The sequence below is a fragment of the Talpa occidentalis genome, unplaced genomic scaffold, assembly GCF_014898055.3.
Source record: "Talpa occidentalis isolate TD23 unplaced genomic scaffold, MPIMG_talOcc4v2.1 talOcc4.5, whole genome shotgun sequence".
Classification (NCBI taxonomy): Eukaryota; Metazoa; Chordata; class Mammalia; order Eulipotyphla; family Talpidae; genus Talpa; species Talpa occidentalis.
In genome coordinates, this window is record NW_023604861.1 from 96738349 (window position 1) to 96802120 (window position 63772).

General features: G+C 42.2%; 3 protein-coding genes across 3 annotated transcripts; all 3 read right to left on the reverse strand.

The window, feature by feature from the left end:
- Positions 1-4105: 4105 nt before the first annotated feature.
- On the reverse strand, positions 4106-8709 carry CHCHD5 (coiled-coil-helix-coiled-coil-helix domain containing 5). Its single transcript, XM_037528882.2, has 4 exons — positions 8517-8709; positions 7453-7593; positions 7200-7365; positions 4106-4442 (listed from the first exon to the last, which is right to left on the reverse strand). Coding segments are annotated over exons 1-4 (333 nt in total). The 5' UTR covers positions 8519-8709; the 3' UTR covers positions 4106-4418.
- Positions 8710-16481: 7772 nt separating this feature from the next.
- Positions 16482-39909, reverse strand: POLR1B (RNA polymerase I subunit B). Its single transcript, XM_037527816.2, is given in 16 exon segments — positions 16482-18516; positions 18519-19243; positions 20653-20906; positions 21643-21839; positions 23872-24028; positions 24525-24695; positions 25863-25996; positions 26824-27105; positions 27741-27912; positions 29713-29884; positions 31442-31665; positions 32361-32497; positions 33809-33941; positions 34844-34990; positions 35673-35840; positions 39680-39909. Coding segments are annotated over 16 exon segments (3405 nt in total). The 5' UTR covers positions 39857-39909; the 3' UTR covers positions 16482-18361.
- Positions 39910-46429: 6520 nt separating this feature from the next.
- TTL (tubulin tyrosine ligase) lies at positions 46430-60420 on the reverse strand. Its single transcript, XM_037526864.2, is given in 6 exon segments — positions 46430-49967; positions 52517-52660; positions 58405-58450; positions 58453-58673; positions 60097-60232; positions 60357-60420. Coding segments are annotated over 6 exon segments (726 nt in total). The 3' UTR covers positions 46430-49852.
- Between the last annotated feature and the right edge of the window lie 3352 nt (positions 60421-63772).

Here is a 63772-nt window from a genome sequence, read left to right on the forward strand (position 1 = left end):
TTGAACTGATACACCAAGCATCCTATAATTTCTGGTCCATCAGAGAAGAAGGAAGTGATTAAATTTTATGGATGTGATCCTGTTTCATATTTCACCATCTCATTGGTAAGTATTCACGGGGTTAAAAATACTACTGTTGTGACACTCATAGGCTCCCAGACTCTGAAAACTGTATCATCAAGGCCCTCAGAGTAGGTTCATTAATTTTCAGAATTTTATTTCTAAGCAATATTATAAAAAACCAGTCAACCAAAATTGAGATATTCCACCAGGCCAGTGGTGCCTAATGAGTAAGCTTGGCTGCCTAATGAGTAAGACAGATTTAAAAATTGATATTAAAAAAAAATACCTATACTGGGTCTAAACCCAAGACATTCTGATTTAATGGGCCCTGTGGTTTGGTGTTAGAACTCTTTTGAATAGCACACATTATGGCAGAAGTCAGTTTGCTTTCTTTTCAAGATTATTGTTAGAAAATCTGACTTCTATTTATGCACAGTCTGCCTGAAAATTTTCAATGTCATGAAGTAGATTGTTTACAGAAGGCTAAGGGCCAACTGAACTATCATTACTATAGTAATTATCAACAAAGTCAGTATGTTCAATGGCAATCATAAATTCTGTTTAGCCATCAAAGGTGAAATGAGAACCTCAAAAACTGCCTTTTGGTTAACAGAGCCCACCTTCTCATCTGGCATTGATTGGCACATTCTGCCGCCTCAGAATTCTCAGTGTCATCAGCTCACTCAACCACTTCAATATTTGCACACATCCCCAACACTGCCACCTGTCCCTTCCCCCACTATTCCCAGTAGTTCCCCATCTTCCATGCTCACTAATTCTAGTTGGCCTCCTTGGTTAAATATAGTCATTGTGCATGTGATCAGGCATTTTGAAAACACTCTTGTTATCACAATACTTCCAGCAATGGTGGCTGTGGTAAAATGCAGAGATGAATGACAGCTGTAACAGGCAGCAAATGTGGTTGACGTGATGGTGGCTACTGCTAAGGCAGCCATGATGGGCTGCCACAATGGCAGCTGTGGCAACAGATGTTGGCCATTGAAGTGAGTGGCCATAGGGCGACTACCACTGAAGTGAACCCAGTGGGCAGCAGCAACTGAGGCAGCTTTCTCTGTTGGAAAGTTTCTCCCCCCAAAGACTACTCTGCCTGTGTGCAGTCAGCAGGAATGGCATAGAATTAAAACTCTGTCCCCTTAAGTATTCCGGAGCCAAATGAGTTACAAGGTTAGTGTTTAAATACCCTCACTCCTCCAGTAGAAAGAATATATATTCCACACAGCTGCCCAGAGTTCCCCAGAGAATTAACCTGTTGCCCACTGTGCCGACTTGCTTGATAATGCACCCTTAATGTGCTGCTGTCCCTTTCCTGTCTCACTTCCCATTGCTCTACCAATAATTTCTGAGATCATTTCCCAAGCCCTGGTCTCAAAGTCTGTTTCCAGGGGACACCAACCTCAGATAATGCATCATGAACCAAGGGTTATGAATCAATCACATATGGCACATTAACAAAAACTGACCATATGCCAAGGCATTTTCAACATCTTTCAAAAGAGTGAAATCATATAAAACATCTTCCTAACCCAACTGCAATTACCCAAGATAATTAGAAAAATCCCCATGTTTAGAAATTAATATAATTCTAAACTTCTAAATAATCTAGGATCAATTAGAAAAACACAATACAAAGCCATGCTTGGTGGGAAATTTAGGTGCATATATTAGAAAAGAAAAAAAGGCTGAAAATGAGTAAGCTAAGATTTCACTTTCAAAAAGCAGAAAATTAAATCCAAATAAAGGAAATAATATAGAATTGAATTAAAAATACAAAATAGAGCACACTGAGAGAGTGAGAAGTAGATTCTGTGAAAAAATACGATTGATAAATCCACATCAAGGCTGATCATGAAAAAAAGGAAGGGGGTACAAATAACCAAGGTAAGAAATGAAAAAGGGGTTTTCACTAGATTCTATAGACTTAAAAGATTGTGAGGGTCATTATAGTTAATAACACTGTATAATAGAATTGAAATTAGCTAAGAAAATAGAACTTAAAGGTTTTCACTATTGAAAAGAGACAAGGAGGATATTCTGAACAAATTTGTGGCAATTTGAAAATTCAGATCATGTGAGAAATTCCTAGAAAAATGTAACTTACCCAAACTGACACATAATAAAATAGAAACAATGACATTTTCACGGTAGCTTAAATATGGGCACAAAAAATTTTTGCAGTTAAATGTCATCAAGAGAGGGGACTCCCCACTCCTCCCCACCAGCACGTCATCTGGGTTGACCTCATGACTTGCTTTGACCAATAGAATGAGTAAAGGTGTTAACTTTGAGGTTTCCATTTTCGCTCCCTTGGACCGGAGACCATAATGCAAGGAAGCTGGTCTAGACTACTGAGAGAGACCACTTACAGAAGATGTTCTAAAGTGAAGCCCCAATTTCCATTTTGGCTGTTATAGTCACACTTCCTTTAGCTATTTGGAGCAGAAGCCCACTCAAGCTTACTTAAGTGGGGTTAGCTGAAGACTCAGAAATCTGATTATACATCCACAGTTCAGAGAAACTGGAGTCAAGAACATAAAGCCACCAGATCCAAGCAGCCCTTTCAGGCACAGAGAACTGATCATAATCCTCTCTCTGCTACGTGGGGTTTTCTCCTGTTTGGTTACACGCTGTCTGATGGTTCCCGCAATTCTGATTACACATGTTTTGCGGGGCTCCTAAAAGCCAATTCACAACTTCCTTTGTCTTAGAGATGAAATCCCTAGGAGAGAGCCTGGCTCACTTCTCCAAGCCAGGTCACAAACCTTGGGTTTCAAATAGCCAGTCTGGTCAACACTGGACAGATTTCCAATTCCCAGAGGTTTGTAGTCACTTCCAGAGAGGAGTGACTTGTCTAGCTGGTGAATCTGGGTGCAGGTCCTTGCATGCTCTGCTCAGCTCAGCTCGGCTCAGCAATGGGACCTCTTTTCAGTAAATGTGCCTGTCTGCCTCCTGGCCTATAGGACCTGCCCCTGATGGAGTTCCAATGACCGAACAGCTATACCCACAGAGCCTGTAATCTTGAAGACACTAAGAAGTTGCAGCAGCCACTGTTGGTATCAGCCCAGATCCAATCTGCACTCTTCTGTGTACTGAAGCCTGCTTACTTGATTCCATTACGTTCTTCACAGGGATCTCTTCTGATGGCAGTAGCACATGCAGACACACACATGGCAGGCAGATATGACAATCAATGCCCATGAAAATAGCCCTCTATGACAGATGGGTTTGCCTCTTGGATAGGATAACTGAGTTAAGTTCTCTGCGGTCTCCCAAAAGTTCCCAGAGGGACAGAGCCCCAGCCATGATGACTGACTGGGTAATGCACCTTTTATTTCCCTCTCTGTCTTAACCCTCTACTCCCCTTCAAGTGTTTCTAGAATCAAGTTCCAAATATACCATCTGCACTCAAATTGTCAGCACTGGATTCTGGAATACAAACTGAGCCAGAAATCCAGTGCAGCAGACTCTAAATCACATCTTTCAATACAGCTATTTTCAGAAATTAAACCAGTATTTTTTATCTTCATTGCCCAATACCCATGTCTATCACTCAATTGGTTCTGAACTCAGAAGCAACAGAGTTGTGTTATTTCTAGTACTTGAAGGCTCAAGACTCAAAAAAACACTCAAAATAATTCTTAGTAAATGCCAGAGTGGGAGAAAGAGCCTTTCCCAAGTAGATGTAGGAGACAGAATATAGTTGGTGAAATGTAACAATTGTTAAATTAAATTTAACAATTAAATTTCTTTTTTTTTTTTTTTTTTATAGAGGCATGTTTTCTTTCTTTCTTTCTTTGTTTTTGTTTATACATGCACTGGGTACAGTCAGAAGCGCAGGAGGGTGAGAGAATTCACCAGAGCCAGAGCAGAGAGCAGAGCAGGCAGAAGGACCGAAGTACACTGCTGAGGGGAGCAGCGGCGGCAGGAGAGGTCTGCGCGCCATGTGGGACCCTCCTCCGGTGGCCGGGGAGCAGCCGGGGATCGAACCGGCGCCGCAGAGGCTGTGGGCAGCTTCGCAACCCAGCGCTCAACCGCTGCGCCACCGGGGAGGCCCAACAATTAAATTTCTTAACCATGTTGAACAGATGGAATATTTTGCCCCCTTCCTTGGTATGCTAGGTAGAGTTAGGGTACAGAGGGCCTTTCCCCTGCAACTCAGGTGCCAAAGGCTAGAATCAAGACTTGGTACACAGAGTCTTTATTTACTGTGGGTCCTGATGTTCAGGGATGCCAGGCCCATGTCCACAGCACTCAGGACTTCATCTGGCCACTCTTCAGGGTAAAGGCATCAAGTGGTCTGTCACTCATGTCCATTTTTCCTGTGACCCAAAGGATCCTCAGGAGGCAGGAAGTGGCTGCGGCTGTGAAGGAAACACATCAACATCTACTAGCACATTTTCTGTGCCCACTCCTGGAACCACTGCTGGGGAGATCACATAGACACAGCAGAGGCTGCACTTGTAGAATTCAGTCTGTAGGGAGTCAGGTAAAGACCTTGGTCACCTACCATCTAAACATGTGGGATGCAGTGAAATGTCACTGGGAGGAGGGAAGGACCATTTGCTTTATGTACTGAGCACCTGCCATGTGCCCAGGATTGTTCCAGGTAATGGGGACCCATCAAAAGATGTGGGAGATACAACTCTGCCTCTAAAGAGGGACAGACAGCCAATGAACAAAAATAAGTTAACTGCTGATAAATTCTAGCAAAAACAAAAACAAATTAAATCAGGATAAAGAACAGAGGTGAACTGCAAGAGGAAGTACAAGTAACACTTTAAATTGTAAGCTACATTAATGTAGATGTTCTATAAAGTCTTTCCATCATGTTTTATGAAATGAGACTGTTTGTGTGTTTGCTACTTTGTAGACTAGCAAATGGAGGTGGTCTGAATCTCACTGCCCCAAACTGGGGAGGAAAAGCTGTACTAGAATGCCATCACCAGAGAGGAAAAGGATAGTGAGAAGGAGTTGGGCGTTGCGTTAATTACACTGAACACAATGAGCAGCCCCAACAAGGTTTTTAAGGTTAGAGATGTGACCTAATATCCACTTGTAAAAATTCCTTTGACTGGCAGAGGAGAGCACATTTGGGGTTCAGAGATGGTCACAGGAGGACCAGGGAAAGGCTGGCTGCTTGTTCAGTGAGGGAAGGAGCATATGGGAAGGTAGGGTCTTTACTGTTCAGATGCCAAAATAACTTCAAAGAAAAATCACCAATACATGACTAAGAAAGAGCATGAACAGCATGCAATCGTTACTGAATGTTTCCTGAAAAGAATCAGAAGTCCTTCCCTCTGATAACTGCTTTTGGGGTCTGAGTCTTTCACGTATCCCTGCCTCAAGAAACAACCAATGACTACAGACCAGGTAGAAGGGAAACTCCCCAGTCTTTAGCCAAGAACTCCTCTGAAGCAGGCAATGCAAGGGAAGCAGGTACAAGGCAGTAAGGTGAAAACCATGGTGGAGTGAGCTCAGGTACCTTGGGTGCCCAGGGACAGGGATAGGTCATCAAGGGACATTTTCTTAGTGAGAAAACATCTAAACTGAATCAGGATTAGCCCAATAGATCAGGAGGGGTAATACAGATAGAAGGAATGATCTGGATAAACACTTAGCAGCAGGAGATATATCCCTGAGTACCATTCACTAAGGCTGGAACACAAAACTTGAAGTAGAAAGCAGGGGAAGTAGGGCCAGAGGCACAGGGGCCACTCCTGTAGGGTGCTCTGTGCTGGAGTTTAGAATGGAACTGGTAGAAGTGAGAAGTCATGAAAAAGTTTTTAAGTAAAACAGAAAATGTTCAAATTCCACTGAGAATCACTCTGGGAGCATCACAGAGAATGGGCTGCAGGGGTGAGAGGGGGCACAGAGGTTCCAAGAGAAGGCTATTCTTTTGGATGCAGTTAAAGATGGGGTTCCAGGGACACAGACAGGGGCAAATTCCAGCGTGTTTAGAGGGGGCTGGTGAAAGGTGTGACTTTTGACTTTGGAATTCACAGTTCAGTGGGGAGGTAGTAAACGTCTAAATCAGTGTTTCTCAAGCATTTTTTCATTTGTGCCCCGAGTAGCCCTTTAAAATATATATATTTATAAAGATTTATTTATTTATGCATATAAGAACTGGGGTACACGGCCTCCCTGGTGGTACAAGGGGTTAAGGCGCAACCTATGAAGCTATCCTCAGCCACTGTCAGCACACTGTAGGAAGCGGCGCACTGCAGGAAGCTATCCTCTCATCCTCCACACCTCTGGCCTGTACCCCGGTTCTTGTATGCATAAATAAATCTTTTTTTTTTTTAAAAAAAAAAAGAACTGAGGAACACGCCAGAGGTGAGGGGCGGGAGTGAGAGGATTCACCAGAGACAGAGTGGGGAGCAGAACAGGCAGACTTACTGAAAATACACTGCTGAGGGGAGCAGTGGACAAGACAGGAGAGGTCTGTTGCACCATGTGGGTAGCTCCCTGGCTGGCTAGGGAATCGAACTCATGTTCCAGAGGCTATGGATAGCTTCACAGTGCTGTGCTTAACCTCTTGCACCACCAGGGAGGCCCCAAAATATTTTAAAAATATTTTACCCATCTGTGAAATTTTAATACCAGATACATAAATAGGTATTAGTTTATGTCTTGTACACATTTAAAAGAGCAAGATTTTCTTGTTTCATCCTCATTCTGTCTGCCAGTACAGCCAAGCACACAGTGAAGAAGGGAAGAGAGTAGATATGAAGGTGGGTGAAGTTAGCCTGGAGAAGAACACAGTGAATCCAGCAGGGATTTTCTCAGCATGAATGGGAAGCTACTGATGAGTTTTAAGCAAAGGTGTAATATGTGACCAGTTTTTAGTTGTTAAATGCTCATTCTGGCCACTGAATAGACCCAAGACAAGAACATATTCAGGGAGACTAGGTAGAAGATTGGAGCAGGTAACCTGGAAGTAGAAGGGTGGGGTGATGGCTGAACTAAAGCAGAAATTGTGGAAGGGCAGGAGGTGATCACAATCTGGATTCTGGATGGAAAGGGTAGCTGTGTGGGGCTGAGGATGACTCCTTGTCTTTACTCTGAGCAACTAGACAGATGAAGGAGTGATATGAAAAAGTGAGCCCCCCCTCACTTACTTCCACATTCGAGGCTGAGGGTGGCAGTTGCACTTGCTCAGCACACTGCAGGAAGCGACGCACATGCTCTGCACAGTTGCCCACTGCTGCCTCGTTCTGTCGAAGACACTCCTCAAAGGCCTCAAAAGGTTCAGCACAGGCCTGGCGAATCTGACGGATGATTGGGCTGTGGGGGTAGAGCATTTCACGCCTCAGACTTCCATGCCACTGCCCCCCGCCTCCCAACACACTGTTCCCATACTTGCCCACTCACTGGGAGGATGTACATCGAGCAATACTCATTTTGAGGTGGTGGCAATCCCGCTGCCATGACTCAGGTTTGGCTGCCACACACTGGCCATATTGCTCCAACTCCCGACCACAGTAGCGGGCAGTTATCTCCAGGGCTGCTTGCCTATGGGACAGAGTAGGCTAAGGATAATTCCAGGCAGCAAGCAACCCGGGAGTTCTGATTTAAGTCGGGTGGGTCTAGAGCCTCGGGCAGATCTGGGAGTGTGAAGCATCCTCGGATAAATGTAGAAGTGTCATGAGCCATGGGGTGTGCAATAGGTTGGGAGCTTCTTGGGAGATAGTGGAGAACCTAGAAAATATCTAATTATTCTAAAGCAGATGTTGGGGGAGTGCTGGAAGAAAGATCTTTGAGTCCAAGCATCCTGCAATAGGTCTGGGAACCATGCAGAGAAGGCTCTGGGCTTTAGGAGTAAGATCTAAAGTTATAGGGACAGAACCCACAATTTTAAAGTGGGTCTGGAAGTCCTAAAAGTAAGGTTTAGAAATAAAGAGGTGAATTTCTGGAGAAGGGTCTTTGGCCAGTCTTGAAATAAGACTGAGAACAGGGGTACTGGAAGTTTCCTAAGGCCTTGGAAGCCTTGGCTGAGATTCTAAGGTAGATCTGGTAATCCAGAGAAGTGTAAGAAAAAGTCTGTGTGGATCCTATAAGTGAGGTATGCAGTACTCTGGGCAGATCTGGAAGTTCAAAAGATCAGGCTAGATGCGCCAGGGGGAATGGCTAAGGACGGGTCTATGAGTCCTAAAGGTCCTGAAACAAGTCTGAAATTTTTGGGTTGTAGGGAGAGGGACTGGATTCGGGGTCCTGAAAGACGAAACTTAGATGTTGAGATTTAACCTTAAAGTCAATTACCACGAGGAAGAGGCGGGGACTGGACACGCGAAGGGGTGGGACTTGTGAGGGATGGCGCTGAATCCTAAGGACAGAATCTTTAAGTAATAGGGACGCTAATCTTTCCCGCAATTCTGGGCTAGATTCAGGCCACTGAGCGAAAAAAGGGGTGCGGGTTCAACTCTCCAGCTACTCACATCTTGGTGGCGGTGTGGGATCAGTGAGGGAGGAGCGGGCCGCCTTTTCCGGTTTCAGGTTGTCATGGCGGCGCCCAGGCCCACCCTCCCAGCCTCGTTTTTTCCGGTCACAGAGCGGACTAGCAGCCCGATTCCCTATAGACCCAAATCGTCATGGCGGCGCCCTGTGTCTCCTTCCGGCTTCGGCCTCTAAAGGCCACGCCCAGACTAGCCACTTCCGGCCCCCCCCCCACCCCCGGCGAGGTTGCTTCATCCCTTTCTAGTTCCGACTTGCCATGGCGGCGCCCAGTAGCCACGGAAGTAAGATGGGGAGGTGCAGCGTTACATCAGCCTGAGCACTGTGCGTCCGAACTGAGGCGCTGAGCCACGGCCACACGTGCGTGTAACCACTCTACTGGTGCTGGTGGCGAGCGGTTGCCGCTGCAGCGGACCACAACCTGCTGCTTCCTCCCACCCCGCGGCTTGAGTAGGCGCCATTGCGGCCGGCTGCTGGGAAGCGGATGAGAAATCACGTGGCCGCCATCTCCCTTGCGCATGCGCCCACCGCCCTCTCCGGGCTCTGGTTCTCGGGCGCTTGGGGAGCGGGACAGACCTGCTGGCGAGGCACGCCCATTTGCTTAGCCCATGTTACCCAAATATTACCCCCTGCCCCTTAGCCTCAATTCTGAAAGCAGGGTGGACGTGAATTTAATCCTGACACCTTGTGAGCATGGACAAGTTATTTTTCTTTGTAATTCCTCCTGGCGTGGCTATGTAGCTTCCTCTTTATCTTCAGAGTGAGGATAGACCTGGGGTGCGTTTCCTCATCTGTGGGACTAAGCATCGATGTCCCTTGATTAGAGAATTGAGCATCAGACCTGCCTTCTAATATGTAGTCTTTCCAGACACCAGCGCAAATGAAAATAACATTTAATTAATCGTAACACTTTAAAGAGGTACAAGAGCTATTTGTGAACAAGTGATAACTTCGTGGAGTCTTAATGTGCCCATCCCTGTAAAATGGGGTGATGACAGTGACATCCTTCACATAGATCAGAGTGTTATGTGAGTTTTGGGTAAGTCAGAACTGTTACAGGAGGCCGCAAGGGGACGTCTGGTTGGCAGTTAACACCTAACAATTGCCCACTGACCATTGAACCTGCTTCACATGACAGTAGGAGGTTTGGAGCAATGGGTACTGTGCCAAAGTTTTGCACCTCAAGACCCTTGTGTTCTTCTTTTCTGCAAAAACTTCCAGGTGAGTGGTGGGACAAGAGGGGGAAAGAACAGCCTTCAAGGACAGAGGGCTCTTTAGTTTCAAATGTGGCCTGAATCTCGATTTCTCTCCTGTAGAGAGAACCTGCCCTATGCCTCCTTCAGATTGTCTTAATGATTGCTTTCTTCTTAATGCTTAGCTGAGAATAGCACAAGAATTGGGCGTCATTGAGAGGGGAGGAAGATATAAGTTGTTTGACTTTAGGTTTGCAAATTAATTGGAAAGAGAGGAAGGTATGGTGAAAGGAGTGGGACAGGAGATCAGATTGTCTGGAAGTTTCATGGGAAGAGGTAAGTCAGGAGTAGGTGTCAGAGTGTTTGTTGCTGTTTTTTTAACCTCCCCCCTCCAGTTTTATTGAAGCATGACCCAAAAAAGTTATATATGTTTTATGTAGATCATGTGATATTTTGCTATATAATATATTGTGAAATACATATGCAAGCTGAGTAATAGAACCATCACTTCACCTTTTATCATTTTTTGTGTGTGATGAGAACATTTGAAGTGTACTGTTTTGGCACATTTCAAAAATACATTATTATGAGCCTCCCTGGTAGCTCAGGGGTTAAAGTCTCAGCACTGTTAAACTATCACTAGCCACTGCGGCATGAGTTCCATCTCCAGCCAGGGAGCTAACCACATGGCACAGCAGACCTCTCCCGTCTCACCCACTGCTCCCCTGAGCAGTGTATTTCAGAAGATCTGCCTGTTCTGCTCCCCACTCTGTTTCTGGTGAGTCCTCTCACCCCTGATACTTCTGTCTGCACCCGAGTTCTTTTATGCAAATAAGTACATCTTTAAAAAAAATACATTATTATTAACTGTAATCACCATACTGTGTACTAGTCTCCCAGGATTTACTCATTTTATAACTGAGATTGTACCCTTTGGCCAGTATATCCCCATGTCCCCCACACGTCTGGCAACCACCATTTTACTCTTTGTTTCTGTGGGTTTGATTTACTTAGATTCCACATGTAAGTGAGACCATGCAGTATTTTTTCTGTGTCTGGCTTATTTCACTTAGCACCAAATGCTCCAGGTAGGGCCTGTCAGATTTGATGAGGGAGGTTGGGAGTGTGAGACTGGGAGCATACCCAGTCTGTGCAGAAACACAAATGCCTTTGGCCAGATGATCTACAAACTGGCAGCAAATAAGTCCTGATCCTCGCTGCCCTGAAGGGTCAGTGTACCTAGAAAGGGTGGTGCCTGGGTGTGTAGGTGATTTTTTAATGGGACTGTTATGAGAAGGATGCTCTAGACTAGCAGTCTTCTGGATTCCTGAGGGCTCCTTGTTGCTGCTCAAGTGGCTTCACCTGTTACCTTCCACCGGTGGCTTTCTCCATCTTGCCTTTTTTTTGCAAGTACCCCTACCCCTCTCCAGATCTTAGGGCATGATGGGGTTGGAGGTAAATCCTGAGGTGAGGTTGGAGTACATGCAAACTCTCCAAGCAGTGAGGACAGAGAGAGCAGTTATGCTCAGCTGTATTTTGTTTCTTCTCCCTAACCAGGTGGTTAGTGACATAGAACTTCAGGACCACCCTGCTCTGGAAATAGTCGCACAGAAATTTGTTAGAGGAAACTAAGTACTCTGACTCTGATGGGGTCTCCTGGCTGTAATTGCTTTACCCATATTTAGTCCCTTAGTTAAAAAAAAAAGTGAACCCTTTCCTTGAAGCTTGGCTTCTGTTTTCTCACAAATGTCTCCTGGATCCTATTCTTTCCAGGTTTATCCTTCCAGGGTCCCAAACATTGGGCTTACTGGAAATTATGATACATTCTATCCTTGACTCCTACCTCTGGATTCCAGCCACTTGTTGGTCTATACAGGGATGGGTGAGGCCTGGCTGAGGCTCCACCTAATAATATACACAAGTCTGTATTATTATTACAAAATTTTATTCTTAAAATATTCCCCCTTTATTTTTTTTTAAAGTATATATATATTTTTATATATATTTTTAAAAAATTTATTTATGTATGCAAGAACTGGAGTGCAGGCCAGGTGCTGGGGTGGGGGTGAGAGGATTCACCAGAGACAGAGTGGGGAGCAGAACAAGGGGATCTACTGAAATACACTGCTGAGGGGAGCAGCGGGCGAGACAGGAGAGGTCTGCTGTGCCATGTGGGTTAGCTCCTTGGCCAGGGATCAAACTGAGCCCATAGCAGTGATAGCACTGAGATTTAACCCCTAGGCTACCAATGAGGCCCCAGCATTTTTTCGTTCTTGAGGTTTCCTCTGCTCCCCTTTGTTTCTGTTTGAATGCTTTCTCTCCCTTGCTATCACCCTGGCCTGCTTCTTGGGCTGCCTCACTTGGTTCTTTTTGCCATCTTCACAGCCACACATGCAGCTGCCACTCCTTCCTCCCACAGGCCTGTAGTAAGGGCCCAGCACCCTGCTCTCTGGTGCTGACTGAGGGAGGGTCTGGGGAAGGAGTAGAAACCATGGCTGAAACCTCGAGAAGCTGCCTAGCACTAGCTCAACAAACTTCAGGAATGGTGATGGTCAGGCTGAGGGTGGAAGGAGGTTGTGGTGACCTTGTGATGAAGGTCAGGCCAACTCTTGTGCTTTCTGGGAGCAGAGCACTCCCTTCTGAGGATGGGTCTTAGGCAGGTCCTAGACCGCCCACTCAGCAGGTCCTTTGCTCCTGCCTTGAGCTGGTGTGGGGTTCCTGGTGGGCCTGGTCTGGGCACCCTAGTTTTCCTTGGCTGCTGTAGATTCATGAAGTTGAAGGTTTGGTGGGAGTGCAAATTCAGAAGCTTTGGGTAATGACTAGGTCCCTGTACCAATCTCCTCCTGGTCCTTTTGGAGCTGTGAGCCCAGGCTGGTAAGGAGGCATGCAGAAGCTGGTGACAGACAGGGAGTGTTGCCCTAGTTTGTCTGTTCCTTCAAGAGGTGACATTGGATGTTTCAAGTAGACTGTCTAACCACTTAGATCGGAAAAAGGAAGTCAAGAAGTGTTAAATGTGTGGTTTGGTTGGCTTAGATCCAATCTAGGCCTACGCTTCTACCTCACCAATCTCAATATTAAATTTTTTGTCTAGGGCCTCCCTGGTGGCGCAGCGGTTGAGCGCTGGGTTGCTAAGCTGCCCGCAGCCTCTGCAGCGCCGGTTCCATCCCCAGCTGCTCCCCGGCCACCGGAGGAGGGTCCCACATGACGCACAGACCTCTCCTGCCGCCCGCTGCTCTCCTCAGCAGTGTACTTCGTCAGTCTGCCTGTTCTGCTCCCCGCTCTGTCTCTGGTGAATTCTCTCACCCTCCCGCGCTTCTGACTGTACCTAGTGCTTGTATAAATAAATAAATAAATCTTTAAAAAAAATTTTTTTTGTGTCTAAATTGAGGTATCCTGGGAAATTTCCCATTTAGAGCCCATACTGGCTCATAGTGTGTCCCACTGCTGCTCAGCTGTTTGTTTCCTAAGCTTGCAGTAACATTATCACCAATGAGGTGATTTAAAACCACAGAAATGTATTCTCTCCCAGGTCAGGAGGCCAGAAATCCAATATCAAGGTGCTGGCAGGGTTGATTCCTTCTGGAGGCTGAGGGAGAATCTGTTTCAGATCTGTTTTCCAGCTTCTGTTGATGGCTGGCAACAGCCAGCCTTGGCATTATGTGGCATTATGTGGCTGGTGCAGTCTCTACCTCCATTCACATCACTTTCTCTGTCTGTGTCCTCTTCTCTGCTTATAAGGACACTGGTCTAAAACCACTGGGGGCTCTATGCCAACATCCTTTTGCCACAGGTTGTACTCTGCATAACGTCAGTAATTAACACTAGCTCATTCAAAAGGCTCACTGGACTAACTGGGCTGAATAGAAGGGTGTTCCATACAGCCTTCTGCATTGTGTTTTTAAGCCAGCCCCGCCCCCCTCTTTCATAAATGCTGTGATCTCATCCCTCACCCATCCTGTACTGCTTCACACACACCACGTGGCTGCACTGGGCACCAGGTGGGTCCCAGATGTTGACAAATCCCTCTCTCCTTTTTGTCATAGTAGCATTTTCCCCATAGGGAACTCTAATCAAGAGCAGCTCTACAGATACTTGAAACGATATAATACATCTTACAGTACCAATTAGAACCACTTGGGGGCGTGGAGTGTCCATTAAATAGAAGTTTCCTTTCAGTGGCCCGGGTTAGGTGGGCAGAGTTGACTGAGAGGATTGTTACAGTAACACTGTAACCTGAAGACCAGTCAACAATTGAAAAGAACCGCTGGCAGCCCTGGGCAGGGGCCAGGAGAGATGTCTAAGACCAGTCCGTCATCTGCAGTGAACAGTTGGGGCTGATGGGTGTGATGCAGCCTCTGCAAGAGACACATGAGAGTCTAGCATGTAGGCTGGTTTATTAAAAACAGTCCACAGTCCTTTACTTGATGTGAGAAAGCTGGTTTTTTGTTTGTTTTCACTGCAAGAGGCACCACTTTATCCCGATTGTTCCACGGCTAAAGTGATGAAATGTTATCTCCAAGGTGGGCTGTGTCTGGAGGTCTGGTTTCTAACAAGTCCCAGGGATGGGTACTCCTAGGAATCAGTCTGTCAGTAAAATTTGTATTCTTTCCTTTTGTTTAAGAATTTCATAAATTTGGGCCTCCCCGGTGGCGCAGCGGTTGAGCGCTGGGTTGCGAAGCTGCCCGCGACCTCTGCGGCGCCGGTTCGATCCCCGGCTTCTCCCCTGCCACTGGAGGAGGGTCCCATATGGCGCGCAGACCTCTCCTGCCGCCCGCTGCTCCCCTCAGCAGTGTACTTCGGTCCTTCTGCCTGCTCTGCTCCCCGCTCTGGCTCTGGTGAATTCTCTCACCCTCCCGCTCTTCTGACTGTACCCAGTGCATGTATAAACAAAACAAACAAATAAATAAATAAATAAAACATGCCTCTATTAAAAAAAAAAAAAAAAAAAACTTAAGAATTTCATAAATTCTCTCAAGCAACACTCTATGGACTGATCTAAGTAATATACTCAATTTTGTTTAGCTCTGTCCTTTCGGTGAAGATAGTCATTTTCTACACTTTCAGAGATACATAATTCGATCTTTTGAGTCTTTAAAGTGTTGTGTCCATTGCTTCACTTATTAAGAATGTGTACATACATATATGCATACATACTTATTCATGTTTGAATATGGATCTCTTGCATGTCATGCCCATTTGAGGAGGTGTATTCAGTTGGGTGCACATTCAGTTCATAAAAGATAAAACATTTATTGTCATGTATGGCAGTTTGTTTCAGCAGATACTCATTTCTGGTCTGCCAGCAATCCATTCATAGGAAAAAAACTTTCATTCACTCATTCCTAAGTATTTCCTTTTAATAGGTACAATTGCTTAAATTCTTTTTTTTAAAAAAAGATTTATTTATGCATATAAGAACTGGTGAGACTTAACCCCTGCGCCACCAGGGAGGCCCAATCTTAGAGTCTTCATCTTAGAGTCACCACAGGCCCCAATTGCTTAAATTCTACAAACACTACAGATACATGCTTTTATCTCCATGAGGTAAAAAGCACATCACTCAGTCTTCACCAATATTGAATTCACAGATAAGTAATTTATCTTTCAGCAGTAACCACATTTCCTTCAGTAGATTTATTTCTCTTCTAAGTACTTCATTCCAGATTCACATGTATTGTATAGGTTTCCTTTCAGTGAGACACCTTATTTTCTACCATCATTCCATTTGTAAGGATGTAGTCCATACCATTTGATTTTGTGTATAAATCCTTTCTTTCAGTAGATACATTCAGATGCACAAACTCTTCATTTATGGAGATATAAAATATAGACTTCAGTTATGTGTATAGCCAGTTTCAGTTTTGATATAAAGTCCTACCAACATCCAATTCACAGAAATACTAGCTTATACCGTAATTATATGTGTTTAGTTTTCCATTTATTCTGTTATGCTCTAAGAGATATGTAATGTCACTCAATCTTGTATACAGGTGTCACATGATGATTCCATTTTACATACTATTTTTAAAATAACAAATTAGTGGTTGCCAGGGTTGTTAAAAATGGGGGAAGGAGGAAGGAATGGCTATAAAAAGGTTGGCAGAGTCTTTTGGTGATGTAACAGTTCTTTATCTTGATTATACTGGTGGCTACATCAAGCAACAAATGGTAACACTGAAGATACATATGTAGAACTATACATACATATACAAATGAGTGCATGTAAAATTGGGAAATCTAAATAAACTCTGTGAGTTGTTCCAGTGTCAATTTCTTAGTTGTGAATCTGGAGTATCACTTTTAGTTAAAGCTAAAAGTTGACTATTTTATTAAACATTTTTATTTATTGCTACTCAAAAAAATGGAAGGACATGAACAACAGATTTCACTTATGGGATGGTGAGGTAGACAGGCTGGTGCTGCAGTCTAAACTGGGATTCTACTAACAGTAGGGAAAGTTTCAGTCAACAGATGCAAGGCGTTTTTCCAGATTTTTTTCCCAATAGTTTCATGAAGCAAAGCCAGAATATACCTTGAATGGTCTATTTTTCGCAGTCTAGAATTAGCTGCCTCAGAATTAGTAATAGGCCACCTAAAGCCAGACTCGGGGGAAAAAAAACTTTTTTTTAAAGATTTATTTATTTATTTATACCAGAACTGGGGTACAGGTCAGAAGCGCGGGAGGGTGAGAGAATTCACCAGAGCCAGAGCAGGGAGCAGAACAGGCAGACTGACAAAACACACTGCTGAGGGGAGCAGCAGGCTGCAGGAGAGGTCTACGCGCTATGTGGGACCCTCGCCTGGCGGCCAGGGATCAAACCGGTGCTGCAGAGGCTGCGGGCAGCTTCACAACCCAGCACTCAGCCGCTGTGCCACCTGGGAGGCCCTTAGAAAGCTTTTTCACATCAAAAAGCATCTTACACTTGCACAAGTAAGTGTAGGCAAGGCAGCTCCTGCCAACACTATAAAAGCCAGTCTGGGACAGCCCAAATATCCATCAGCAGGGGAGAGTACATACACATAATGAATACTGAATACAAAAAAGAAAAGCACATCCACTAGATCTTATGGATTTAGTATAGAAAAATATAAAATACCCCAATAAATATTTTGTATTCACTACATGTTGAAATGACATTTTGGCTGCATTACGTGAAATATTATTTCTGAAATATGGAAACTAATTGTCCATTAATAAAAGAAGTGGGCAAAGAAAATATGGCATAGAGGCCCTCCCCTGGCGGCGCAGCAGTTGAGCGCTGGGCTACGAAATTGCCCGCAGCCTCTGCAGCGCCGGTTCGATCCCCGGCCACCGGCGAGGGTCCCACATGGCATGCAGACCTCTCCTGCCACCCGCTGCTCCCCTCAGCAGTGTGCTTCGGTCCTTCTGCCTGTTCTGCTCCCCACTCTGGCTCTGGTGAATTATCTCACCCTCCCGCGCTTCTGACTGTACCCAGTGCTTGTATAATTAAATAAATAAATCTTAAAAAAAAAAAAAGAAAGAAAAAACGGCATATACATACAATAGAGCAGCATTAAACTTGAAAAAGGGATATCCTGTCACATGCAACATGGAAAACCCAGAGGACAATACCCTGAGAAGGAGGCCAGTCAGAGATGGGCAAATACTCTGCACAAACCCACTGACATGAGGTATCTGAAATACAGTCAAGCAAAGAGACAGAGAGAATGGTTACCAGGGACCAGCGGAGAAGGAAATGGGAATTGCTGTACCACAGCCACAAAGATTCCATTATGGAAGATGAATAGATGCTAGAGGTCTGCCTTACAAAACTGTGCCTACCGTTAACAATACTGCATTGTACACTTACTTTGTTAAGGAAATAGTGTTCTTACTGCAACAAACAAACAAAAACAAAGGGGCAGGAGGAAACATGATGCTTATTACCCTGTGATTATTTCAGAGGCGTGTGGTTCAAAATACATGTAATTGTTCACATTAAATATATGTGGTTATTTGTATAACAATCACACTTCAGTAAACCTGTTTAAAAATAATTCTGTAACAGTATGAAAATATAAAATTGTATACATGGCTTGCATCATATTTGTATTTGACTGCTCTGTTCTACATGGACAAATACATGTAGGTGGGGTACAGAGAACTGGGTTTGGAAAGGACAATTTCCCCTATAGAGGTTCTATTCTTTTTAATGTGTCATTTTTTTAAAAAAGATTTATTTATTTATGCATACAAGAACTGGAGTACAGGCCAGAGGTGTGGGGGGAGTAAGAGGATTCACCAGAGACAGAGTGGGGAACAGAACAGATGGACTGACCGAAATACACTGCTGAGGGGAGCGCTGGGCGAGTCAGGAGAGGTCTGCTGTGCCATATGGGTTGCTCTCTGGCCAGCTGGGGATCGAACTCATGCTGCAGTGGCGGCTGTGGACAGCTTTCATAGGTTGCGTCTTAACTTCTTGTGCCACCAGGGAGGCCCAATGTGTCATTTTTTAAAATCAATTTCAGTAGTTATTATACCAAAGACTTAGAAATCTTGAGTTAGTTTGAAAGTTCTAACACCCTTGAAAAAACACCAGCATAATGTAGCAACAGCTCCACTGAAGTGAATTTGGTTTTAACCTGATAGCCCTAAGCCAGAAGGTCACATCAAGTTAAATGACATCCAGTTTCACTTTGATGTTCATAGCTGCCAGCTCAGCTACAAAATATCGAAAAACATAAGGCACAGAAACAGTGTCAATAGTGTCACTGCGATTACACACAGTACAGTTGTATTTTCTATTGCGCAGGGCAGACCAAGAAGGGGTGGCTTCTCCAACAGTGGCGAGAGTAAACTACCACACTCCACACACACGTGGGCTACCGATCGATCAGAACAGTTGAAGAGGCGGTCATGAAGGAGAAAAGATGTACCATGAGCCAAAAGAGCATCCCGCTCCATTTCCCCAAAACGGATTCCACCCTGGACATTTCTTCCCCCAATAGGCTGGTTTGTGACTTTGTCTCTGGCTCCTGTTGTTCTAACTTGGAATTTGTCTGAGACCATGTGTCGTAAGCGTTGATAATAAACCACACCTATGAAAATGTCTGCTTCCAGTTCTAGCCCACTGATGCCACTGTACAACCTCTCGGTGCCATAAAAGTTGTAGCCAGCAGCCTTTAACATCTCACCGAAGTATTCCAAAGCTGAGTTCTCCTCTGAAAAGGTGAAGGGTGTAGCATCATGGCAGAGACCATGCAGAGCAGCAGACTTCCCTGCCATACTTTCGATTAACATTCCGATGGTCATTCGGGACGGAAAGCCATGAGGATTGAACAGAATGTCTGGGACCATCCCACTCTCAGTAAACGGCATGTCTTCTGCTGGCCACAGTCGGCTCAAGATACCCTTCTGCCCATGACGACTGGCAAATTTATCTCCGATAGTTGGGTTCCGAGGGACTCTCATAGTGATGCAAACGCACTTGAATCTTCCATTTCCGGTGTCATTACTGCACACTTTGATGTTATCCACAACACAATTTTCTTTACTCCTAGAGCAAAATAAACCATACAAAAAGTCAAAATCGTTTATTTCAACATATAGAAAGACTTAAGTTTTATGGATATAACTATTTCTCCATAAAGATGTTCGGAAAACTTAACCTTATTTCCAGTCTCTAATACACATAGAGATTTGTGTTAAAAGTATTTACAAATAGGGCCTCCCCGGTGGCGCAGCAGTTGAGCGCTGGGTTGCGAAGCTGCCCGCAGCCTCTACAGTGCTGGTTCGATGCCCTGATGCTCCCTGGCCACCGGAGGAGGGTCCCACATGGCACGCAGACCTCTCCTGCCGCCCGCTGCTCTCCTCAGCAGTGTACTTCGGTCCTTCTGCCTGCTCTGCTCCCTGCTCTGGCTCTGGTGAATTCTCTCACCCTCCCGCGCTTCTGACTGTACCCGGTGCTTGTATAAATAAATAAATAAATTTAAAAAAAAAAAAATTTACAAATAGGGTTACTGATTGTGCTCACTACAAAATTATTAAGACCTACTGAAAACTTTATAGTTGTAAAATAAGCTGAAAATATTTTAAGTTTTAATAGAAGTCACAATGAACTCAATATTTTAGCTAGGAAACATCCCTAACAACATGTATGGCATGTTTCAACATACTTCATAATCAAATCACAGATAACTCTCATCAATTATAATAGACTGACAAGAGAAACAGAAAAGTCGACAGAATTTTATCTTGTTTAAGAAATACCAATTCAGGGCCTCCCTGGTGGCGTAAAGGGTTAAGACACAACCTATGAAGCTATCAGTAGCCACTGTAACACGAGTTCGATCCCTGGCCAGGGAGCTACCCCCATGGCACAGCAGACCTCTGCTGACTCACCTGCTGCTGCTTCCCTCAGCAGTGTATTTCAGTCAGTCTGCCTGATCTGTTCCATTCTGTCTCTGGTGAATCCTCTCACCCCCCACACCTCTGGCCTGTACCCCAGTTCTTGTATGCATAAATAAATAAAACTTTAAAATAAAAAGAAATACCAATTCTTTATGACTGAGTTATAACTACCTTTTATATTTTTTTCTAGAAATTCTCCTGTTAAAAGATAACTTTCATTGACTTCAAGCAATTTCTCTGAGAAATATCCTTTGAAAAATAGCACTGGTAAAATAGATTCTGACTGTAGAACTGACGGTACTAGAGAGGGAGGGGAGGAGAGGGGTCCAGAGGAGAGAGCCAAAGGACCCTGGTGGAGGATTATGGGTACTTCAGTGGTAGGTGTGGCTTGATAACATACATTCAAAGAGATATAGCCCTAGATCCCTAAAACATACACAATGCTGTAAAGAATGTTACCCTGATTTAAAAATATATTAATTAAACAAAATTAAATTTTATAAGAGGGAAAAAAAATTAGCACTGTTTTGTTTGTAAGTGGATATCCAAACTTACTTATAGTACATAACGAAGCTCTCCCCAGTGTTCGGGTTCAGGTAGCTGTAATATGGATCTCCATACTGCAGTTTAGCTCCAATAAACGGCAGCCCATCATCATCCAACTTCTGCAAAACCCGTGGGTCACCGGGCTTGATTCCAAATACCAGACTATCATCTCCTTGTTTAATTTTTTCAGAGAGGTCTATGAACTCAGACTTGTAGACACTTCCATGGGCAAAGCCTCGTTCCCAAGAGGCCTTACTCACAATCTACAAGATCAAAGAATAATTTAGGAAAACTGAGGCCAATTAGCAATTTTTTAAATAAAACTAGTTAAAATTATAATACTTGGTTTAGGATAACTGGTATTCAATTATCTACATTTTCCAAATCACCTGACCTGTTAAAACCCAGACATGTATAATGTTTGCTTAAAACCCAATCATGCATAAATATAAAAGGTCAATATATCCAAGACATTTTATATTCTTTCAAAATCTACTATGTGCTCAAACACGCATGTGAATATCATCTCCCTAAAGCTTGCTGCTGTCAACTTAGACCATGAATTAACCTTTTAACAGGATACTCCTGTGCCAAATCCTAGACACCTGGGGACAGAAATACTATCCTTCAGTGACTTAACAGTGGGGCGGGGGTGAGGGGGAATTAAAAATTATAAAGAATGGAACTAGAGGGCCTCCCTGGTGGTGCAAGGGGTTAAGTCTCAGGACTATGAAGCTATCATCAGTCACTGTATCATGAGTTCAATCCTTGGCCAGGGAGTTGATCCACATGGAACCACGGACCTCTCCTGTCTCACCCGCTCCTTCCCTCAGCAGTGTATTTCAGTAGGTCCACCTGTTCTGCTCCCTACCGTGTCTCTGGTGAATCCTCTCACGCCCCCGTACCTCTGGCCTACACCCCAGCTCTTATATGCATAAATAAATAAAATAAATCTTAAAAAAAAAAAAAAATGGAACTAGATCTCTTGGTGAAACTTACCATGGCATCTTCCATATCATAGCCAGTGTAAGAAATAACAGCAACGATGGCATTTGTCCCAATTGGATAGTTATCCATGTCATAATAGTCATACATGGAAGGTCTCACTAAAGGGCTCTGTGGAGTCTGAAGACGATATAGTTTATTATCTGATCGGTCTTGATAAGTGAGAAGTGGAAAGCCCATGGTTTGTTTACCTATAAAAGGAAAAAACAACTTTTACTTTGTCCCCTTGATTATAAAGATAGTATATGAAGTTGGAAACAACTAAATATTAACTATAGGAGAATGAATAAATAAATCATAATGGTTAAGCTCACCGTGTACTAACACACAGTGTGAAAGTGAAGTAGACCTACATATATCAATATGACCAGACCATGGAAACAATGCAGAGTGGAAAAAAATACAACACTACATTAATATATACTATTCCTGCACATTTGTAACACATCCCAAACAATCCTATACCCAGTGTACGGGACAAGTGTAATGTAACAAAAAAGCATTAAAAGGTTATAGTATTACATTAGCTTCCTTTCTCATATACACACATATATCTACAGAGCAAGATGTCAATATTTGTTAATTCTGGGGAGTACAGGACATAAGTAAGACTTTTTATTTCTTTTTATTACTTTAGAACACAGAATCAATTCAAAACAAAATTATTCTGAAAACATATACACTGGATTTTTTAAAAATATAGTACAGGAGACTCTAGCTTTCAGTAGTAGAGCGCTACTCCTACAGGACCATCCTCAACTACTGAGATCCAGAAAAATAACAAAACAAGAAACACATACATATATGCACACAACTTGAAAGCACTGGAAAGTAACCAAAAGCAGCCACAAACTTAAGAAAAATTTAGATGTGGAGAAAAGGAATTGCACTAGATGAATTTCCAGTTTTTATTTTATTTTACTTTATTTTTGCCTGATAGTCCAGTCAGTGTAATGGCTATGTAGAGTCTTAATGACTTGAAGAACCAAGAAATAGAGTTCAGAAAAGTAAGAGGAGAAACTCTAGAGAGGGAAGAAATCAAAGGAAGAGTCTTAAATTCTGCACATAAAGTGAGTTCAAATCTTCAGAAGACTCATGAATAGTGCATGCATAGAACATTTCCACCTAAATCAGCCCACCTAAATCAAGAGTATACTCCAACTGCTATGTTCAGCTAAGTTATCTAGCAGTTAAATCTAAAAAGGAATCCTCCTCAGAGGAACATAACAGAATCCAATCTAAAATATTTCAATCAGGACCTCCCTGGTGGCGCAAGGGGTTAAGCACCACACCATGAACCAAACCGCAGCCTCTGCAGCACGAGTTCAATCCCCAGCTGGCCTGGGAGCAACCCACATGGCGAAGCAGACCTCTCCTGTCTTGCCCGCTGCTCCCCTCAGCAGTGTGTTTTAGTCAGTCTGCCTGTTCTGTTCCCCACTCTGTCTCTGGTGGATCCTCTCACCCCCCGTGTCTCCGGCCTGTATGCATAAATAAATAAATCTTAAAAAATAAAATATTTCAATTAAAATGTCCACCAATACAATTGACAAAGAAACAGGAAAATATTACCCATATTCAAGGAAAAAGTCCAATTAATGGAGACTGATTCTGTGATGGTCCAGATATTGGATTAACAGACAATGAGCTAAAAAAGTATCTGTTGCATAACTATGCTCCAAATTTTAAGGAAAATATAACAAAGACAAGCATTTCAAAGAAAACAAACTATAAACAAAGAAACAAATGGAAATTAGTCTAGGCTGAAAAACAGAATATATGAAATAGAATGAAAAGTCTGTGAACATGATGATGAATAAAAATTCCTATATGATGAAAGAAAAGAGAGAAAACAGAAATCCAGTTGCTTGAGACAATTATCAAAAAGTTTAATTTATATGATGTGTAACTAAAATCTCAGAAGAGAGAGAATGGGGCAGATGCCATATATTAGAAGATCAGCAAAACCCAAGCAACACAAACACAACGAACATCTTATCTACATATATCACAGACAATTTGCTACAAATAAAACCAAAAATCTTTAAGAAGAGGAAAAATAACACAACTTACGGCTAAACAACAATGCATATAGCCAATGACTACTACTTAGAAATGACAGAGACCAAGAAAAGACAGTATAACATCTTTTAAGTGATGAAATTATTTCAAAATTAAAAAGCTATAGGTACTTTTCTTCTGTTACCATCTTTCACCTCATCTTACCCATCTGGCACTGGTACATGTTCCGTGGACTCTGGTTATGATCGGAGAATGGGATAAAGTTGGCAATAACACTCAGCAGGCTGTGAGGGAAGAGCTCTTGGTGGGTGGTAACTCCAGCAAAAACCTCATCCTCAAAGATAGCAATGTTCATGAAGAGCTGGAAAAGAGGAAGGATGAGAAAGTTCAAGGTACAAAGTAACTGTGACTGCTAACATATTAACCTCTCAGGGTTTTTCACTAAAAGACTTGAGAGAACCACCCCACCCAGCATCACGAACATGGCAGGGATCCACTGGGAAGCATAGGGAAGCTTCCAGTTAGAAATACACTTGCCTTACAAATTTCACTCTCAGTCTACCCTGGTCCATATGCAAAGGGGGATATGAAGAGAAGATTTTTTTTTTTTTTAAGTAGCAGAAAGCCCAGTTTTGCAAAAGCAAAGATGTAGGCAAAGAATATGAGTACATATAATTGAGTATTTCACCCTCACCCCTAAGGCAGAACAGTGTGGAAAGGAGCTTTGGGAGCTGGGCAGAATGGGACAGGCAGGTCATGTGACCACAAACCTATTATAACAATGACAACTCTTTAGAAGAGCAATAATAATTAGGTCTCTGAAGTTGTACAGCCGCCATCACTCAATTTCTGCATACCTGTTCCATAGTTCCAATTAGTTCTTCTTTACCCAACTCCAAGTTCTGCACCGGTCGCACCAGTCTACAAGGAGTGGTAAAAAGGAACAATCCTGGGTAGAGACCGGGTTTTCCTGTCATGGGGATGAGGGCCACTTCCATCCAGGGAGGAATTCTTTTTTCTCTCAACACCTGTTTCAACATAAAGAGTTCGGTAAAGAATAAGCAATGTGTTTACATCGTTCTGCTGCTGGGAGACAACTTAAATAGGGATGAAGTCAAACAAGAAATGTAGTTATCTTGGGCCTCCCCTGGTGGTGCAGCGGTTGAGCGCTGGGCTGCAAGGCTGCCCACAGCCTCTGCAGTGCCAGTTCGATCCCTGGCCACCAGCTCCCACATGGAGTGCAGACCTCTCCTGCCGCCCACTGTTCCCCTTTCGTCAGTCTGTCTGTTCTGTTCCCCACTCTGGCTCTGGTGAATTCTCTCACCCTCCCGCGCTTCTGACTGTACCCAGTGCTTGTATAAATAAATAAATCAATCTTTAAAAAAAAGAAAAGAAGAAAAGTAGTTGTCTTGAGAAAATAGTTATGCAGGTAACAAACCTAGCGCCCTGCCAGTCTCATTCTCACACAGAATGCCACTCACCCCATTTTCCAGAGCTGGCAGAGCCCTATTTACTGGGAGGTCCAGCATCACTATCAGGCAAACCAATAGTGAGAAACTGGTAAATCAAGAATGTACGGGTAGACATACTATATGAAATTGTTCTACAGAATCTAAAATAATTACTGAGTTTATTTTAAAGGGTATTTAATGAAAAAGTCCTTCTACCTGGAAAATTTTTTAAAAACACAAACCAAAATTTGAAAAAAATAACAAAATTATATCTCAGAACTTATGGGAATTCACAGCTAAACATATTATTTAAAATGAAAATGAATTAAATTCCTAACTCAAAAGCTTAAAATAAAAGCAAAAAAAGTCCCCCAAAAAGTACAAATCAGGAAATTATAAGATAAAACCTGAAATTAATGAGATGTAGAAAAAGTTTCAAACTAGTGAAATTCTCAAATCTTAATTAACGATCACTCACCCCTTGGGTGGGGGTGGTAGAGACAGGGAGAGGACGCACTACATTAAGAAAAGACAAAAGGGGAAAAGCCATCGAATCAAAAGATCATGTAATTTTATGCTCCACAAGCTGTTGCAGAGGGTAGATATGTCCTAACTAATTCTTTTTATAAAGCAGAGACTTACGAATGTAGATTCAAACAATCTTAAATAAAATATATTTCAGAAAGTATTTCTTAAGTCTCAAAACCCAGCGGGACAGAACAATCCACAAAGACACAAGATCACCTTAAAATGTCGGATAGCATCTGCAATGCCAGGCGCAAGCTCCTTATCCACCCAGCCGACCATGGCGCCGTCCAGCAGGACAGGGTAGCACTCATTGTAGGGTCGGTGTGGCGTGCCATCGACTGGAGTGACTCCTGATGGAGAACAGAATGAACATATCAGGATGTTTTTCCAACAGTAAAAAGCCCCTTCAGAGGGGTTCATCAACTCCTTGATCATTTTATTCAGCCAATGATACAGTCTCTAGCAGATGTTTTTGTATTGCCAGAGTAAGTTTCTAAGTCATTTCAGTGAGGATACACAAGAAACTATACTCTGATTGCCTGTGGGAAGAGGCACAGGGGGACAGGAAATCCTTCCACTGTAAACTTTTTATATATATTTCTAAAACCATGTAAAACATTGCCTCCCACCTCCCCAAATTTAATTATTATTGATTTTCAATTGCATATCTATATCTGCAAATTTGCCTACTTATTAAGTTATTTGTAAACCTGATATCAATACCAGTAGCGTTTGTGGTCACTTGAGGACACTCAGCAAAACATCTGAGTCTCTAAAAGCAGCTGAGGTCTAATGAGGTGACATCCTACCTTCTTGTTTCAGCTCTCATACTATACACAAGGATCCTTTTCACAGTCTATTCAATGCCATGGTTTTTACATTTCTGTGCTTTATGATGGTGATTTAGTGCTAGGTGTTGAAAATGGCCTCAGCAAAGGTGTGCAGCAAGTGCTATCCAGTGTTCCTGCCACAAGGCTGTGCTGTGCCTTATGGATAAAAATGCACAGTCAGAGATGCTTATACTTAGAGTCCTGTTGGCTGGGAGCTCTATGTGAACAAATCACAGTATACTTAAATAAAGTCTTTAAACAGAAACTCATAACGCAAGCATAACTTATTTGCACTGATTAAAATCCACATAACCAAACAAGACTGTTTATCTCTGTACAACACATACCCAAGTTGCAGAGCAAAGCTGGAATAGATGCTGTGTACACAAACTGTGTGACAACCTCACATATGGCAGTTAAGTGGTTCATCAGGCCGCAGGGCTCCCCGTCGGGGGTATGCACGGGACAAAGAAAACCCCAGGACTCTGGCAGCAGCCTGCGTACTGTGGTGGTTCTCATCTTGGCAAAATCGGCCCCTCTGTGCACACAGCGGAAATGGGAGAGATAGCGTATGAAGTTCAGCTTGTCAGCCACAACACAAAGTCCAGAATCTTGCAGGAAGCCAAGACCTTAATAAAACAAAAGTCATTCAATAATGGGCTAAACTTTTTTTTTAAAGTCTATTTTTATTGGTGGCTACATACTACAGATCACAGACGGGGGTATTACAAAGCTTCCTCAGCTAGAATGAGTGGGAAGAGTACAAAAAGTAGTTAAAACCCCCAGATTTCACCAATTTTATTAGTCCTGACTGGTTCCCTATCTCCTCTACCACTTTCTCCTTTGTGAGGAAACATTAAATACATAGTAAAATAGCCGAAATTAAGTGGGATTCGGCCAAGAGAGTTGGGTATTATTAAAGTAATTACTAGCCTCTAAATCTGTATCAGAATCAATCATTTGTTTAAAACAAAAAAAGACAGATTCCTGGGCCCTCAATTCCCATTTTAAAGTTTTCCTTCTATTCTGATGAACCGATCTAGGAAGGGCATGTGTAACAACCCTCCCACAGCACCTATCCAGGTAACCTTCCTCAGGTGGCTCAACCATCTTTAATCTTCTAGGAGGAGTAGGAAATGTATTCGATTATTACACTGTATTTAAGCCAGACAGACACTGTCTAATGCTCCTGAGATTGACATACACTTAAACGTAAATAATTTTACAAAAATTACTAAAATAAAGCCTATTTATTTAATTTCACCTGTTTTAGAACGTAGATTCCCAGTAGCAAGAAGATACTCAAATGGTCTTGTAAGGTCTGTTCCCAGATTAAAAATCTTCATCAAATTTTCATTGTTAATGTACACATTAGTCTTCTGAGCCCTCTTATCTATAGCTAGTTTAATAGACACTAACCAAGCTTCCATTTTTTCCTGAAATAAGAAAAAAAATTAAATATTTTGTGTTTTAAATCCAAGTTTCATATTCATTCCCACATAATCTATGCATTCATACAGAACAAAGGCCTGCTAATATATATACCTAACATAGAGAACATCTAAACTACAAACCTGAAAGACAGCTTTTCAATGTAATATTAGTGGTCAGGCATTTCTTAAGATAAAAGATACAAACCCTGTTTACATGTGGGTTTTTTACCCTCAGGACTACTGTTATTTTGATTGCCCCTTTGTGGTGAAGGACCATCCTGTGCACGGTAGGAAATGGAGAAGCACCCCTGGTCCTTACCAACCAGATGCCAGCAGCACCCTCTGAGTTGTAACAAACAACAATGTCTCTAGACAATGTCAAATGTCCTCTGGGGTGGGACAAAAGTCACTTTTAAGAATATCCACACTAACAGGAAGAATCAAAATGGGTTGCTTTGTTCTTAGAAAATTTTCAATTAAAATGCTTTTATCAAGCAGTCAGAACAGCATCAATCTCAGAAACAGGCAACAACAAAGCTTTGAGATCAGCATGTTGCCTGTTGTCTCAAGAACAAAATCAACCAACAGCTCAAAGTCCTCAAATGACATCTAACACACATGACAGTTAATAAACTAGCAGGAAAGACGGACATGTTCTTCTCATATGAAACCTGTGATGTAACGGAAAAGGAACAGAAGACCAAAGAGAAAAGAAAGAGCCACAGGGTAACAGCACTGGCACCTGAGCTAGGAGGAGGCAGGAGACCCGTCCCCTGCAAGACGTCTTCCTAGCGAACTCACTGCCACTAACTCACAGCCAACAGCACTTTGACTCAGCCCCAATGAGCTTGTCTAACCACATATTTTCTCAGAGAGGCACATCACACAGCCTCCACGCACTTGGGAACATCAGGTAGAACGCCAGCATCACACCTAGGGCCATTTTAAACAGCCAGATCAGCTACAAAAAGCACAAAAATGTGAGAAAGTACTAACTCTTGTTTATAGAATGAGAACTAAAATAAGAAAGCAGAATGCCGCTCTGTTACACCTTGGTTGGGAACAAGTGCAGCAGAAGACTCCAAAATTTTTACTCTCATTGTGTGTCTGTAAATAACCACGAAAAGTGATGCCAGTGCTGATATTGTTGGTGTTACAAGTTAATCTTAGTGAGTGGGTGAATTTGTAAATATGGAACATGTGAATGAGGACTGACTGTATGGTGACATGTCATTCACACTTAATCTTTAATGTTCTTAATCAAGATTTGTCTTTACTTACCCTATAAAACCATTACAGAAATTTCTCAACCTAGTGTAAGCTAGGATCTTTGATTAGATTTCTTACCACTAAATACAGAAAATAGAGACTATATAAAATGCCCAAACTAGCAATTAGTCAAACTAGCAATTAGTCAACTATCTGTAAGTTCTGCATCCAGCTTTAAAGATGGAGTTCGTCCCACAATAGATACTGAACATGTAGACTTGTCATTATTCCCTAAACAATACAGTATAAAAGCTATCTACAAGGCATTTTATTGTTGTAGGTATTATAAGTAATCTAAAGATTATTTAAATTATGAGATGATATGCATAGGTTTTATGCAGTACTGTACCATTCTATATAAGGGATTCAAGCACCTGTAAATTCTGATATGTGCAGGAGGTCCTGGAACTAATCCCCTGTGGATACCCAGGGGCGACTGTATAAACATACATGTAGGAAATAACACTGCTAGATACTGTCACACCATTCTTCAGAGGCACAACTGGTCCCAGGTGAAAACAGCACATAATTTACCTTCAGATACATGAGGAAGAGTTGACCAGGCGTAAGGACTTCCTGATTCACCAAACTATCAGGATTCTCCTCCATGCACTCTCCTTTGGCTAATGCAAAGAGCTTCCGGGTCATGAGACAAAGTATATAAAACTTTTCAGTATTTGATTTCAAGTGGATACAGATGCACTGGCTGTCAAAACAGAAAGGAGTAGCTTATAACAATCCAGCTGTTTTTTTTTTTTTAAGATATATGCATACAAGAGCTGAGGTATAGGCTAGAGGTGGGGGTGGTGGTGAGAGGATTCACCAGAGACAGAGTGGGGAGCAGAACAGGTGGTCTGACTGGCGAGGGGAGCAGCAGGTGAGACAGGAGAGGTTTGCTGTGCCATGTGGGTTAGCTCCCTGGCCACAGGATCAAACTTACGCTACAGTGGCTGCCAACAGCTTCATAGTAGTGAGCCTTAACCCCTTGCGCCACCAGGGAGGCCTCCAATCCAGCTGTTAATACTACTTGATGTCCTACTAACCAAGGTATCCACTTCATGTTTACCAAAAAGTCTTTACTCATTTTTTGAAAAACTGTTTTTCACCTTTAATGGCACTATTTTTTTTTTTTAAAGATTTATTTATTCATGTATACAAGAACTGGGGTACAGGCCAGATGTGCAGGAGGGTGAGAGATTCACCAGAGACAGAGTGGGGAACAGAACAGGCAGACTGACTGAAATATACTGCTGAGGGGAGCAGCAGGCAAGACAGGAGAAGTCTGCCACACCTTTAATGGCACTATTAGCAAAAGAACAGAATATAGTCTGGAGTTGTGCTGGCCAACATGGTACTGACAAGCCACATGTAGCTAATTAAATTGCAATTAGTTAAAATTAAATGAAATTCAGAATTCAGTTTCTCAGTTGCATTGACTGGTCACTTGAGCACTCAAAGTGGCTCATGGCTGTGTATGAGACAGAGCTGTGCTACAGCAGGGTTGCTTTATATAAAAATCACATGGTAGTTACTCAAGACAATTCCTTGCCGCAAGGAAATAAAGGGATGATGTCTGCAACTTTCAAATCATGCAGAGAAAATAATACAGCAAATGTAGTAAAAATGTTAACTACTGAACACAAGTATCCAATATACTAATTTTGCAGTAATTCCAGAAGTTTGAAGTTATTTCAAAATAAAAACTGAAAAGTACAATAAAACAAAACAAAAATACCATAAAAAGAAAGGAGAGGGGGCCTCCCCGGTGGTGCAGCGGTTGAGCACTGGGTTGCGAAGCTGCCCGCAGCCTCTGCAGCGCCGGTTCAATCCCCGGCTGCTCCCCGGCCACCGGAGGAGGGTCCCACATGGCGCGCAGATCTCTCCTGCCGCCCACTGCTCCCCTCAGCAGCGTGCTTCGGTCCTTCTGCCTGTTCTGCTCCCTGCTCTGGCTCTGGAGAATTCTCTCACCCTCCCACGCTTCTGACTGTACCCAGTGCTTGTATAAATAAATAAAATAAAAATAAATAAATCTTAAAAAAAAAAAAAACTAAAGAACTTAAGAAAAAATTACCATTAAAAAAAAAAAAAAGAAAGGAGAGGAAGGTCATGGGAACAAAGCTAGTCCCTACGCTCCTAAACAGAATTCTACCCCCAGATCCATTCCAATTCCTAAATGAATCACCAACTCTAACTACATCAATACAAAGAACTACTGATACCCTCCAACCCCCCTGAAAAAAAGCTTGGATGGAAGCACACGTACTTAAATAGAAACTCTGCAGCTTGTTCATTTGGATACCAGTCAGGAAGATTGAGTTTTACTCTGAAGCGTTCACCTAGATAGTGAAGGACTTGTTTTTGTGTGGAACAACCCTCTTCTGCCACAATCCTTAACATCTGAGAAACAGAGTTTCTGAAGAAAGAGTCATCCTCTTTTCCTTTGACGAGCTCCTGAAAAATCTGATAATCGGAGAAGTTGACAAGTGCCTAGAATAGGAAAAAAAAGTTTTAATTGTTATGTAATAACTATTCCACTTAACTCATTCAGTAACAATTCTTTTCTTTTTCTTTTTGATGCCCAGGACAAATGAGCAGAATTGAACCCTCCACAATGAGGCAGTGTCTGTATGAGAGATACCAAGAAACAGCCCCATGATTCTTGCCTCATGGAATTCACAACTCTAGTTTCCTCCTGAAATCAATCATGGTCACTTATGTGACCAAGAGACTACAGTGAAAAAGTTCACATGTGACTCTCCAGGCTTGGTCATGAAAGGCATTGTTGCTTCTGCCTCATCTAGGTTAACTCTCAGAGAGCTACCCTAAGCAGGACCTGTGCAGAGGAGCTGAGATGTCCTGCCAACAGCCCACACTGACTTGCTAGACACTCAAACGGTACAGAGTCTACACTGGAAGTGGATTCTCCAGCCCTGGTTAAGCCTTCTGAACAAATGCTGTCTTTACAGACATCTGACAGAAACATCTTCTGAACCAGAACAGCTCAGCCAAATCACTTCTACAAACCTGACCACAGAAACTACAGGGGGAAATGTTTAGTGATGTTTTAAGTCACTGAGTGGAGCAGCAGATAACTAGGAAGTAGGAACTCTGATGAGGAGAATCTATTCTGTGGCCTCCAATGAATCTTCTCACAACAAAATAAAATATTCAGTAAATCATACCTTAAGTGCAAATCCCAGAGGAAGGAAAAACAGTTCTTTCCGATAAATGAAGTTCAACATAACTGTGCCATTTTCCAAGTAGTGAAGATTCATATTGATAGCAGAATGTTCTTCCCGCACACAGTGCATTGAAACTCCTAGTGAAACAAAAAATAAAAAAATTCTATAATACTGTAAATGCTTCAATCATTTTTTCCCCTGAATTAGTTTTACCCTTTTAGAAATAACTGGAGTCAAACCACTAAGTTCAATCAATGCTGGCCACCAAAAATGTCACCAGAACCTGCCAAATGTCCCCTAGAATGTAAAATCTTCCAGGGTTGATGTTGGGAGAGACCCCGCGCAGTGAGCAGAAGGGCCTTGACCTGAGTCCCTAAGGCATGTGAAAACACATGTGTCTTGAAGGAAAACCTCTGAGTGACAGGACTTGGTGTTGAGTGCCCGGAAAGTGACCTGTGTGGAGTCAGGCCTCTACCTCTCCACAGTCTTAGAATAACAAAAATAATGAGCGAACTTCCCAAGCTCTAGCTAGAGGGTGATAAGATTATGTGCATGAGAACTAACCACCTGGTACCCTACTGTCTGAAGTAAATAGATAATAGTAAGAAAGTAGACTAATCATTCATATGTGTTATCATTATATGGTATGCTTTGATGTTACACCTGCTGCAATTAAAATAGTATATAATAAGCACTAAGACAATAAAGATTTACTGCATGCTGGACATGACAGTCCCCCATGTCTGATTTCCCTCACCGTCGCGTCCCAGGTCCAGGACTCACTAGAAGTCCACTGGTTGAAAACCCCTCAAAGTACTAAATCTAAGAATTTAATGAAAATTCAAAGTTTTCTATCAGAGCAGGGCCCTTGTCTTATAGCACTTTATATCCCCAGCACCCACAGAGTCTGATCAAATGGAGAAAAGGAGAATTTTAGATATTAAATTAAATTAAAACAAAGATTGCTAAGACATACTGCATCAAGTGCTACAAAAGAATAAATGCCTGAACACTTTGCCTTGCTGCTATGATTATAGGTACAGCACATATGGTTATAGAGGCTGGTCTTTAGTTGCATTATAAGAATAAATTCTTCAGCTATAAGAAATTCTTATCAGGGTTACACAGAATGCAAAGTCCTGTGAGGCACTGTCACAGACAATGCTTAATCAGAGGCAGGTAGCAGAGCATGGATCAAAAAATTTCTGAGGCCTACTCTGATCTCTGGCCAAGTCAAACCAGTCTCCATCTTCATAAACATATATGTTTCTTTCAGCTTAAAAAAAACCCCACAATATAGATACTAGGCTTCCCACTTACAAAATCTTAATACAGAAATGATTACACACAAAAATATCACTCTATTTAGGTACAGCTACTTAAAAAAAAAAAAAAAAAAAGGTTTATAATTTTTCTAATAGAACATCCCAAAAATCACTACAAGTTACCAAAGTGAGTATAGCCAGGGCCTCTGGTTTTCCATTTTGGTCTTATCATTGCAATGGGGAAATTTCTCCGAGGCATAATCAGCATTCGGATGACTTTTTCAATGCCATTGATTATAAAATAGCCTCCCATTTCCTGCCAAAGAGACAAATTATAATATTAAACAAAACTATAAACACAAAAGTGAATAACTGCAAGTCATCACCCTCATTCCCAGGCAGACACAGAACAATATGAGTAAGAGGAGCACACGGGCGAATTCAGATTAGTAATAGGAGAATAATAGCTTTAGTCAGTATCACATTTCTGTGAAAAATATAAGGATTGCCTACCTTGAAGCAGGCATATGATTCTGGGTACTCTACATTATTGTAACATTTAACCCTCGTGACAATGAGTGGGATAGCTATTGTGCCCATTCTCAGCAGAGGAAGCTGCTCAGGGAGATTAAACTTCCCAAAGTCACACAATGGTCAGTGGAGCAGCTGGGTCGTCAAACCCAGACCTGCCTTCAGAACTCTCTTCCTGCCACACAACACAAGCCTGTGTTGTGCTCCCTGCTGCATGCAGAATCTGTATGTCTTGATCAACTCACACAATAGTGCAAAGCCACCCAACACAGCTGCAAGAACTGCTGAAGGGAAGACAGGTGAGTTATTTAACATGCTCGCGGCATCATACTCTGGCAGAGCACATTTTAGACAATAGTTTTTCATAGACTAAGTTAGGGTAAAAAAAAAAAAAAACAAAAACAAAAACAAACCTCTCTAAATATGTACCATTCAGAAAATTAGGGGGAAAAAAAAATCTATCAGTTCTTTCCCTGCAATAATAGCCTCAATTTTAAGGCTACTTTTTTATAATTGTCTCATTTGAGACTCACTCTGAGCCCTACACAATATACAGCCAGGATATTAATGCCCCACTTTACCTATCCAGAAAGCAAAGCAGAGAAAGAGACACTGACCACCCGCAGTCAAGCTTCTAGTCTTCTCTATTGTCACCTGGCCCATTAGTGCACTGGACCCTGAAATTACCTCTGCTTCCTCATGGTGCTTGATGAGCGCTTTGGGAGGAAGGTTGTATAAGTTGCAAAGGTTGGACTTCACCATGATGGGAACATAGCCAAGAAATTGTTTAATGATTCCTTTTGAGACCCCGTTTACTGCCCAACTGATATCGGCCTAAATGGAAATAACAGAAGAAAAATTATTGAAAAAAGAAAATATCTGAATCTACAAGAAAAAGATGAGCATTTTAAAAGAGCAAGGAAGACCATAAATGAAATACTATGTTTTAGATTTAAAAGATAGGATCTCTTAGATGATGGTACCAACAAGGCAGACTACAAACTCGGGATCTAGCTTTGAACAGCCTTATTCTAAAAAATGTAAAATGTGGGCCTCCCCTGGTGGCGCAGTGGTTGAGTGCTGGGCTGAGAGGCTGCCCACAGCCTCTGCAGCGCATGTTCGTTCCCCAACCGCCAGCGAGGGTCCCACAAAAAACAAAACAAAACAAAAAAACAAAAACAACAAACAAAAAAATGTAAAATGTGACGGCCTCCCTGGTGGTGCAAGGGTGAAGTCACAGCACTATGAAACTAATGGCAGCCACCGCTGCATGAGTTCGATCCCTGGCCAGGGAGCTGACACACATATGGAACAGCAGACCTCTCCTGTCTCATCCGCTGCTATCCTCAGCAGTGTATTTCAGGAGCTCCGCCTGTTCTGCTACACAGTCTGTCTCTAGTGAATCCTCTCACCCCCAAATCCTCTGGCCTGACCCCAGTTCTAGTATGCATAAATAAATAAAGCTTTAAAATAAAAATGTAAAATGTGAAAGTCACACACTGTCACTTGTACTCACTGTCAACTTTCCCCTGTAGGTGCTCCTTCGGCCCCGGCATTCTGCTGGGTAGACACTGAGCTCTTTGCAGATGCTCCCTTTTGGAACTGTGGGGGGGCTGATGACAGCATCCACAATAGTGAGAGAGATACGTTCATCTTTGAAAGCAAATTCGAAGGGAGGTATAGCCTGAAATACAATTGACACTATTCACTGTTTGCATTTCCAAGGCATTTTTTTCTCTAATACTCTTCCAAATCTTATTATGTTCTACGAATAATGATGCCTATAATGCCAAAGTGACATATATTTAAAATGACAGTAAAAGCCACATCTGGTCTATTCATGCCTTCACCAAATGCTTAAAACTATAATGCATGAGGGCCTCCCCTGGTGGCGCAGCAGTTGAGCACTGGGCTGTGAAGCTGCCCCGCAGCCTCTGCAGCGCTGGTTCAATCCCCGGCCGCCTGCGAGGGTCCCACATGGCGCGTAGACCTCTCCTGCCGCCTGTTGCTCCCCTCAGCAGTTACTTCGGTCCTTCTGCCTGTTCTGTTCCCAGCTCTGGCTCTGGTGAATTCTCCACCCTCCTGTGCTTCTGACTGTACCCAGCGCTTGTATAAATAAATAAATAAATAACTATAATGCATTAACTCATACTTTTGTGAATGCCTACAGGTATCAAATTCTGTAGTAAGCTCTTGGGATCTAGTTTTGTACAGAACAAAGCTGTTTTCTGAACCAAGTACCTGCCTTCTCTTTTCTACCCTGTGCCCTCTATGTGCACAGCAAGACAGATGGGACTGCTGCTAAGAGGACAAGGATATGGAAACATCCTCCTGATCCAGTACCAGACCCACCAAGCTATTCCACAGTCTGTTGTTTGTACATGTCATCCCACGATGGCTTCATACGAAAGCCAGAGCCATGCAAAGAGAACGGTGGTTCCCCTTCCTGAGCAGCGGCTTCTCTACACCACTCCCTTGGGTGAGCTCTGCTGTTCTGAAGTAGGGGCGCCGCTAAGTATGCGCGCATATTAGCTACGAACAACCTCCTAGCCTTAGAGTAATAAGAACATCAAAAACAGAGTCACATAAACCATAAATCAGAGACATTCTGTGAGGGAGGGGGAGTGAGCAAAACAATCAGAGGGATCAAAGGGATCAAAACAAGGGAGGGAAGAGCACACGGGACTAAGGTGATGGTTCACGGGTGAACTGGTGGTGGGAATTTTATGGGGACTACACGATGATGTAAAAGTTATAAATGAGGGCCTCCCCTGGTGGCGCAGCGGTTGAGCGCTGGGTTGCGAGGCTGCCCGCAGCCTCTGCAGCACCAGTTCAATCCCCGGCCGCCGGCAAGGGTCCCACAAAAAAAAAGTTATAAATGAAAATAATTAATTAAAAAAAAACAGTGTCAGTATATCAAGGAAGTTGTCTACTCCTGTGAATTCGACTGACTTTTTCCAAATTTTAGCTAAAGCTGTTATTATTTTAGAACTCAACATTTTATTCTAAAATAAAACTTTGGGGCCTCCCCGGTGGCGCAGCGGTTGAGCGCTGGGTTGCGAAGCTGCCTGCAGCCTCTACAGCCGGTTCGATCCCCGGCTGCTCCCCGGCCACCGGAGGAGGGTCCCACATGGTGCGCAGACCTCTCCTGGTGCCCGCTGCTCCCCTCAGCAGTGTACTTCCGTCCTTCTGCCTGCTCTGCTCCCCGCTCTGGTGAATTCTCTCACCCTCCCGCGCTTCTGACTGTACCCAGTGCTTGTATAAACAAAACAAACAAACAAACAAACAATAAATAAATAAATAAGACATGCCTCTAGAAAATTAAAAAAAATAAAATAAAATAAAACTTTGATGTATTTCATATTTAAGGACTACTGAACCACTGTTCTTTAGGATTTTCATAGTCTTTGGTCACAATATTTTGTTACATGGTCAATATGTAACCTTTATGTGTTTCTACTTAAGGACATTTTATTTAATATATATTGTTGACTCATTAATATTGAACTCACAGCCAACAGCACCTACATCATGACTAAACAAGGTTATCTACCACACGCTTATTTGTAAGGCACATCATAACCTTACTATGTTTAGGAAATATTAGACAGCATTTCACCATATGGTTGAAGGCCAGGAAAAACTGCAAAATCGTCAACAAAAAGCCTAAGAATGCAAAAATCTGAACAGACTTCAAAAAGGACACTTATTTACAGTATAAGAGCTTGAAACATGAAAGCAGAGTATTGCTTTACAGGATCTTATGCACCAGGAAACAAATTTTTCACTGAACTGTCCATATTGGTGAGTACTGATCTGGAGGTCACAAACAAATTTTACTTAGTAGGTAACTCACAAACATGGAATTCCCAAATAGTGAGAATCAACTATATTCTGAAAAGATGACTATGATGGACATACCGATTTGAACTCACAGAATGGAGGAATCTACTCAAAAGAAACCAGGCAAAACTATAAACAAACAGAAATATGTTAAGGCTATTTCTCCCTTGGCTCTATAAAGTTTTTAGTCATTTGCCTTACTATGTTATGGAACAACAATTTCAAATAATAAAATGCCAGCTAAGTTGCAGTATCATTATTTATCCTGAACTAGATTTTCTTCATCTCTTTCAACCAGAATATATCCCAAGAGAATGAATGCAGAAGCAGATACAGGAACTCAGCTGTCTTCTTATAAGCCAGACATTTAAAAGATATGCAAAAACGTCATCATAATGTTAACATACAATTGGCTTATTTTTAAATGAATTAGTTTTTCCATTTTAATTTCTAATAGAGTAATAAATACTGTAAATAAATACCTTGCCCTCATAACACAAATCCTACCCTACAAAACCAAAGCCAATAGTATCCCAGAGCATTGCTCCTTCACTTTCCTAGGTGGGAATTCTCTCTCCTCTTCCCCACAATTCATCTAAGCCTGCTGTCCCTTCTCCAACACCTGGATTTGGTTGTACTTCCTCTGTACTCCTCAAGTGGGTACCCAACCCTTGGCAGGGGAATTCTCAAGAGGACTGTCACTACTTTCATATCTCCACCACTCTACTCCAAAACATGATGCCCAGTTCTCAAAAGCAGAGAACTCAACAGTCTCTTCCACTTCCACTTTCTCCTCTCAGAGTCTCATGCCTGGAGACACTGGCAATGCTTATTAAAGGAGACCTTCCCCATCACCTTTACTTGAATCCTTCATTACCATTACCCTCTGTGCCAACCACTTAATGTTGACAAATGTTACCTAATAATGCCATTATACTTTCCTACTGAATCTAGCTTTTATGTCTCGTTTATCTTTCTCAGCATCAACCTAATTGAGAACAGGTGCCCATTAGCTTCTAATTTCAAAGCTCTAAGTGTGTGTGTTGTGGGGGGCGGGGGGCTGTGAAGGAGAACCTTACACATTAGTGTAGCCACAAACAAGCTCAGAACCTTTTGAGTTAAGTATTGGACAGGTTAAGTCTTCATGCTATAAAAGCGTGTGTCTTAAGAAGCACATTTCACACGGGCCACTCCTCACTTCAACAGCACCCACAAACTGTCCTACAGACACTACGGTTCCCAATCACATACATTCAGAAACCCCAAATACATCTATCTCTAGCTGACTCTACAAGTGCCAGGGGGCCAAGTCCTGCGCTGAGTCCAGCACGATCTAATGGTGTAGCCTTGGGGGGTATAGTGTGACCTCCCCGGCGTCTCTCTCGACCCACCGCCGCGGGTCTTAAGCCTCTAGGCCCAGGCCCCACCCACCCCCGCTTCCCGAGTCTCCCCACCCCTTGCAGGCCCCGAATCTCATTCATCTCTCTCCCCTCTCATCCTCTCCCGAGGCCCGCGCCCGTCCCAAGGCGCCCTTCTGCAGCCCCTCCGGACCCTCTCTCCTGTACTCCTCGTGCTTCGCCAAGGGCGGAGGGTCGTCGCCAAGGGCGGAGGGTCGTCCCCGGGTCCAGCCGCGCGGACAAGCGCAGGGCTCCAGGGCGTCGGGGAGGAAGCCGCGCTCACCTGCACCGCGAGGCCGAGTCCCTCGCGCACAGCGTAGTTGAAGGACTCCACATGCGCCCGCGTCAGCTCCTGCAGCGCTGGTTTTTGCTGCTCCCGCGGGATCCCGTAAGAGGGGTCGGTCAAGTGCTTCAGGCTAGGCCCGCTGGGCAGGTTCCGCCACCGGCCGCAGGAATCCATGCGGCCGCCCGCACCCGGAATCCCAGCGACCACTCCACGCGCGCCGCGAAGAATGGCAGAAGAGCCGGCGCCCGCGGCCTGCTGGGAAATGTAGTTCTCCTTGTCACCCCGCCCTTGGTCCTTCCATTTTATAGGGTCGACTTGGAAGCAAAACCACAGACTGAACGAGCCGGTTTAACACTGTGCAGATCCAGACGGTGCCAGGTCCTCTCTGCTTACCCTGCCGCTCCGGAGAGACCCGGAGGTGGAAACTTGACCCACCCTCTGCCCCACGCCCTGTTCAGGTTGCGACCTCTTTGGCTCTGGATTTAAAGACGCGATCTTCAAAACATACCCTTTTATCCTGTTATCCAGTTGTGGGATCCAAGGCTGATGGGACTCTGGGGAGGCACCCCTGGCTTTAAGGAAAAGGCAGATGTTGCGCACCTGGCTGCAACTTCTACCCATCTCTTTCGTTGTTCCATTTTTTTTTTTTAATGGTATTATTTTTTATTGAGGTAACAGTTGATTTACAACACTGTGATTTAGAGAGAGAGGTGCACACCTTTTCAGATGTATGTTACCACACGTACCCCTAATCCACCATAATCCCCCACCCCCTTTCCGGAAACCTCAAATCTGTCCTCAGATTTCTATTTACCCAACTCTTAAATCCTGAAGGCTCATTACTGGAATGGACAAGAAGTAGTCTACCCTAGCTTTTTCTCTCCCCGTCTTCTGGGGAGCTGGGGCAGATGGAAGGCCTTACCATCCTTAAAAGCCTTTTTTTAAAAAAAGATTTGTTTTATTTATGCATACAAGAACTGGGGCACAGGCCAGAGGTGTGTGGGGGTGGGGCAGTGAGAGGATTCACCAGAGACAGCGTCGGGAGAAAGACAGGCAGTTGGACTGAAATACACTGCTATGGGGAGCAGCGAGCGAGCCAGGAGAGGTCTGCTGCGTCATGTAGGTGTAACAGGGTGGTCCCCAGGAAAGGGGGAGGTTCCAGGTTCCCTGCCCCACCCAAGGAAGGGTGGAGCTGAGCAGGAAGAGGAGAAGCTGCAGAAGAGACTGAGGAAAGAAGCAGGATGGAGCCAGGAGACCTGGAGGAGGCACATGGAGCCTAGAGACACGTGAAGAAACTGTGCTTGTCTTTTGGTCGTGAACTGGGTGACACAGATGTGGGTGAGACCCGTGGGGAGGTGACCATGGCAGCTTTTATCTTGATGTTGATTTTGCTCTTTTCCTTCCGGGCTTGTCCGGTTGTTTGTGACCCTTTTCTGTGGGTCCCCACTGGAAGGTGCTTTAGACTTGTAGCAGGCTTTGGGCTTTGCTCTGCGCCATTCCCATATGGATGGACTTTTACCCACGAGGGGATGGGTAGCTTTGGGTGCTTCATCTAGAAACTAGACTCTTTGCCTCACCTGTATTGTTTCCTAGTTTTTATTAAAGTTCCTTCCCATTAAAGTCTCCTATGTTTTGTGTTGATGCGGCGGATGGCAGAACCCATTTAGAATAGGCAGGTTTGCGGGGTTTGGGCTGACCCTCTCCCTGTCCTATAACATAGGTACCTCCCTGTCCAGGGAGGGATCGAACTCGTGCTGCAGGGGCTGCAGATAGCTTCACAGTGCTCTGCCTGATCCCCTGTGCCACCAGGGAGGCTCCCTCCTTAAAAGCCTTTGAATCTCTATGAATCCTGTGACTCACTTAATCTCCCCAGAATGGGGGTTTATCAGGGAATGCCTGCAGATGTCTTTCAGCGTCATCTTTTGTGTATATGTGTGTTCAACAGTTGTAACCTGTGTTGCAATGTAACTGACATAGTTTAATTTGCATTTCTCTAATGACTAATGCTGTAAAACATCTTTTCATGTCTATTAGCTATTTTTCTAATTTCTTTTGTTTTTTTTTTAAAGATTTATTTATTTATTTACACAAGCACTGGGTACAGTCAGAAGCGCAGGAGGGTGAGAGGATTCACCAGAGCCAGAGCGGGGAACAGAATAGGCAGAGTGACGAAATACACTGCTGAGGGGCACAGTGGGCGCAACAGGAGAGGTCTGTGTGCCATGTGGGCCCCTCACCTGTGGCCGGGGATCGAACCGGCGCTGCAGAGGCTGCGGGCAGCTTCACAGCCCAGCGCTCAACCGCTGTGCCATCAGGGGAGGCCCTCTTTTTCTAATTTTTTTTGAGAAATGTTTAGATACTTTGCCTATCCTAAAATTGGATTGTCTTTTTGCTGAATTGCAATAGTTCTTTATATATTCTGGTTCTTATCAAGTATATGATTTCCAATTGCTTTCTTTCATTTTATGGGTTTTTACTTCCTTGATGGTGTCCTTTGAAGCACAAGTTTTTGGTGTTGATAGAGTCTAGTTTAGGTTTTTCTTTTGTTGCTCATGCTTTTGATGTATTTAAGAAATCACTACCTAATCCAAGATACATAAAATTTACACCTAGATTTTTTTTTAAATTTTCCACAGTGGCAGTATGATAACCAATAAAGTTCATCTGAGGTACAGTTATTGCTAATTATAAAAAAAAGATTTACATCTATGTTTTCTTCTGAGGGTTTTTAAATTTTAACTCTTAGTTGTAAGCCTTTGATCAATTTTGAGTTAATCTTGTATGTTGTGTGAGAATGGCATTCAACTTTATTCCTTAGCATGTGGAAATATCGTAGGGCCATTTGCTGAAAAAGATGCTTCCTTCCATCCATTAAATTGTCTTAGCTCCTTGTCAAAAATCAATTGACTGTGGATGTGAGGGTTTGTTTCTGGGTGCTCAATTCTATTTCCTTGATCTGTATGTTTATCCTTATACTAGTACAGCATAGACTGATAAAGCGCTATAATAAATTTTGAGGCCTCCAACTTTATTCTTTTACCAGATTGTTTTGGCTATTTCTGGTCCTTTGTTACTTCCACATGAATTTTCGAGATAGCCTGTAAATTTCTACAAAAAAGGCAGCTGGGATTTTTCATAGGGATGGTCCTTCATCTGTACATCTGGGGTCTGTTTTCATTTTTAAAATAATTATCTTCCAATTCATGAGCATGAGTCATATTTCTTTTTACTTAGGTGTTTCTTAATGTCTTTCAAAGATGTTTGGTAGTTTTGGTGTACAAATGAACTTGTTAAATTTATTACTAAAAATTAAATCGTTTGATGCTGATAAAAATTGTTTTCTTAAATTTTCAAAATTTAAAGTTTTACTTTTAGAAATACAATTGAATTTTAGGTGTTGATCTTTGGCAACCTTGTGAACTCATTAGATCTATCCTTAAGATTTGCAATATATAAGCTCTTGTCACCCTCCAATCTAGATGCCCTTTCTTCCTTCCTTTTATCTGACTACTCTGTCTAGAATCTTTAGTATAATATTGACTAGTGTGACAAGAATGGGCATCTTTGTTTTGTGCCAGATATTAAAAAGAAAGCTTTTAGTCCTTCATTATTACCTGTGATAGAGGCTATGAGTTTTTCCAAAGATGCCCTTTATCAAGTTGAGGAAGTTCCCCTTTTATTCCTAGGTTGTTTTCTTCTTCTTCTTCTTCTTTTTTTTTTTTTTTGCTGTTTTCACAAAGGGTTGTGTGTCATATGCTTTCTCTATGTATATTGATATGATTGTGGTTTTTGTCCTTTGTTCTATAAAAATGATTACATTGATTGCTTTCGTATTATAAACAAGCATTGTATTCTTAGGCTAAATCCTACTTGGCCCTGGTGTATAATTGTTTGTATATGTTGCTGTGGTTGCTATTATATTTAATTTTTTCATCTATATTCCCAAGAGGTATTGGTATGTTGTTTGCTTTTATCTTTGTCTGATTTGGGTGTCACAGTATTAATGGTGTAATCACAGACTGAGTTGGCAAGTGTTCCCTTCTATTTTTTTTTGAAGACTTTGTGAAGGATTGGTGTTAATTCAATTGTATGGTTGTAGTTTTCAGTGCCAAATTTTCTCCTTAGTGCTATTTTTAAATAATTTTTATCTATTTATTGATGTTTTCTCTCAGATAACACATCACTCTTTTAGCTCCTTAAACATATTCTAACTAAATTAAAGTCTTGTATAATAAGCCTAATGCCTGGACTTCCTCAGGAAAAGTCACTACTGACTCCCTTTTCCTTCCATGGGCTGTATTTTCTTCTTTTCTTGTTTGAAAATTGGAAAGTTTTAAAGGTTCAACTTTGGAAGTGAGATATTCTCTCCTCTCTGGGTTTTTATTGTTGTTGCTGTTATTTAGTGCCTTTCCAGAACTAATTCTGTAAGACCTGTATTTTTTGTTGTACGGCCACTGGAGTTTCTGCTGTTAGCATAATGGTGAACTAATGGTAGAACAGAGATTTTTTTTAATTGCCTGGAACCTGTAAGTCTCCCAGTCTTTGCTAAGGAGCTGTGTTTGTATGATGTGGTCATACTTATACAATTTATGTAACTCTGCTGTGTTTACTTCCAGCTTGTACAGATCTTTCCTAGTCAGAGGTGAAAGCTGAGGAAATTCAGGTCTCCTTGGGGTATGCACACAGCCCTGTGCACATATGTGTCCTTATAGTGTTAGGAATATTTCAAAACTTCAAAACCGCCTCTATGGCAATCTCAGTTACCATCTTTTCTTTCTAAGCTTTTTGGTCAGTTTGGTGTTTGCTCCCACTGGAAGTTGAGATGTTAATTGCTGCTAATTATTTCTGACAGATGAACTGGGGAAAAGGCTGTTTACACTCAGAAACACGTCAAACAAGGGCCTCCCCGGTGGCGCAGCGGTTGAGTGCTGGGTTGCGAAGCTGCCCGCAGCCTCTGCAGCGCCGGTTCGATCCCCGGCTGCTCCCCGGCCGCTCCCCGGCCACTGGAGGAGGGTCCCGCATGGCGCACAGACCTCTCCTGCCGCGCCTGCTGCCCCCCTCAGCAGTGTACTTCGTTCCTTCTGCCTGTTCTGCTCCCCGCTCTGGCTCTCGTGGATTCTCTAACCCTCCTGCACTTCTGACTGTACCCAGTGCTTGTATAAATAAATAAATAAATCTTTAAAAAAAAGAAAGAAAGAAAGAAACACATCAACACATCAGTGGGCACTGATGTGGATCTGACAGGTCAAATAATGACATTTCACTGGGAATGGGGCATTGTACCTTTTAATAGCTATGTGGCTATGGTGGGGCTCTTGGTTTCTAAGGCTCTTGTAGAGCTAGGGAAGGGTGGATAAAAATAGGACAAGTTAAAATGTCACAAAACTTGTTGTTATTACTGAGATGCAAATAATTTTCTTTAATTATCTCCTGGACTGTTGCAAGTCTTTGGATAACCTCTAGTTTTTACCAACAATTTCACTGCTTTTATGAAAGAAAGGGTTTTCAAAGGTTCTTAATGTGCTATTCCCACTCATGTTCTTTCATGTGGATTTTGAAAAGAAGTTCTGCTTGCATAAATCTTCAAGCTGTGCAACCAAGTATTCCACTGGACAGGAGTTTATTTTCCTTTACCTTTATGGATCCTTTTGGGAAAACCTCTTTAAAGTATTATGGGACCTCGGGGGCAATGAGAACTTCAGAAGCAGTTAATGACAGCAAATTGAGCTAGACTCTAAGAGAAGAACTGCAAAACCTTTGAACCCATCCACTCTCAGGATCCTAGGGTCCAAGTCTGCTTGTCCCCAAACAAGTTTGGTAGGCACCAGAAACTTGGATGCTTAAGGCTAGTGTTTCTGGTATGGAAGGACATTTCTCTGTGCCCAAAATATGTTTAAGGAGTGAAACCAGCCATGGAAAGTAGGCCAACCACACAAGGGAAAGGAGTTCGCAGGACTCAGTCTTATCACACAAGAAGTTACAAGTTAATTACAGTTTACACAAACTGTACAAGGACATCTCTGAGACTAAGAACCCCTGTGGTGGCTTTGGAAAGTCTCAGTAAGGACATCTTGGTGTCTGGCTAATTATGGAAGCAGCCTCATTTTAGAAGCCCCTCCACCTCCACCCCATGTTTATTTTTTTTTATTTTAATTAATTCAGTTATTTATACAAGATCTGGGGTGTAGGCCAGAAGTGCGGGGTGTGAGAGGATTCACCAGAGACAGAGTGGGCAGCAGAACAGGCAGATCTACTAAAGTATACTGCTAAGGGGAGCAGTGGGGGAGACAGGAGAGGTCTGCTGTGCCATGTGGGTCAGCTCCCTGGCCAGGAATAGAACTCATGCCGAAGTGGCTGGTGATAGCTTGATAGCTCTGTGACTTAACTCCTGTGCCACCAGAGAGGCCCCCACCCCATGTTTAAAGCACACAAAAACCTCCTTCACAACCATGGATCTCACCCCACAACTTGCATCCTGATTTAGACAACACGTGTAAGAGATGACAGACTAGACTGTGATAGCTGAAATTGTTTCAGTGCTTGACCTAGTTCATGGTTTTGAAGGACAATTTGGTTTATACATTGTGCAACCTGCTGGTGTCAGCAAGTGATGCCAACATCTCACCTGTTTTCTTATGATCTAAGGGCTCAGAATGTTTTTTACATTCTTACATTCTTTGGGGAAAAATTAGAGAATATGCAACAGAGAGCCTCTATGACTTATAAAGTCTAAATATTTGCTATCTGAAACTTTACAAAACTCTGCCTACCTCTGGTTAAATGGTTTCAAATAACCCATGACATCCTAGGACAGCCAACACCCACAGTAAGATGACAGAACCAAAGGGCACGAAAACACTTGAAATATCATTACTTTACTTTAATGCTCCAGGCATTTTAGACATTCATAAAGTCACCTTATTTCAGAAGTCATTTCCTCTTAGGTACAGATTCAGCGTCCACGATCAGAGACAAGGTATCACTGAACTTTCTCTATAATACCCACATACTACAGGGGACCCATGCTGGCACCCTGTCTTCTCTGGTAGAGCTCCCCACCATACCCACAGTGAGGCTGCACCACCCCTACCACCCCTACTTGACAGCCTCAAATGTTCATGTAGCTTCACGCTGCTTGTGGGATCTGTGGATTTATACATTTCCAGCACTACCAGATATTCCAAGTCTGTGATAATCATCCCGAGGCACTAGTGAGACATCACATCAGCACCTGCTCCATTGTATCATACAGACACTGAGGCACTTCATATATTCTGGGTAAAAGAGTTTATAATTACCACAGGAATTAATTGTGAGGGAGAGGTCTTTTCTGTCAATAATTAGTAACCTTAACAGATATTTAGCAGATATTTAAATTCATGTCTGTTTACATTTGTTGTCAAGGCTGCATAAACTGCTGAAGTAAATGAGAGCGTGTTTGAGTTTCCAGCGCTATGAGGAGAAGCAAAGAGAACCCGCTTAGACAACACTGGCTTGCATCATGAATACAGAGGCAACAGCTGGTCATTCTTAAAGGCCCTGTCCTTCCAGAAGGGATTTATTAAAGCCCCAGGGTTTGACTCTTTCAAGGTAAAAATGTTTGTTGTTCTTTCTCAGGCAGCGCTTCCCAGCATCTTGAAGCCTGCTTCATGTCTGAGGTTCCGATTTCACTGGTCAAGGGTGGGAGGAAGAAAGGGAATATGTGGACATCAACATTTTTAAAAACTAATTCCAGCATATAGCCAGTACTGAGAACCTTGGGACTAAAGGTTCTTGAGTCTTGCTAATCTCATCTGTCCTCACTGAAAGTCCTTGAGGTAGTCCCTGGGTCAAGCAATACTCTCTTCCATGAGATAAGAAACTAAGGCACAGAGAGGTTAGCAGGTTCCTCTGACACTGTGCAGCCAAATGACAGCACCAAGATTGGAATGGACATCTCCAAATAAATGACACCTTGTCCCCTAGCGACACGTACACGGACTATACCTATGAAGACTGACTGGGGAGCAAGGTGTGACCATCTGTGCCAAGGACATCATGGAAGGGTATGGAACAGTTCTGAGCTAACCATTTCATCAAAAGAGAAACAAATGGCTAAATACTTATTTGAAACCATGTGAAAAATAAAGTATAACTTTTTTAGGGACTGATTACTTGCACATATATGCTATATTAATTAAGGTTTCTTAGAAATTCCACCAAGACCCACAGACTTCCTGTTTGTGATGCTTTCTGTATTAATTCCTAATTTACTTCTTACCTGTCATTATAAGAGCTGGAAAACTCTTTAATGTCCCTGTAATGTAGGTCTAAAAAAGCACTACACATCTGCATTTGCACGTGACCACATGATACAAACCTCTGTGCCTCCCCCATCATTAGCCCACTATGCTTGCCAGGTACCCAGTACCCTCTCCTGGGTGTTCATCTGCCCATGATTTGCTTAGAAGTCCAAAACACTAACCCATCAGCTGCACTGGGCCTCCAGAATTGACTTTTACCACTGACTATTTTATTTCACTCAGGATGCAAACTTCACTATTCACATTCTGGGTAACTACCAAGACTTATTTTGCAAAAACAAATGCCCTGCAATCTCACCTAGTCGTCCCTTCCTCCATTTCACATGACATAATGCCTTCACATTCTACACCCACTGCTGCATCTGTGAAATAATTTTATCATGATTCCCTTCTCCACTGTAAGCTCCCACATCACATCCTGGATGAGGAGGCATAGCCTTTTCCTTTTAAAAAAGTCTCCCCGACTGCAGAACTGTTTCTTGAGCCAAGTAGAATCAAATAATGAAGCACACGCAGGGACAAAGGGAGACATAGCATGTCCTAGGGAGGAAGATGCCTTTCCACGGACTGCTGTGGTTCCAAGCACACTCTAAAAAAGGTCCTGCTCCTCAGTTCACACTGTAAAAGGCATCTTGTTCTTCCCACTGCAACTTATGTGGCCTCCTGAAGACTACGTAATATTCATCGATGCTAAGTGGGTACTACACCTAACAGGACATATTTATTGACTTACAAGATGCAGTGTGGAGCTCTGAAACGATTTTTTTCCCACTTGGAGACATACACTTACTTATTCAGAGCCCCTCCCTCATTTCAAGAGGCACACGCACAGCAAATCTCCTTGGAATAGAATCTGCCTCTCCAGCTCCTGCAGAAGGGGCTTGGAAAGCAAGGAGAACAAAAAGAGGCAATACTATCTGTGCCCGGGGCAGTGCCACCTGGGGGTGGGGAGACTCTATCCTCCTGCCCCCTAGAGGGGTTTTCACAAAAATTAAAATTTAAAAAAAAAAAGTGAAGAAAAGGGAACTTTGCAAAAGTGCATGTAGAATTCTGGTTAAAACAAAGATAACTGAGGCATCATATTTCAAAGACCCACCACCCTCAAGTATGAAGTAAAGCAAGACACTGTGTTTTTTCTCGCTCATGCTTATTTGATGCTTACGAGTTTGCCACTTGGTTTCTAAAACATGCAGAGAGCAGCGTTTGTGGTTTAGGTGTCCAGGCCATACCAACCCTGACAGCTGACTCACCAAAGACTATCAGGAACAGAAGGAACCCCCTTCACTGCCACGCAGCCCACAGCACAGACCAAAAACTAGTGGTGCATGCTTGTCCGGAATTTCATGGTGCAGTGCCATGGAGGGGGATGAGTAGGGACCACCCAGGCAACCTCCAGAATGCTCTGACATCCAACGCACGTCCCAGAACAGAAGGGTTGCAGCTGGGCGGAGAGGTAAGGCACTAAGGCTGCAGCAGGTAGGAAGACACCAACCAAAGGTCCAAAGCTACAACCCCGGGAGGAGAGGCGCTGTTCACGACGCTGCCTTAGGATAAAAATCAGATTTTTTAAAGGATAAGAACATAAAATAATCAAATTCCTGTTTTTTTGCCCTCCAAAGGATACTTTGCTTTCCCCTCAGAGAAATCTGCCTCAGTTCTCAAATTGGAACAGCAGCGTAGAGGGCTCCAGAGCAAGCACTTGTTGGGGAAGTCACCTTCTTTTCCCACGCTCTCTCTTCCATCATGTCTTTGCAAGTCGCCTTTCCTTTTTCCTGTTTCGGCTTGAGGATAAGCATTCCGGACATTTCACCTTCCCCTGGAGTAGGACCAAATACTTCTTCTGAGGCAGCTCTGAGCACCCCCTGGGTCACAGCTTGATGAACGCAGCGGGCAGGGTGGGCTGCTGCTCGGTGTCTGGGGGCGGGAAGACACTGGATATGGCTATGTCCACGATGCCCTGGCACAGCTCTGGGTAAAGCTTCCTGGAAAGTGTTTAGAAACATATCACTGAGGGTGGTGATCAAAGTTTTCAGGATCTGCCCTAGAAATTCCATCTATGAACACATTTCTAAAACTGGTTTCTACTGGATATATACAAACACCACAGAAGGCACTGCATGAGGAAGAAGCATCCCCTAAACAAATATTTCTGGGGCCACCCTGGTGGTGCAGCGAGTTGAGCACAGCACTGTGAAGCTGTCCCCTGTCTCTGCAGTGCAGGTTCGATTCCTGGCTGGCCAGGGAGATTCCCACATGGTGCAGCAGACCTTTCCTGTCTCGCCCACTGCTCCCCTCAGCAGTGTATTTTGGTCCATCTGCCTTTTCTGCTCCCTGCTCTGTCTCTGGTGAATCCTTTCACCCTCCCGTGCCTCTGGCCTGTACCCCAGCTCTTGTATAAAAATAAATAAATCTTTAAAAAAAACAAACAAAAAAACCCAACAAATATTTCTGGAAGGTCTTGCAGGTAAACAGGCACCTCCTGCTCTGGCTGGCATGGAAGAACAAATAATTTCACTGGAGTCTGTCTGTGATGAGTATGTGTGGAGGAGAAGCACTCAGCATGGTTGGGGGTTTTAGGAACGACCACCACGAGTGACAGCTAAGCTAAGGCCTGGAGAATGAATGAAGCCTCACAGAATGGATGACAGGGTAGAAGAGAGGATGAAGAAGAAAGAGACAGTCACAAGTGAGTTGGGGGTGGAGAGAAGAGGGGTAGCACAAATGGAAGGAGGGGCAGATGCCAAGAAGCAAGACCTCAGAGCATCTGGGAAGTGCCTCAATGCAGTGTGAGGCTGGAGACAAGGTCGGGTCAGGCCATACAGGGCCCGTGGTGATTTTAAGATCATGAAATTGAATAAGGTCACATGCAGAGAAAGTAGCGGATAGAGAACATCCAAGTGAGGCCCTGGCTCGGGCAGAGGAGGAATAGGAGGTCAATCTCGCCCATTCTTCCTTAGTCACGTCTTCCCAGTACAGAGTGTGCCAAACCACCACCCAGTCTCAGCAAGGGTGTGGTCAGCTGCCAGGAATGGTCTGAGAGGTCCGGGCAGGTAAGAACAGGGGAAGTCACTGGCCATGGCAACAAGGACTTGGGAACTTCAAAGAACAGTGTCTACAGGGCAGTCAGGATGGAAGCCAGTTTGGAAAGAGCCAGACATGGTTGGGAACGGAGGAAGAGGAGATGGCTTGTGCAGACCTGCTTCCCAGGAGTCCGGCTACAAGGGGAGGAAGGTGAGGGCAAGGTCCCTGGAGAAGGATGTGACATCACATTTGGAGTTGCTATGGACACAATGCTGGTGGCACCGCACAGTACAGAAGGAAGAGGGCGACACTGAAAATGAGATCCAGGAGAAGACGAGGGAAGGCAGGACAGGGAAGGCTTAGAGCACAATGGCAGGATGAGCCTTTGACAGGGGGAGAGGAGAAAGGGGGGACAGGAGAGAGTGGGCATACCATGGTGGAGCTTCCTTCCGACCTCCTCACCAAACATTACCCACCAAGGGGGATCTTGTACATCCTATACTTTATGAAAGAGCTGTCTTGGTCTGTGACCTGTATTTGTCTAGTCTCTGTCTGGTCCGGTTTCTCTCCACTAAGGGCAGGGCTTATGTCTCCCAGGCTTATGTCTCCCAGGGTTACCTAATGAGTACTTGTTAGTTGCAGGCATGGACAAATGAGACACAATCGCACCTGTCATAGCCATCAAGCAAGTGGCAAAGGCATGGCTCCTAATGAAAGAAGTGCTATGTGTCACTACTGCCTCTTTCAGGTACAGGACTTTCTCCTAGAGCTTGAGAAATCACTCCATTTTCCCCAAGATGTGGACATGGGGAACCATGAAAGATCTTGACATCAGGAAAATGGGTCTTAGAGCTAATATTGTGACAGGATTAAGTCTGAATAACTTTCCCTTACATATAAGGTACCTACAGTGCAGTCTCAACTTACTTTTCATCTTCATCTTCCCGTCCCCCATGGCACTAAGACCACGCTGCAGCCAGGCTTCTCCTTGAAGGGAGGTTCTATTCACCAATGCACCACCCCCCAGATGAGCCAGCACAGAGCAAGACCCCACTGGGGCTGTGTTCCCATTCTGAAGGCTCTTCCCTGATCCCCTTGGTGCATGTGAGTCTCTTCTCCTACAGTCCAGCTCCATCCAGCCCCACGATGTCTACGATGCCTCTCAGGTTGCTTCTTGTCTGGGAGCCCCTGAATGTCTCAGTCGTCACTGTCTCCCCCACCATAGGACCCTGCTCACTCAGCTCATCAGTCATTTGTTTTGTTGAAACTCACGGCATCTACCACTCAAATCCAACGTAAGTGGGGAATGGGAAAGGAAACGACGCAGCGAAGTGCCCTGTGTGCCAATGTACCCCCCAAAGGACCCCAATCACTGCAGCAGCTCCCGCACAGAAGGCAAAGGGTTTTGCTTAACACCTGGTCGAGGAAGCCCTCCACCTCGCCATGCTGGGCTATTTCACCTGTGAAACCAACCTCCCACCTGTTTAAACACAAAGGCACTGGGGCTTACTGAGCACAAGCAGGGGCGCCGTTGACCTCAATGAGCCAGACCTTCAGCTCCTCGTCCACCATGAAGTCGAAGCCGAAGAGCTGGAAGCTCTGGTAAGGGAGGTGCTTGGTGCTGATGGCGGGCTCCACGCTCAAGAGGCAGCTTCTGTGGGCCAGAGGGGAGAGCACTCTGAGAACAGCATTGGCTGAGAAGGAGCACAAGGGATGGGCTTGGATGATCTTATATAAAATCTGTTCAGAAAAATCAGGTTTGACTTAAGTTTTTTCCTAAATTTATTACCAATTAATCATTCAAGGTCATGCCCAAGCAATTTGTTAGAAACCTCCACAACCAATCATGTTCTTACAAGTAGAGGCAGCTTTCCCTGTCAGCAATGAGTCACTATGGCCTCTATAAATGTGGATCTGTCCAAGAGAAAGGCTGCCACCACATGTTTGTAATAAATAAAACATTTCCAGGTATTTTTGTCATATAAAAGAACAACTTGTCTTTGGTAAAGAGCAGATTTGAAAAAAAAAAATGTTGGTCTTGTTCATTTCTTTGCACTAGCTCCAATTCTAACGCCAACTTATTACTAAATGATTTAAGATATATATTATATGTATATACACACACATTACAGAGCAACCAAATATTGAAATAGAGACTAGAATTACTAACATCAACTACTGTTTGAAAAAATTGGAGGATTTTAGTAAAATGGAAAAAAGTTGAAAGTGAATCTCAAGGGGCCTCCCTGGTGATGCAAGGGGTTAGGTTGTAGCACTATGAAGCTATCCCCAGCCACTGCAGCATGAGTTCAATCCCTGGCCAGGGAGCTACCCACATGGCACAGCAGACTCTCCTGTCTCTCCCACTGCTCCCCTCAGCAGTGCATTTCAGTCAATCCGCCTGTTCTGCTCCCCACTCTGTCTCTGGTGAATCCTCTCACCACCACCCCCCGACCTCTGCCTACACCCCAGTTCTTGGATTCATAAATAAAAATAAATCTTTTATTAAAAAAGACTCTAAAATTATTAGACTCTATGTCCTTCTACATAGGTGTGTTTTTAGAAGGAAAGAGATACAGGGAACTGGCTTCCACATAATTAACTTTAAGATGATTAGTAGCTTTGGACTCATGAAGTCTGCACTCTATGAAAGTTTAAATTCATGATTTTAGAGAGGGGCTGAGCATTCTATGAACATGGAGTCAGGGCATTGCTCCCCAAACCTCCTTCCACCATTCCCTTCTTCTGTGTCAACTTCCTTTTCTTTCTCCCCCAAAAGGAAATTACATCTATAGATATAATTAAATATTTAACAATAATTTTGGACAGTCATGTAAGAACCAATTGGATAAGTTTCTTCTCCCATCCATTCTTAGCCTGCATGAGAAACCCCTCTATCACATGTGTTTCCATATCTTAGTTTCTATTCTATGAGACAATATTTAACTTTTGTTTTACTTGAAATACCCTTTATTATAATTAAGAAAAGCTTTAAAATTTAATAGATTATCATGGTAAAAACAAACCCAACAATACTAACCAATAAAAAGTGAAAGAAACATTACATTCTGACTAAAAAAAAACCAAAAGCCAGAACCAAATCAAAACTAAATATTATTTTTTACCTCCTGGAAGCTCAAGATTAATAATTTACTGTAAAAGACTTCTTTTTTCATCATCAGAGACATTACATGTACTTCTTTTTTCAGTTGGAGTGGGAAGTTAGGGGGAGGCTAGTTGGGTTGGGAGGGAAACATGAGTGCTGTGAGGTGCATTTATAGCACCAAAGGAGCAGCACTTTCTAAACTGCACAGAACAAAGAGGAGGGGGATGGTATAGCAAATATCCAAAAAATCTTCTGCCTGAAATAGGATTCTTTCTTTAGCATTTTTAATTTATCTGGTGTCAGAATTCTATCCAACTATCATTCCCAAAGAAATAAGGCCCTGAGTCCTATAATTATTCTGCTAGACTCGAGGTGAGAATACATCAAGAAAAAGTCTCAGTCACCAGGACAGAGTGGTACTGACAGGGCAGATAGATCAAAAGATGGGAGATCCTAGGGGCAGATCCTCATATTAATGGCCACCTGACTTATAACATTATAAGACCCGGCAAAATGCAGTGTGGAAAGAAAGGGCACTCTTATGCACAAATGGTCCTAAGTCAGTGGGCTAGCCTTGTGGAAAAACATGAAATTTGACATATAACAATTCAGATTATAGGTTTAAAATATAAGAGATAAACCTCAGATAACCATCAACTATAGACAGGACAAATCATGGAATATTCACACAATGGAATATTCACAGCAGTAAAAAAGGATGCATTACTATGTACAACAACAGAGATGAAATCAGATACAATGCTGAGATAAGGTGAACATAAAATAAGAAATATAATTCCATTTCCATAAAGTTTAAGAAAAAGCAAAAGGAATCTATGGTAGTAAAAAGAAGCGTGGTTACCTTTGGAAATATATATATGTATATATTTTGAGAAAGTTCAAAGTCTTCAGGGATTCCATAAATGTTTTATATTCGGATTTGCAATATGATTAGGTGAAAGTAGGCATAATTAAAAAGTCACTATGCTGTGCACTTAAGATTTGTGGACTTTACCATATCCAAGTTTCACCTCAATTTAAAAAAAAAACCTCTATTGGGCCTCCCTGGTGGCTCAAGGGGTAAAGCACAGCACTATGAAGCAATCCGCAGCCAGTGCAGCACAAGTTCGATCCCTGGCTGGCCAGGGAGCAACCCACATGGTGCAGCAGACCTCTCCTATCTTGCCCGCTGCTCTCCTCAGCAGTGTTTTTCAGTAGATCTGCCTGTTCTGCTCCCCACTCTGTCTCTGGTGAATCATCTCACCACCCCACCCCTCACACCTCTGGCCTGTACCCCAGCTCTTGTATGCATAAATAAATTAAAAAAAAAAACCTCTACTGGACTTAATAAAATATGATAAATGCATAGATAACACTAAAAAATTATTTCCAGGCTTATTAAGAAACAGTATCAAGAGAAAAAACCAAGGAAATAGAAAGAGACCTATAAATTAAGAGTTGGCAAACTTTTTCTACAAAGGGCCAAACAGTAATTGTTAGAGGTTTTGTAGACTACATACAGTCTCTGCTGCATATTCTTTAATTTTTCAAAACCTTTTAAAATAAAAATCAAAGGAGAAATGTGAGACACAGAGAAAGGAATAATCTCCATGTAATTAGAGACCCAGAAGAAAAGATAATAGTTGAAAAGACAACGGACAAGAACATTCCAAAACAAATAAAAAATATTAAGCCACAGAAGCATTATAAAGCCTACGCAGGAATAAATACAAAGAAAACCACACAAATTTCACAGTAAAATTTATAAAATGAATCTCAGAAAAAGGAAAAAAGAGCAATACTAAGATTTCAGCTGACTTAACAGTAAAGATGGAAGTCAGAAGATAATGGCATGCTACCTTCAAAGTGCTAAAAAAATTAACTGCTGATCAAGATATTTGTTTCTAGAGCAATGTCCTTAAAAATAAAGGTAAGTATACTAACAAATAAACACTAAGAAAATTCATCTCTAGAAGACCTAACTTAAAAAGCACTAAAATTAGTTTTTTAAGACTAAGGAAAATGATCCTAGATAAAAGCAAGAAAATGCAGGCAAAAAGTAAAGCAACATGTAGAGTTAACATGTATGGATAAATCTAAATGATTATTAACGACACATAAAAATAAAAAATAAAAGTGCTTTGTGAGTTTAAAATATACATAATCACCCACAATCAAACCCCTCTCTGAGTCTTCCCATCTTCCCCTCCAGAGTTAACCTCTACTCTGAATTTTGCATTTAATCATTTTTTGTTCCTTTCTATATCTTTACCATATATGTACATTCCTCTAACTAATGTACTATTTGGTTTAGTTGCTTTTCCATTATATGAATAAAGTATGCCTGCATACATCTTCTTATATGCAGTTTATATTTTTTGCTTGACATTATGTTTGTGTAATTCCATGAAAACATCATTCAGGAATAATCGAAATAAAGACATTAATTGGAAAACAAAGGATTTATCACCAGCAGAATTCCTCTAAAAGAAATGCTAGAGTGCAAAGGGGAGTGACAAACCTGGAACTTTAGATCTAAAGGAAGAGCAAAAAAAAGGTAAATATCTGAGTAAATATAAAATAATATTTTAATTTAAATATTTAATATTTAAAATTATTTGAAGAGTGTTTCTAATAGACAGCATATAGTTTGGTCTTTTTTAAAAATCTAATCTGACTAGCAAACATATATTTTATGACTGTTGATGGCAAAAATTTTATACTATTATGTGGTAGAGATTTCAATGTGTGTAGAGTAACAGAGGAGACAAGTGAACTGAAGAAGATGGTAAGGTTTCTGCATCTTATTTGAGGGATAAATCAATAATTCCGAGGAGACTATAAAGCATTAGGCTTGTACATTATAATCCCAGAGTGACTACTAAAAAGTATAAAGATATGCTGTTAAAATTAAACAGAAAAATTAAATGGAACTCTAAAATATTTCAAATAATTCAAAAGAAGGCAGAAGAGGGAGGAAAAAACAAAAACTATCGGGAACAAATAGAAAATAAATAATAAAATGCTAGCTATAAATCTAACCAAATTAATAATTATATTTCATTGAAATGGTTTAAATACACCAGTGGATATACAGAAATTATCATATTGGATTAAAAATAAAACAAAACAAAACCCAACTATATGGTATCTATAAGAAACCCACATTGCAGAATAAAATAGAAGTGAAGGGGTGGAAAGAGACATACCATGCAAACACTGATCAAAAGAAAGTAGAGTGTATATCAGACAACAGACTTCAAAATAAGAAATAACACCAGAGACAAAGATAGAAATTACATGACAATTGGTCAGTTCCCCAAGAAGAGAGAACAATTCTAAATGTGTATGTACCTATCTTGAAAATATAGGAAGCAAAAAAGACAAAACCATAACTGGAAACCAATGCATTTCCTTTCACAATGGAAGGAATAGGTAGAACTAAGAATTGGCAAGGACTTCAATAGCAAAATGCAACTCAACTCAAACAGCACTACCAGCCACCCTCACCTGACACTTACAGATCCCTCTGTCCAACTGCAGCAGAGTAACATGAACATAAATGTTCACTAAGATGGACCATATTCTGGGCCATTAAACAAACTTAAATAAATTTAAAAACATGAGACCATACAAACCACATTCTCTGACCATAATGGAATAAAAGTAGAAATCAGAAACAGAAAGGAATGTGGAACAATCTCCAAATATTTGGAAAGTAAGCAAAAATTTCTAAATAACACACGAGTTGAAGATGGCTTCAGCAAGAGAAACCAGAAAACATTTAATAAAATAAAAGCACAACATAGCAAAATCTGGGGCATGCAATCAGTGAGCACATGAAGGGAAACTGCTAACATTAAATGTTTATACTTTTAAAAAAATGAGAGCTTTCAAATCAATGATCTAACCTTTCACTTTAAGGAAAGTAGAATAAGAAGCAAATTAAATCCCCTAACGTGGAAAGACAGAAATAAAGAACCTAAGTCAGAGAAATCAAAAACAAAAAGATAGAGAAAACCAACAGTCAAAAGTTGACTGTTTTTGAAAGGATTAATAACACTGATAATGTCTGGTCAACCTGTCCAAGTAAAGAGAGAAGGCATAAATCAGCAATGTCAGGAATGAAAAAAGTGATATCATTACAGGTTTTATTGATATTAAAAGGAAAATAATAAGATATTATAAATAATTTTGTCTTTAAATTAGACAAATGAAACAATTTCTTGAAATGTACGAACTCCCAGAGCTCCTCAAGACACATACAACCAAAAAAGATACAATAAAGTTACCTTATAATATGTTTGATTTGTAGTAAGATACTACTTTCCAGGGTATGTTCAAAGCACTTGTTAGGTATTGATTGAACTCCTCAAAGAACATTTCGTTCCCTTCTTCATACTTCCCATAGTTTTTTGAGTACTCCTTTTGAATGCAGTGATTGGTCAAATGGCAGGTCTTGTCTTGGAAATTATCAACATGGTATGGTTCTGAGGCAGTCCGAAGTACACCCTCTCTATAGAGGTAGATATTATATTGATGATCCACCAAGACCCAGCTCCTACAAGTCAATAAAACACTGCTTTATTCAACTCACCCAAGGTTTCGCCATATTATATATATCATTCGCACACCTTGACTCTTTTGAGAGGAATCAGAGGATGGAGGTAGGTTCTAAAGTTACAGGAGGACTGAAAGCTGACCACAGCTATGGAACTAAAGCATTCAGAGATGGGGAGGGTGGCGGAGGGTAAGCACAAAGAGGGAGGAAGCACAATGGACTATGGCTGATTTGATGGCGGGTACACTATGGTGATGATACCTAATGTGGGGTGGGATCATAATGGTAGCCCAATTTAAAAAATAATAAATACATTTATAAAAATAAGGTTACAGGATGCAAGTTATGACACTTAGCAAGATATGGGTTATACCTCTAATGAGGCAAACAAAATACTTCACCACAAATGACCAGAAGACTTCGATCTATTAAAAGAGAGCATTTTGTAGAGATCTGGATGGGTTAAGGTTTAATCACACTTGTTGCTCCTCTAGTAATTTTAAAAAGATTATTCCTCCTGAAGCTGATCTGACATAAGACTGGTGTTCAAGGGCCTCCCTGGTGGCGCAGTGGGTTTGAGTGCAGCGCTATGAAGCTATCCACAGCCTTTGCAGTGCAGGTTCAATTCCCAGCCCGCCAGGGAGATACCCACATGGCGTGGCAGACCTCTCCAGTCTCGCCCGCTGCTCCCCTCAGCAGTGTATTTCAGTCAGTCTGCCTGTTCTGTTCCCCACTCTGTCTCTGGTGAATCCTCACACCCCCACACCTCTGGCCTGTACACCATTTCTTATCCGCAGCCACTGCAGCACGAGTTCAATTCCCGGCCAGGGAGGTGATCCACATGGTGCAGCAGACCTCTCCTGTCTTGCCAGCTGCTCCCCTCAGCAGTGTGTTTCAGTCAATCTGCCTCTTCTTCTCCTGCTCTGGTGAATTCTCTCACCCTTCCACACCTCTGGCCTGTACCCCAGTTCTTGTATAAATAAATAAATTTTAAAAAAAAAAGTTCATGAAATCCTTAAAAAGTGGGACACAAATAATTAAGTGAAGACTTATTATTTGAAAGGGGGAAGGTGTTGTGTCATCTGTTGTATCTGAATTATGTGTTCTATGTACATCTCTCAGTTTCTTTCATGAGCAAGTACTATCTGTACTATCTATATATTTCTCTTTGGTTCCATCAGTTATGTTCATTAAAAGAATACTAAGAAAATTCATAATTTTAATAACATTTTCTAGAAAGCAAAAAGAAATGTTAAAAGAAAAATAGAAAATGAGGTACAGAAGCTCAGTTCCATTCAGCAGCACTCAATTTTGGTAACATTAAATACAAAACTTTCTTACATTCCATGTGACCCCTCTCATCACACACTACTGCAATTTTTTCAGATGGGTAAAACAAAACCTCCAGACACAAATGCATTACCGAATGTCAAACTTGCGATGACCTGGCTCCAGAAGCAGAGGGTGCTCAAGGTATTTCTGGATCACGTGCACCTGGCCCTGGTTGTCTATAAAATCCAGAAGCTCTGTAGCCTCCGAGGAGATGAGAATGCCTTCACCTGACAGGGCAAAATCAAAACAGAATTAGTCCAGGTTATCCCAAGAGAAAAAGCTCTCTAGAAAGCCAGAAAGAAAATACTAACTATAGGAAAATTGACAAGAGGCTTTTATTAGCCTTCTTACTCTTCTCTTCTTCCCCACTTCTCTCTGCCAATTGCTCAAACCGCCCCTCTTCCCACAAGCGCATCAGGGTATTAACTCTTTTTCCCTATAGAATATGAACACTATCTCAGCAGGCTTCAACCATGAAATTTCATATTCACAGACTTTCAAAGTGTCTAGCAGCCTAAATAAGTGCCACCCCACTAGTAAGCCACTGGCTACCACCATGAAGACTGTATATTGCTTATGGCCAATAAACCCACATCTAACCCCGTATCTTACAGAATATCAAGAAGGTCAGGACATAAAGATGAATGTAGAAATACATTCCTCGTAACACTATAATATTAAAAAATGGGATACATTCAAAGTGCCCATCAACATTAAGTAAATGATACAATAGCCTTCTGAATGGCTTTATTGAAATACATTGTGCATGCCATAAAATCAAGTTTTTATTATATTCAAGGTTTTGCAACCATCACTATAATGTAATTTATAGCATTTCATTAACGCCCAAAAGAATCCATCCCCATCAGATGTCATTCTTTATTCACTCTTCACACTAGCCCTAACAATCACTAATTTACATTCTTTCTGTATGGATTTGCCTATCCTAGATGTTTTATATAAAAGGAATCATATGGTATGTAGCCTTTTTGTGTATGGCTTCTTTCATTTAACATGTTTTCAAGGTTCATCTATGTTGTACCTTGCAGTACATTTCTTCATTTCTTTTGTGACTAAATTATATTCCATTACATGGATATACCACATTTTTTTCATTCATTCAATGATTGACAGGTTGTTTAAGCTCTGTTTGCTCTTATAAATAATGTGGGACACAAATATTATGTGAGAGGAGACAGAGTGGGAAGCAGTACAGGCGGATTGACTGAAATACAATGCTGAGGGGAGGAGTGGGTGAGACAGGAGAGGTCTGTTGCGCCAAGTGCGTTAGCTCCCTGGCTGGGGATTGAACTCGTGCTGCAGTGGCTGCCGATAGCTTCATAGTGCTGAGACTTAACCCCTTGCACCACCAAGGAGGGCCTAATCTTGTGATTTAGACTTGCATTTCCATAATACTAATGATGTTGAGCATGAGCTTACTGACTATATATCTTCTTTAGAGAAATGTCTACTTATATTCTCTGCTAATTTCTTAAGTGGGTTGTTTGTTATTTTATTGTTAATTTGGTTTTTTTTGTTTTTTTAAAAAAAGATTTTATTTATTTATGCATACAAAAGCTGGGGTACAGGCCAGATTTGCGGGGAGTGAGAGGATTCAGAGTGGGGAGACAGAGTGGGGACCAGAACAGGCAGATCGACTGAAATAGACTGCTGAGGGGAGCAGCAGGCGAGTGAGGAGAGGTCTGCTGCTCCATGTGGGTTGCTCCCTAGCTGGCTGGTGATCGAACTCACGCTGCAGAGGCTGTGGATTGCTTCATAGTGCAGTGCTTAACCCCTTGTACCACCAGGGAGGTCCTTATTGTTAATTTGTAAGAGCTCTTTATATCTGGGTGCCTTCTAAGGTCAATGGCTTACAACATCTTCTCCCATTCAGAACAGCTCACTCTCACATATTGCCCTCTTAAAGCCACAACTACCTTCCTCCCACCACCACTCTCCTGATCCCTGGCAACCACCAATCTTCTCCATTTCTTAAATTTTGTAATTTCAAAGTATTATGTAAAGAGAATTATACAGTATGTGGTCTTTGAAATTGCTTTTTCATTCATCATTACTTCCCTGAGGATTCATCCAAGCTGTTGCATTTACCAGTAGTTCCCTTCCCTTTTATTGCTGAGTAGTACACTCCATGGTATCAATACACCAGTTTGTTAAACCATACACCAGTTAAAGGTCATCTGAGTTGTTTCCAGTTTGAGCTATTATGAATATAGTTGCTATGAGCAGTTATGTGCAGGTTTAATCTAGGGCGTGTGTGCCTTGCCACATGAATTTTAGAATAAGCTTGGTGTAAACAAAAATCTTGCAGGCTCTTGATAGCAATCATATTAAAGATACAGACCAATTTGGGGTGAATCAGCATCTTTAGTACGCTGATTCTTGCTATGCATGGACATGATTTGTCTGTCCATTTATTTAGTTCATCTTTGATGTTTTTTCAGTTACTTTGTAATTTTTAGCATCTAGATCCTGTATATACATGTCTTGCTAAGTTTATACATAAGCATCTCATTTTCTTTGGTGTGAATATAAATGTACCATGGTCTTAGTTTTAGTTCCCACATGCTCATCACTAGTATACAGGAATGAAACTGATTTTTGTGTGTTGATCTCATCTCTTGCAACCTTGCTGAACTCATCTTTCAGTTTTAGGACTTTCCATCTATGCTTTAGATTTACAGTTCATAGTATTTGGGTCTCATACTTTCAGTACAGATTAATTTAATACTGCATCTATCCTAAAAGCCAACCCCTTTTTCATCTACCCCATTTTTGTCACTTGTACCATTTGGTTAGCCTCTTTAAAAAGAAATTGCAAATCATTTCGGAAAGCTCCCTTCTCTTCATGAACATGACTCATACTTTTTCAGCCCCCTTAGGAACCACACTCAAATTTCTTAGTACCTCTTTATTGCCACCTGCTAATTCTTCACTATAGACCTTGGTCTCTCTTTTGCTATAGCACCTTGCATACTACTTTGAGAATAATCATCTTAAAACATCACTCTTCTACTAATACTCTGAAACTATTTCAATCACTAGTGACAACTTGCTCTCCAGAATCTGGTCACATTCCCTCTCATCCAACCTTACTTTTCTTCTTATGTTATTTCCTTATTAATGATTTCTTACAGAAAGTTAATATATCTAATAATACTGGTAGGTGGGTAAAATTAGTGTGAAGGAGATACTTTTTATAAAGTTTAAGAAATTATTATTCAGAAAACATAGCATTAAGGGAAATGGAAAAGTTATCCACAGTCTTATTTCCTAATGTATATTTTCCCTCCATGTTACCTTTCTTTGCATAGGAGTTCAATCATGGTGAACTCACTTCTTTATCCTTTTTCACTTTATGCTGCCAATATTTCCACTGTTTCTACATTAACTTCACAATTATGTTAGTGGCTGAAAAAAGTACACATTTGTGGATGTAAAAAAAAGTACACATTTGTTTACTGATTGCTGGACAATACGACTGTTTTTAAATAATATTGTGCTATGACTGGTAACATAGTAGTAAGTTTGCAGTAGATCACCCTAATTTCCTTTTGAAATACTTCCCTGGACTAAATTTTCAGGAATGAGATTAGTGGGCCAAAGAACATGAACACATTATGGCTCTACACTGTTATTCTATCACTTTTTCAAAGGGCTGTGGATTACCACTAAGTGGGAGAGCTCACAAACTTCAGCAACAGTGTCACTAAGGGTAACTTTATTTTGTAGATATACAATGATACGTA

What these genes read in the sequence shown, in the direction of transcription:
- CHCHD5 (XM_037528882.2), bottom strand. An exon ending in GCTCGATGTACATCCTCCCA is followed by an intron (nt 7,366 to 7,452) that starts GTGAGTGGGCAA and finishes CTACCCCCACAG; the next exon opens with CCCAATCATCCGTCAGATTC. An exon ending in CCTCAGCCTCGAATGTGGAA is followed by an intron (nt 4,443 to 7,199) that starts GTAAGTGAGGGG and finishes TTTCCTTCACAG; the next exon opens with CCGCAGCCACTTCCTGCCTC.